The following is a 72089-nucleotide window of genomic DNA, read 5'->3' as shown; positions in this document are numbered from 1 at the left end:
CTTGCTCAAAGGCAGTCATCTGATTGTTGGGGTTTTCTCTATATTATTGTAGTGTCAATACCTTACAACATAAAATACATTGAGGTGACTGTTGTGATTTGGTGCTGTATAAATAAAATTGAACTGAATGTACTTTTTTCTGCTAGGGGGAAATGCCTCCAGCATAGAGCTTGTTCAACAGATGTTCAATGAGACCTTTACCAGAGGTAATGAACAAACACTTCAACAGTTCACAGAACTTCAGTTTATACATTTTAAAATGTTTTTTTCTGCCACTGTATTGTTTAATCAAGTCTTAGAATCTAAGAAACTGAAGTGCTTTAAATAAAATTCTGTAAAAAAATTTGGGGGCTACAATTTATCAATATTTGTAATGAAGGGGAATTGTGAGATGAGTTAATGGGATATTATGAGAAGATAGCTATAATTTTATGCAACTATATTGATAAGCAGGGTTTTGTCAAGGTGCAGCTTGGAAAAAGCAGGAGTCAGGCACAGAATCTCTAAATGTAACAGCGACTTAATTTACTGTGAAATATTGCAACAACAGTTCAACAGTAAGTCCTTTATAGAGATGACCACGGTTCAGTTTTTTTTCTTTTTAAGATCCCCTCTGGCAGCTTATGCAATCAGAATTATGATCTGAATGCACTGTTGTTCCAAACACATTTTGCTTTTCCAAGATCATCATATCATTGCTTTCGATCCCAACTTCATTATATACTGTATCAATAAAAAAATTAAAATATTTAAAGCATCGTCCTGGTTGTGGAACACTGGATCAGCATTTCATCCTCTCAAGGATACTTGAGGGTGCATGGGAGTTTGCCCAGCCAGTCTACATGTGTTTTGTGGACTTGGAGAAGGCATTTGACCGTGTCCCTCGGGGGGTCCTGTGGGGGGTGCTCCGGGAGTATGGGGTGTCTGGCCCATTGCTACGGGCCATTCAGTCCTTATACAACTGTTGCAAGAGCTTGGTCCGCATAGCCGGCAGTAAGTCGGACTCGTTCCTGGTGGGTGATGGGCTCCGCCAGGGCTGCTCTTTGTCACCGATTCCGTTCATAATTTTTATGGACAGAATTTCTAGGCGTAGCCAAGTGGCGGAAGGCTTTAACCTGGGTGGTCTCAAACAGTGTTGGTCAAGTTACTTGAAAAAAGTAATCAGTAACTAATTACTGATTACTTCCCCAAAAAAGTAATCCCGTTACTTTACTGATTACTTATTTTCAAAAGTAATTAATTACTTAGTTACTTAGTTACTTTTTAAAAACACGATTTACAACCTGAATAGGTGATAAAGTGATAGATCTTTCAGCACAATTCTACTTTTTCTGCATAATCCATCATACAAAATGTAATCAAATAGAAAAGTCTCTTTTTTTTAAAAAAAAAAAACTTGTTTTATCCGTTTTAATCTTTTAACTTTATGCATCAAGCAAAAATTAAATTATATGCACCATTCTCTGACTTGAAGAAATTAGTTTAACATTTAAACCTATTTTCTCCACATTCCAGCACATAAAATAAAATATTTTTTGTGTTTACACTCAGTCTTTCAAATAGATGCAAGTAAAACACAGCAGAAAGTAAGTAAAATCAAAGACTAGCAGTCCTGTTGCTCTATTTTCACCTGTAAAGCAGGAGTTGGGTAGGCGGAGGTTTACCCTGGTGCAGGTGTGGCGCAGCGGTCAGTGGAAGAATCCGCGAGTTTCTCTGTGAATTTCCCATTACATCGTTGCGCACTCGGAGCTTGTTTAGGGGGTTTTTTTCGGTGTAAAAAGAAGTTTTCTTCCCACGCACAACGGACACTAATGTTTTTGTCACTTTTTATGGAATCAAACTCAAAGTAAGGTCAGTACTTCCACGCTTTAAACGCTGCATGCTCATACTCTCTCCCGCACTCAATATATGATCCATTGTTGATCTGCAGACAGCTGTTGTCACAAATGTCGCACTCGCTTATGTCACTGTCATGAGACATTCTCGCAAAAAAATCACGGTTTTAGTAACGCAGTAACGCAGCGTTCCTACGGGAAAGTAACAGTAATCTAATTACCGTTTTTGCAATAGTAATCCCTTACTTTACTCGTTACTTGAAAAAAGTAATCAGATTACAGTAACGCGTTACAAGTAACGCGTTACAAGTAACGCGTTACCAGTAACGCGTTACAAGTAACGCGTTACTGGCCATCTCTGGTCTCAAAATCTCATCTCTGCTTTTTGCGGATCATGTGATTCTGTTGGCTTCATTGGGTGATGGCCTCCAGCTCGCCTTGGAGCGGTTCGCAGCCAAGTGTGAAGAGGTGGGAATAAGAATCAGCACCTCCAAATCTGAGGCCATGGTCCTCAGCCGGAAAAAGGTGGAGTGCCCACTCCGGGTCAGGGACGAGTTCCTGCCCCAAGTGGGGGAGTTTAAGTATCTCGGGGTCTTGTTCACGAGTGACGGGAGAAGGGAGTGGGAGATCGACAGACAGATTGGTGCGGCGGCTGCAGTGATGCGGACGCTGTACCCGTCTGTTGTGGTGAAGACAGAGCTGAGTGTAAAAGCGAAGCTCTCAATTTACCGGTCAATCTATGTCCCTACCCTCACCTTAGGCCATGAGCTGTGGGTAGTGACTGAAAGAACGAGATCGCGGATACAAGCGGCAGAAATGGGCTTCCTCCGAAGGGTGGCTGGCCTCTCCCTTAGAGATAGGGTGAGAAGTTGGGCCATTCGGAAGGGGCTCATAGTAGAGCCGCTGCTCCTCCACATCGAAAGGAGCCAGATGAGGTGGTTCAGGCATCTGACAAGGATGCCTCCTGGGTGAGGTGTTCCGGGCATGTCCCACCAGGAGGAGGCCCCGGGGCAGACCCAGGGGGCTGGGTTTCATCTGCTTGGGCTGCTGCCCCCGCAACCCGGCCCCGGATAAGCAGAAGAAAATGGATGGATGGATTGATGGATATTTAAAGCAGGAGTTCAGTATGTTTTCTTTATTTTAGGAAACATACAGATTTGAGTAAAACATCAAACAAATGATGTATTGTCTTTTCTGTTAGGGGAAAATGCCTCCACTATTGAACAACAAGATGATCAACAGTCCAGCAAATCCAAAGGTATACAACAATCTCTTCAAGGTTAACAGAAATTATTTAAATTTATAAATGTGTTTTCTTTGCCAGTATGTTTAATTCACAATACAGAGTCACATATCTAAAATGTGCTCAGAATATAATTCTGTAAAAATCATCCCATGTACATATACTAATCATGAGTGTCATTATAATTTTAAGCTTTGAATAATTTATTTTAGCTGTTCTTTTTCCAGGGTGGAATGATTGTACAGCATACATCTTTAATGACTTTAATAAACAAGAGCTGGGTGCACAGGTTTCTTTAATTTCCAAAGGGGTCAGAATTATATAGTCAGACCCCCGAGAGGGACGAAAAGACCCCCTAATGATTGTGTCCCTCTCGGGGGGATACTCCCACAGGGCTTAAATCTGGGACTCTCCACCATTTGATCCTAGAACTGAAGAAGCTTATTGGATGAGAGGTGAAACGTCTTCAAACAACTTAAAGAAGTCCAGACGGTTTTCTTTCTAAGCTCCTTAGATTACGATGACCTGGATGACTTAGAACCTTCACAGACAGATTGTCCATATGAGCAACTGCAATTTCAGTTGAGCTTAAAAGTGTTATTTTTAGTCACAAGCAGAGCGTTCTTTCTTGGTTGGCATTTTCTTTGTCTATTGTGATGTAAAACTCACTTCATAGTGGACAATGATGTTGGTGTTTCAGCAGTTTGCAGTTTATGGCAGGCTTGAGCCTCAGTGATTATTGGGTTTGAGAACACAGTAACCAAGTTCCCCTCATCTATTGGAGACAATTTGGGTTTTCTTTACCTACTACTTACTTTTGCTGTTATTTACAAATGGCTCCAAGAAACCTTCACAGAGTGTGTAATTTTAAAATCCTCCTTCTTAGATCTTCTGTGAAGTTTTTTTTTTTTCTACTTTTCCAGGTTCTTCTTAGAAATTGAGAACTGTGCCATATTGACATTTGATTCCTGGTCACAGACAAAAGGACAGATGAGACAGAAAAGTGCAAATTAGAAAAAAAAATAGAAAATAACACAAGGAAAAGGAGGAAAGGCTTGAAATATAACACACAATGTGACATAAGATTACATTAACATTGAAAGCAAAACAAGAAGTAACAGTATAGAAGAGATTTCCTTGGATCACAGTTATTGTTTATTTAAATTAACTGGATAGAACATGACATGATGATAGACTATCCTAACAACGTTAGACTATTATTGGATTGAAATGTCTAAACTTCCTGAATATCAAAGATAAGACATTGAGATCTACAAAATACAAACATCTTAACATTTTTTCCAGCTTCATCATCGTGTCTCTCAGGTCTCGCACTAACATGACTTTGTAGGTCATCCTGGCCAAACAAAGTTATGATGCGCTTAAGATGAGCATGAAAGTTAGCGTTTTTATACCATTTTTATATTCATTGACAATGTGTCTTTATATCATTTCAGAAAATGAAGAGAATAGTCCTAAAATGTGCAGATATGTTGACATTATAAACCACCTGAACTTGACCCAAGACAAGGACATGTACATTATGACAAGGCCTGTGGAAAAGTACAGTGAAGTTACATGGGTACGCCATATTATGGCAGTTGAAGCCATCTTAGATGTGGTAAGTTGTTCTGGCTAATGTTGCTGCCTTTCAAATAATGAATAGGTCATTGTTCTGGGTCTTTGACCCAATGTTTTGTGTTTTTTGGACTTCTGAATTCTGTTTTCCATGATTTGTTTTCAGTGTGACTATTAGTTTCCTTACTGTTTAGTTTTTTAACCTTTCTGTATTTTCTTTTTAATTAAACCTGACAGAATATTTGTTTCTTTTTCTTTTATCTGAAAACGTCCCCTTCTAAAACAAACAAACAAACAAACAAATCATTAGCTTTTTCCACTGGAAAATGTTGTCGTCCACATTCAGTCAACATTGTAGTGTACTGCCTCCACTTTTGTTTATGCTGTATCATAAAAGTAGATTCTGAAAATAACACACACAACGTGTTAAACTGTGCAACACATCAAGGGTGTTAAGCTTTTAAAACACTTTTTCAGTGTTTACACATTCTTACACATTTTTTTATTCCTATCTTTCATAACTTTTATTTGACTATTTTTGGGGACTTGCTCACCCTTCCTTCCCCACATGTGGAAAATCAACTTTGAAGCCTGGCTGAAATAACAATATGTTTGTTTTCTTTGCTCACAGAGGAAAATCGACCAGAGCCTTGTTTCTTTCATTTGGGTTCATTATGTGAGTACTCTCTTGGAAATACACAATTTTCCGTTGTTGAAATTCAAATGTGTTATAATCATTTCTTTTAATCCTTTCTTTCTGTTTTTCTCTGCTTGTATCTTTTTCTTCTCTTTCACACCATCCTGTGTAGCATTGGTGGAATTGGTTCATATCTTGGGACCCAGATAAATTCTGTGGACTTGAAAATATAACATTTCCTACTGCAAATTTGTGGATGCCAGATCTAACTATTGAAGAAAGGTAAATTTTATATGGAAACGCACCCACACTTACAGATGCACATATAGTCACTAATGATGAAGACTAAGTATATATTTTTTAATTTATCAAATGAATTGCAAACTGAAAAGGAATATAGCCAAGACAAGGTTAGAATTAACAACTGCTAACTTAAATATTGACATTGTGCTTTTAAACTTTTCTCATCAAAGAATCATCCACTCTTAGAAATCTCAGCCTCACAGAACCTTGATGTTCTAGCTGTCTGTCTGTTGAATATTATTTTGAAGTATTTTGCAGTGTGCTTTAGTAAAGTGCCTCCCAGTTGTCAGTTTCATAAGCATTAATGCACCTCCATACCACACGCAGGCGTTTTGAGTTGAGTGCTGACAACAACCCAGATTATCCCTGTTCTCTTTAGTCCAGATTATGCTGTGTCAATGATTTCAGAAAAAGAATATACAATTTCAATTTGTCTGACCACAGAACAATTTTCCAATTTGCCTCAGTCCTTTTCAAATAAGCATCGCCTAGACCTAACAGCATAAAGGAGGACAAGTAGGTGAGTTTTCTTACTTCCAGAAAAGCAGAGCCAGTGGCAGCTTAAAAATCAAAACATGAAATGTGACCATGAGAACTTCGCAAGAAGTTCTCAACTTATGTAAACATTTACCACTAAGCCTCAGCACCCATTTTTTTTTTAAAGCACATAAGGTGCTTGTCCATGTGCAACAACAGCCTATTAAGTAACAAAATATCTGCATCTGAGTGGCCATCCTATCTGGAATACACTGTCAGATATCACATGAGAGTAAAGGAAGTCTGGTGGAATCAGTGTGACCCATGGTGAAAAAGGGGATAAAGGGGAAGAGCTAGTACAGTGAAGAGAGGGTGGAGCACTGCTAAGAGGAACAGTCATGACAGGAGCACATAGAGGCTGTTCCTCAGGTCTTCAAGGGACATGTGGAAGAATAGGAGGACAGAAAGACAAGGCTCCTGCCAAAGCAGTGAGGTATGGGTGTGGTGTGAATGATGGGTACTCCTGAAGGCATGTGAAAAAGTGTGACCAGGTGGTTTGCATAAGCTGCTGGTGTACCTGATGTGGAGCAGGTCGCCACCGGACTGGTTATGCATGCAAAATATTGCCAAAAGTATTCACTCTTCTGCCTTGACACACATGAACTTGAGTGACATCCCATTCTTAATTCAATTCAATTCAATTCAATTCAATTTTATTTATATAGCGCCAAATCACAACAAAAGTCGCCTCAAGGCGCTTCATAGATACAGAGAAAAACCCAACAATCATATGACCCCCTATGAGCAAGCACTTTGGCGACAGTGGGAAGGAAAAACTCCCTTTTAACAGGAAGAAACCTCCGGCAGAACCAGGCTCAGGGAGGGGCGGCCATCTGCTGCGACCGGTTGGGGTGAGAGAAGGAAGACAGGATAAAAGACATGCTGTGGAAGAGAGACAGAGGTTAATAACAGATATGATTCAATGCAGAGAGGTCTATTAATACATAGTGAGTGAGAAAGGTGACTGGAAAGGAAAAACTCAATGTATCTTGGGAATCCCCCGGCAGCCTACGTCTATTGCAGCATAACTAAGGGAGGATTCAGGGTCACCTGGTCCAGCCCTAACTATATGCTTTAGCAAAAAGGAAAGTTTTAAGCCTAATCTTAAAAGTAGAGATAGTTTCTGTCTCCCGAATCCAAACTGGAAGCTGGTTCCACAGAAGAGGGGCCTGAAAACTGAAGGCTCTGCCTCCCATTCTACTTTTAAATACTCTAGGAACAACAAGTAGGCCTGCAGAGCGAGAGCGAAGTGCTCTAATAGGGTGATATGGTACTACAAGGTCATTAAGATAAGATGGGGCCTGATTATTTAAGACCTTGTATGTGAGGAGCAGGATTTTGAATTCAATTCTGGATTTAACAGGAAGCCAATGAAGGGAAGCCAAAACAGGAGAAATATGCTCTCTCCTTCTAGTCCCTGTCAGTACTCTTGCTGCAGCATTTTGGATTAGCTGAAGGCTTTTCAGTGAGTTTTTTGGACATCCTAATAATAATGAATTACAGTAGTCCAGCCTGGAAGTAATAAATGCATGAACTAGTTTTTCAGCGTCACTCTGAGACAGGATATTTCTAACTTTAGAGATGTTGCGCAAATGGAAGAAAGCAGTCTTACATATTTGTTTAATATGTGCGTTGAAGGACATGTCCTGGTCAAAAATGACTCCAAGGTTCCTCACAGCATTACTGGAGGCCAAGGTAATGCCATCCAGAGTAAGAATCTGGTTAGATACCATATTTCTAAGATTTTCAGGGCCGAGTACAATAACCTCAGTTTTATCTGAATTAAGAAGCAGAAAGTTAGCGGCCATCCAGGTCTTTATGTCTTTAAGACATTCCTGCAGTTTAACTAATTGGTGTGTGTTATCTGGCTTCATGGACAGATAGAGCTGGGTGTCATCTGCATAGCAGTGAAAATGTATGCTATGTCTTCTAATGATGCTGCCTAAGGGAAGCATGTATAATGTAAACAGAATTGGTCCTAGCACTGAACCCTGTGGAACTCCATAATTAACCTCAGTGTGTGAAGAGGACTCTCCATTTACATGCACAAATTGGAGTCTATTAGATAGATATGATACAAACCACTGCAGTGCAGTACCTGTAATACCTACAGCATGTTCTAATCGCTCTAATAGGATATTATGGTCGACAGTATCGAACGCTGCACTGAGGTCTAGCAGGACAAGCACAGAGATGAGTCCACTGTCAGAGGCCATAAGAAGATCATTTGTAACCTTCACTAAAGCTGTTTCTGTGCTGTGATGAGCTCTGAAACCTGACTGAAACTCTTCAAATAAACCATTCCTCTGCAGATGATCTGTTAGCTGTTTGACAACTACTCTTTCAAGGATTTTTGATATGAAAGGAAGGTTGGAGATTGGCCTATAATTAGCTAAGACTGCTGGGTCTAGAGATGGCTTTTTGAGTAAAGGTTTAACCACAGCCAGCTTGAAGGCCTGTGGTACATAGCCGACCATTATAGATAGGTTGATCATATTTAAGATCGAAGAATTAATCAATGGCAGGACTTCTTTGAGCAGTTTTGTAGGAATGGGGTCTAAAAGACACGTTGATGGTTTGGAGGAAGTAATTATTGAAGTTAACTCAGAAAGATCAATTGGAGAAAAAGAGTCTAACTTAACATCAATGGTACTAAGAGTAGCTGTAGATAATATTACATCTGTGGGATGATTACTGGTAATTTTTTCTCTAATGATAAAAATTTTATTTGTGAAGAAGTTCATGAAGTCATTACTAGTTAACGTTAAAGGGATGGTTGGCTCAACAGAGCTCTGACTCTTTGTCAGCCTGGCTACAGTGCTGAAGAGAAACCTGGGGTTGTTCTTATTTTCTTCAATCAGTGATGAATAGTAAGATGTTCTGGCTTTGCGGAGGGCTTTCTTATAAAGCAGCAAACTATTTCTCCAGGCTAAATGATGATCCTCTAAATTTGTGACACGCCATTTCCTCTCCAGATTACGAGTCATCTGCTTTAGGGTACGTGTTTGAGAATTATACCACGGAGTCAGGTACTTCTGATTAGAGACCTTAGTTTTCACTGGAGCTACAGTATCCAGAGTCGTACGTAGTGAGGAGGTGAAATTATTAACAAGATAATCAACCTCTGTTAGAGTAGCATTCAGATAGCTGCTCTGCTCTGTGTTGGTACAGGGCATTGAAGATGATAACAGTGGCTGGATTATATTCTTAAACTTAGTTACAGCGCTTTCAGAAAGACATCTACTTTGATAAAATCTACTCTCCACCGCTGTGTAATCAATTATTGTAAATGTAAATGTTATCAGGAAATGATCAGACAGGAGAGGGTTTTCAGGAAACACTGTTAAATGTTCAGTTTCTATGCCATATGTTAAAACAAGATCTAGAGTGTGATTAAAGTGGTGGGTGGGTTCTTTTACATTTTGAGAGAAGCCAATTGAGTCTAATAACAGACTAAATGGCCATGTTGAGGCTGTCATTTTTAGCATCTACATGGATGTTAAAATCACCCACAATACTTATTTTATTTGAGCTCAGAACTAAATTAGATATAAAGTCTGAGAAATCAGACAGAAACTCTGTGTAAGGCCCAGGTGGACGATAGATGGTAACAAGTAAGACTGGTTTCTGAGTTTCACAGCTGGGGTGGACAATGTTAAGCATCAGGCTTTCAAATGAATTAAAAGTCTGTCTTGGTCTTTCATTAATTAATAGGCTGGTGTGAAAAATTGCTGCCACACCGCCCCCTCGGCCTGTGCTTCGAGGTTTCTGGTAGTTAGAATGACTCGGGGGTGTTGATTCATTTAAACTAACATAATCATCCTGCTGCAACCAGGTTTCTGTAAGGCAGAGTAAATCAATTTGTTGATCAATTATTAAGTCATGTACTAACAGAGACTTGGAGGAGAGAGACCTAATATTTAATAATCCACATTTCACTGTTTTACTCTTTGGTTCAGATGTGGATACTGTACTGTTCTTTCTTTTTGATTGTTTATGTTTAAGTTGTTTGTTGCTGTTTTTTAGTTTGTTTTTTGTCTTTTTGGAAGCTGACACAGTCTCTATGGAGATGGGTTTTCTATCCATAGTTTTCACCTGATGTCAAAGCTACTGGGACATGCCCACCTGGCAGGCAAAAACAGCACTGTGGTCCTTTGCCGTCTACTTGTTGAACTTGTTTGAGTTTAACGCCAGATAGTTGATGTAGTTTATGTGCTGTCAGATGCACTAATTAGTGTTTATTTATAGCTGCCAGAAGGATGTAAAGTATGGCATCAACATATGAACACACCTCTCCTAACCCTGCCTTAGGCCAAATTGCACCATCCCTGCTCCTCCACAGTAACCCAGGCAGTTAGGGGTTTCTCATTTAAACTGTAGGAATGATTTACCTGGCATTGGAAAAATACTTGAATAACTTTACTTGCAATACACAACATCAATGTGACAAATTAATTCTGTGTGGACTTTCTGGCACTTTTCCACACTGTAAATGTCCAGGTCAACAAACTGTAAGATTTAATGTGTTTGAGCTAGCTATGTAGTGCTTACCTTTGCTTCAATGATGAACAAGTTCTTGTACTTCACCTGTTCCATGGTGGCATTGTTTACCCATCCAGATCGAAAATGTATATAACTGGAACTGAACTGGAGCTCTGTGAGAGAAGTCACCACTTTTAGGGATTTAAATAAAGCTGCTGGAACAGAATATGGATCACAAGTCTCCAAAATTCAGTTTCTCTTCAAATCTTTGTTTTTCCTCCATGGATAGATGAGCCAAGACAGATGAACAAACAACCACCTTTGTCCTGCATTACTACCAACTGTCTACTATTTGTGGTCACAATGGAGTAATGTTTTGCATGTCAGAGTAGTGAGTCTGATTGAAAACTATAAATAGAGTACAATGTGATAGTAATAATGACACGTCAGACTTGTCCACACATACATGCTTTTCAACATCTTTATTAACACTTATCAAGTTTGCTGCTACAAACACGCTCAGTCAGCTGCAGCTCTGCAGCTCACAGCCCAACTCACATCAACAACAACACTGAAATCCAGGACCCAGAAACTTTTAACCCGGTGAGGCGTATTTGCGGATGCCCTGCAGGTGCGTTCACCTCCCCAGCAGCAGGACCGCTGACCACGCCCTGCCACATACCTATCGCCCAACTGAGGCCGGGGAGCCATCCGGCCGAACCTGCTCCTCCCCGCAAGCAGGAGAGGGGATTGGCCCAGACCGTCGGCACCCCCGGCCCCTGCCCAGCAACACGAATGTGTTCATTCAGTGGTGGCAGTTACGAGGTTGGTCCGGGGATGGTCCGGGGGCCAACCATGTGGCCTCCGCCTCCAGCAGGAGCTGCCCCTTGCGCAGCTCCTCCGCCTCTGGCAGATGTGGACCCTCCTCTGTCTCTGGCTGTGCAGGTTGCCGACACGGTGGCCGCTCCGTGGCCCTCTTTCGAGGAGCTGGGATGGGTGCAGGCACTTACCGAGCACCAGCCACTCCCACATAAGGAGTGGGAATGGGTGAGGGGACAGGCTGCATCCTGGCTGGTCGCATCCTGGGGGCCGGAAATGACGAGACCTTCTCCACTCCCGTGCACATCAGTGGGGATCGCCGTGGTGCTGACCAGGACTGGATCAGAGCCGGCAAATCCTTTGCATGCTGCACTCGACCTGGTCCTGCAGTTCTTCTCGCCGACATTGCAACACCACCACCTGCTCCTGCTGTGTGGCTGCCAGCTCGGCCACCATTTGGGCCAGCTCCTTCCCTTCCCAGCGATTTAGCTGTACATGTGCTGTGGCGATTGTGAAGTGGAGACTGTAGCTGCTGAGGGTGAACTACTGCTGAACCTTTGGATGGCCGACAAAACGGATCTTCGATGTTTTCAGCTAAATCGCTGGACATGCTGGTAGGCAAGAAGTGAAACAGCTTATGGCGGTGAGAAGTGCCCATCGGGGAAGAGCAGACACAATCTGACCATTACCGGCACACTTTTGCACAGGAGGTTTTCGTAAAGCTTTTATTTTGGTATTTCCATTGATCCGTACAATAAATTTGCATGTTAGCTAAATATTTAGTTTCCTGTAACATTTAGAGTTAACATTTAACATTTAGATTTAAATATAATATTTAGATTTAACATTTATCATTTAGATGTAATATTTAACACTTAGATTTAACATTTAAAATTTTGTTTTAAATATAAAAAGTTACAAATATTTTAGGCAGCGAGTTCAGTCACGCAAAAAACAGAGTTAACAGCCTCAGAGGGGATTACTGTCTCTTTGGACTCTGCTGGTTGAAAAGCACAGTGGGTTTTGGAATGATATTCAGAACTCCCCACCTTCCCCCACTAGAAACAGTCTTTGACATTGAATCAACAGGATTTTCAGTAGAGTCAGATGCCAAATTAACACAAACAGAAGCAAAAACATAATCGTTAACGGAAGAACTGGAGGCATCAGAGTTGAGTGTCTCCTGATTGGTGATTTCAGTACTGGAGCTAAACAGTTCAGAAATATGACCCCTATTATTTTCAAGGGAACAGAATTCAGTCTTTGAGTTCATAACATAATCACAATCGTCATTGCTGCTATCCTGACCAGGAATGCTGAAACCAGGCGAATCGTCCATGTTGAAAGCAGCCAACCCCAACTGACTCTCTTGATTCTACAGCTAAGGGTCTGGAGTAAATATCAGAAATACTCACTACTAGACGGTTCGTGGACAACAACACCACCGGTGGCGTTAGGTGTGTTGCAGCAGGGACACATGGAAAAGTTTCAGGACACCAGCCCTCGATGACTGGAGTTTGAGACCCCTGCGCTACACTACATGTGCATACCATATTTTGTGCCGTAATCTGTTTTCATTTGCTCTCATACAGGACAGACAAGGAGAAAGAGACTAAAAGTCCTTATCTCTTAATTCACTGGTATGGTAGGGTCGAATACACAAATGAGCAGGTGGTGACAACCGCCTGCAGGATGCATGTCCACAAATTTCCCTTTGATGTTCAAAGGTGCAACATCACCTTCAAGTCTATCATGCATTCTGGTGAGTCAATATCAAGTTCTACTTACATGTGTTTTTCGTACTCTCATATATATAAACCATGAAATATCACAACATATAGTCCTTTGTTCATCTGCTCACATTTATTTTTCTATTCCATTTTAGATAATGAAATACAATTAGTTTACAACAAAAACAATGAATCGATGACAACTTTGACACGCAACATGATGTGGACCGAGTACGAGTGGACGTTCGAGAACTTGACAGCCACAAAAAAATCCAGCATTATGTATCCACATCAAACTGCAATTATTTACACTGTAAGTACTTCTTAACCTCTTAGGTCCTGGTGTCCACATATTGGGACATCACATTTTAGGTTTAGACCACAATACTAAATTTTGCAAAGATTTCCAAATAGCAAAGAGAAATTAAAAATGCATGCCATGAAAGAGTTTGGGTCTTAGGAGGTTAAAGCAGAAACACAGATGTGGAAATTGAGTCATTAGCCACATTTTAATAACATTTGTAATGAAAACAAAATTGCAGTTTGTTTTGAAAGGGTTTTAAAAACTCAGCAAAAAAGTTGTTTTCCTTGTGGTTTCTTTCCTCCTGAAGCATACACAGCATTTATTGGACAAGTACTAGATTTCTTTATCCTCCTAACCCTCTTTTAAGTACAATCTGAAAAGGCCACAAAGTCCTGCAGACTTTACCACATCCTCAGCACATCATGACTTATACTGTAAACTTGCTGTTCCATACAGAAGATTATCAAAGTTTACTCCTGCTATGCTGGAAAAAAAAAAACACATCTGTATCCAATAAAACTTTAAAGAAAAGCATTTGTCCTTGTATTACAAACATTATTTCATGTTATTATAAGTTATTGGTCATATTTGATAAGTTCTTAGAGGAGACCCAATTACAGGCAGCACAAGAAACCAACAACAGCTAAAAGGCAATAAGGAATTCTTTATTATTATTATTATATATATATATATATATATATATTTTTTTTTTTATTGCACAGATTACGATGAGAAGGAGGTCAGTCCTCTACATTGCCAATTTCATTTCTCCAGTGCTCTTCTTCTTGGTTCTGGACTTGGCCTCTTTCCTGATCCCAGATGCTGGAGGCGAGAAACTCAGCTTCAAGGTCACTGTGCTGCTCGCTGTCACAGTGTTGCAGCTTATTCTGAATGACATTCTGCCCAGCACTTCACAAAAGGTTCCACTTATAGGTAACAAACTGGGGTTTATTTGACTGAACGCATTAATAAATTACATTACTGACATAGTCTGCTCTCCCCAGCTATCTACTGCATTGGGATTTTTACCCTGATGCTGCTCAGCCTCCTGGAGACTATTTTGATGATGTATCTGATTGAGAAAGACTCTGCAGCCCATCACAATGAGACAGATGAAGAGCAAAACCTGAGTGTAAATTGTGGAGACAAATGGTGCAAAGCCAACTTCTGTGTTAGAGGTGAGATTAAGCCTGTGGATCTAAACTCATGTAAACAGGTTTATCTTTAGTTATGGTTAAAATACCCACACATTAACATTAGCATTTACGTGACATTTAATTATATCATTTTAATTGTGTACCCTTAATCATTTTGTCTAATATCCTCCCAGGAATAAAATCCAGTGACTGTGCATCTGTTTGTGATGAAAGTGCCGATGAAACACAATCTGTGACTGAAGGGGTGAGACTTTAGCTACACTTTAAAGGGTTATTTATTTAAAGTGAAGTATAAAAATCATTGAGCTTGCATTTGAGAAATTACTTAGAGAAAGAGATCAAGATGTTTGTTTGTATATTAGTAGAAAACCCTTTTATTTCAGTCACAATGGAAACAAACCATTGTGTCAAATGTAGTAGCAGTCAGTGGCCTAAATTTGTTGATAACTTTCTTTAAAATGTAAAAACAAAACTTTTGCAGAGGAGCAGCGACAAGCTGACAGAGGTGTCCCTTGGTCTTGAACAAGTCTCAGCTGAACTGAGAGAGATTGGGAAAACAATAAGTCTGCTCAGCAGTAACGAGAAGGAAGAGAAGTTCGGATACTGGGCCAGAATGGTAAAAAAAATCAACAGGGCTTACTTCATTTTTTATGTCACAGCAGTCACTGTATTTTTGTCAGTTCTTGTTTCATGGTGGACCAGCTAAAGTAAAATAAAATATGAATTCATTAAAAGAGACAGAACTTATATATTATTTATTTTTTTCATAAATGTCATTCATTTCAATCAGTCCGAAGAAAACAAATGTCCCATTGAGTACAGTTTGGTAAGGTGTTCACTTCTTATATTTAGTGATCTATTTAGCATCATCAGAAATACAGACCCACAGCTGAAGAAAAAAATCAGATATTTAACAGTGATTTCTGCTCCACTTTACTGTGGTGGTTTCAGAGCCCCAGCGTAACAAAAGCTGCAAGGAAATGACATTGTTATTTGTCACATATTGTGTAGCATCAAAATTGTGAAATTCAGCATCAAAGGTTTGGTTTCAACCAGTTATGAGGTAAACTTGAGTAGTAGTCTTCATGACTATTTTCAGTGCTCCTTATCGCAGTAGAAAAATTCCAACATTTAAAACATTATTAAAATGTACATTTATATTTAGGGTTGTGCAGTATGACAAATTACATCAGATGATGATATTTAAAATGTCTATTGTTTTATATTATACTTAATTCTTTATTTTGTGCTGTGTAAAAACAGTAATGTGATCCTTTGCCCTCCAGCCGAACATCTTTGAGTTTAACTTAGTCAAAATGCCAGATAGTTGCTGTGCTATCAGATGCACTAACTAGCATTTATTTAAAGCTGTCACAAGAGCATCAAGTTTAGCAACAACATATGAGACACCCAGCTAACCCTGCCTTACAGCCCCTATCACACAAATCCCTGCTTTTACCTGACACTGAAAAAATACTTGATCAACTTTATGTTATGGCACAACATTAATGTGAAAATGAATACTACCGGAACATTTCTGGCTATACAATGTAAATGTCCAGGTCAACAAAATGTAAGATTTATGTGTGGTAGCTGTTTAAGCTAGCTATGTAGCATTTATCTTTGCTTTAAAGATAAGCTGTTTCTTTTTCTTTACTTCCCACATGGCGATATTATTTACCCATTATTTACAGATGGAAAATATATGTAGCCAGGGCTGGACTGATAATCTGGCATATCAGGCATTGTCCCGCAGGACCGGCACACTTTTTATACGTATATATCTGAATTTACAGAAAATGCACTATATTTAATGTATGCTTTTATTGCGATATGAGACCATATCACACAGCTTTATATTTCTACTCCTTAGCCTTTAAGTGATTTTCTTGTAATTATGGTGGACCTCATGTCCAATTTAAATTACATTTATTCTTTGCTTTTTGCAGTCAAAAATAATGTTTCAATATATAGTTAGGACATATATACATGTTTAATGTTCAGTAAGCTTCACCACAAGCCTCTCAGAACCTACAGCCCCTTTATGCACCTGCATGATTTTGTTTAAATAATTATTGCACGCTTTCTGTAAATCCAATCAACTTCATTTCACTTCTGAAATATCACTGTGTGTGTCTCCTATATGATATATTTAACTGACATTTTTTATTGTAACAACCAACGATTTATACAGGAAAATAACGATTATTAACAAGGTTGCCCAAACTTTTGCATCCCACTGTATTAGTAAACTTATATCTTAACATATAAGGAAATTAATGTATGCTTGATTATTTCTATTTCTTGCTTCTTGGCAATAAATCTTATACTGCTCAAAGCTTGTTTATGTCCCCTGAAATGGTCCCACATTTGTAAGTGGGTTGAGCAGCAGAGTTGGTTATGTGGATTATGTTCAAACTGGGAGCACAGACACTCCTAGCCTGTGCCATTCAAGTTGATGTTCTGCAAAGCCAAGTTGCAGTATTATTTGGAGTAAGCCCTAGTAGAATATAATATCACAAGAAGACTGTTTACGCACTCTCTCAGCTCTTTAAAACCGTAGAGGGGCTTCTACAGATTTGCAGTCAAGGTTTACGGGACGACATGGCTGACAGCTCTCTATCCAGACAATTTGAAAGACACTGCACACAGTCAATCTCTGATCTCGTAGGGATGGCAGGAGGCCTGCCATGACTGCCGTTCACCATCAGGTTTATCCAGTGTCTGCAACATGTGCACTGGAATCTGAACATTTGGAAGAAAATTATGCTCAGCAATGATTCCAGGGTGGAGAAGTGTGGAGAAGATGTGGAAAATGGAGTAACAGCTTTTGGCGGAGACAGTGTGATGGTGTGGGGCAGCTTCTTCCTCACTGAATAAACAAGGCTTGTCATCACCGGAGGCAATCTGAATGCAGAGAGATATCGAGATGAGGTTCTGCAACCAGTGGCGATGGCATATTTCCACAATCTGGGACCAAACTGATGACAGTGCTCGCCTCTGAAGAGCACGGCTATCAGAGGCTACCTCCAGAATTTGGGAGTGGTGATGATAGAAAGGACTGCCTGAAGTCCTGACCTAATACCTATTGAACACGTATGGGATCAGCTTGGGCATGCTGTTCTTTCCAAAATCACCAACACACCCACAATGGCTGTTTTGTGACAAATGCTTGTTGAAGCATGAAGTGCGATCCCACTGCGCTGTGTGACCAACCTGTTAACCAGCACGTGGAGGTGGTGACAGGCTGTTGTGGCTGTACATGGCTCTCATGTTACTGAGCCCCCCCGTTTGATAAATTAATGAATTATTAAATTGCCAGTATGTCTTGTTTCTCCAGACTTCAATCAAACAATCCAATAAACAACACCAAACATAGAGTCAATAGCAGAATAAACTGTTTTGGCATTGGTAGAGAGAATTTTGGTGAGTTTGTAATGGGCACAACCCAAATACTAGACTTTACAGCTCAATCCAAATCCAAATGCATTTTCCTTACAAACATGGCACCATTTAAGGGGAAATAAACAGGCTTTCCTAGAGTATAAGATTTATCACCAACAGGAACTGTTACAACATAAGAAATAATTAAGCAAAAATAAATGTATTTACTTTTTCTGCTAATTTTATATACACACATAATGGATATTTTTGCATGTTTTACACCATAGATACATAACACATACTCATTTATGGCAACAGTTGCAGTAGTTAGCAATGTGTACCTGTTAAGTAATATACTGAGTGTTAATATTCTTCTGATCTTGATCTCAAATACACAATGTATATATTAAATATACTGAAAGTGTAGCTCTTTGAAGACTCGTAACTCATGTGTTGTGGGAATATAAAACAATATAGTTGATTCCTGTTGTAAATTCTACATTGACACCTGCAAACTATATAATTCATGTATTAGCATGATGGAATTAAAGTCATATTATTTGGTTCTAAATACATGTACAGAACATGTAAAGTCTTGAGTCACTTCTGTGTTATTTTATTTCTCTCATTCCAAGAGGCTACACTTGTCATTTTTAAACAACTCTTGAGTAAAGAATTGTTTAGCTTTCTGAAGATCTTTCAGAGTTTTTCTTTGGACTTTGGCTGCTTTTCCACTTATTTTCAGTCCAGTCCTTAATGGACTGGTAGCTGATCATTTTCAGAATTAATGTGTTTTGTTAGTTTGCCACTTAACACTCAACTAAAAAAAAAACAAAAAAACAAAAACTCAACTCAAGGGGAGAACTACTGCTACATTTACATATAGCATAGAACTTGGCAAAGATCCAATTTAATTTTAAATTGTATATTTAGACCCATTGTTGCTAGCAGCCTGTTCTCAAAAAAATGCTCCAGATAACAGTTTGGCAGGTGTAAAACAGAAGCTTAAGTAATTATGTTTTTGGCAAAAAAAGGTAATTCCCAAAAACCTAGTACTTGAAAACGTGGTATGGACAGACTTGTAAATCCAATTTTTAGATTGCAGTTGCTCAGAAAAGGTTAATCTTCCAGTCCAGTCTGGTAGTTAAAATCCAAGTGCAAACCTTTGATCTAAATATTTGTGTTCCTTTGTGTTTATAAATATTTTTGATGAACTCAGACAAGTGGAAGTGGACAAAAAAAAACAACAATCAACAATCTGACACAAACAGATGCATCAGGCACTTCAGTTGACCCATCTGCTATTTGCTGAAGTCTTATCTGAAATTGTCTCAGTGGAAGGGCAGCTGTCATGTCGATCTTAAATAGAAACGGGGAGAAGATAGTATGCCAAACTAAACAATAATATTTAGTGGAGCTCCATGCCGTGCTACCCAGAACATGTGTGACTGGCAAAGAATTAATTTTTCGACCCAACAATGATCCCAGTCTCACTGTGAATGTAGCAAATGCACACCTTTACAGGGAACGCACACAACAGAACACTATCAGTCCCAGATTGGTCTCTCTAGAGCACGGACCTAAACATTATTGAAGCAGTGTGGAATCATCCTGACAGAGAATTGACCCAAAAGCAGCCAACATCCAAAGAAGAGTTTTGAATGCACTTCAATGGTAACTGGACTCTTTCTTATATAGCACTTATCTATCTCTATCTTAAAGCGATTTATACAACTTGCCTCATTCACCCATTTACACCCATTCATACAAGCACTATCTTTCTATGTAAGTGCTTTCTATCTATCTAATATCATATCCATACTACGATGAATGTATTGGAGAGCAACTCGGAGTTAGTATCTTGCCCAAGGATATTCGGCATGGAGACTGAGAGTAACGTATTCTGAATACTTTGGATTACTTAATATATTATCATGCTTTCTACAACTTAATGAATGTACTAGTGCTGTGTGATTTATTACTTTTACTGAAGGTTACTCGTCATACCAATACCAACTAGATTTTTAAATCTTAATATAAAACGAGTAACAGTAGGGTGGACAATAGGTAAGGCTGCACTTTTTGCAGCGATCTCATATAGAAAACTATTCCGCACGTATATAAAACAGGTCTGCGGCTCTGAACCGTAAAGGCGTAAAACTGTAAAGGGACCATAAAACATGAGACGAGGTACAACAAAATATGGCGCACACAGTCAGGAGACTACCAAAGTAAAACAGGAAGTAATCCACAGAGATGCAGACAGACACAGAGGCTATGTCCCAATTCATAGGCCGCATGCTTCGGAGGCTGCATTTCCAGTCCAATCCAATTTTATTTATAAAGCACTTTAAAATACCCAGCACAGGACCAAAGTGCTGTACAGAAAATAAGTTAAAAACAATAGAATAACAGAAAACAGCAAAATTAAATAAATAAAACACATAATGTATAAAATTAAAACAGCCCTATATTAAAAGAAAAACAAGAGAAAACAGCATCAAATTAACTAAAAACAACTAAAATAAAAATAAAAAATAAAAATCAAAACCAACATCTTACGTGGTGTCACATTTGAAGGCCGATTACGTCACAGCCAGGCGACGAAGGCTGTCCCAATTCGAAGGCTGCTTCAAATGCGGCCGAAAAATGCATCCTTCATTTCCCCAAATTTGAAGAATGGGTCGGGTGTATCCTTTGTGGCCCAACCTATCCCAGAATTCATTGCACAGCCCAGCCAATTCCACTTTCCAACAATGGTGGCAGCTACTTAGTTTCTGGGTCACAAAATAAACTTTTAATATATTTTCAGACGAGAATGTAGCTGTATAAACTTCAAATATCTGCTCGGTTTATCAAGACATCACATATTTGCAAAAGTGCTCCAACGTTTTCGGGGACGTCTGTTACCCATCATCTTGATAGCTAACCGGGAGGTCGAGGCTCATTAGAGTCGGCGAGAACACCGGCACATCATTTTCAGACCTCCGCGGTCTTTTGCTACTCAGGTTAAACATATAAGTCACTTAGATAACTTATTAAGTTGTTATTCTCTGACTTTTTTCAGTGTTTTATTTGTTCCTGAGTAAATCGGTTTGGCTGAGATTAAAGTTATAGTTTTCACACAGCTGAATAAACGTCAAACAGAAAACTGTCGTGTTATATATTAGCGAGCGAGGAGCAGATGGCTGAGTTTATTAAACTCCACCGAGACAGCTGGTGACGCAAATCTGAAGGCTAGATTGTCCCATTTCACAGCCTAACACTTTCGGCCTTCTTGGTCTTTGAAGGATGTGGCCTATGAATTGGGACATAGCTAGAGACATGACTGGGGAAACATGGATAAACATGACAGGCAGGGGGGAACAGAATGAGACACAAGGAGGGAAGCAAGACACAAGAACTCACAACAAATATAAACTCAGTGTAAATGACCTCATTAATATTTGATAAATTGGTCATGAGTGATTATTATTCTATTACAGCATGGACCCAGCTAATGCTTTTACTTTGAAAGGTATAGAACGACAAGGTGCCGTAAAGCATGGTGTAAAGTATACAGCAGCAGCCAAATTTCAATGCCCAGAAAGAAGGTGTACTCAATGGTTAAGAAATAGGAAAATGACAGCTTTTAAGGTGTAATTCAAACTCGCAAACGACTCTTTAGCACCTGGTTGATGAGGGAACAAGGTTGGTATCAAAGTTTGTCATGCAAATGTATACTTTGTTATTTCACGGAGCATAAAGCTGCTACTAAGCGTTTAGAGCTAAGTTTCCCCCCGCTAGAGGGTGCTCATGCACCGTGGTAAATTTGTCATGATTAGTCAGCGATGCCCACATTGTGGGGATAGGTTAATTGAAAAATCTAAATTGCCCATAGGTGTGAATGCGGGAGTGAATGTGAGTGCGAATGGTTGTCTGTCCCCATAGCTGGACTGGCCATCGGGCATACCGGGCATTTGCCCGGTGGACCGATGGTGATTTTTCGTTTTTATGGGCCGATGGGTTTTTTTTTTTTTGTTTGTTTTTTTCTGTAACGGTATAAACACTGAAAGGTGGTGGATTGGCCAGATGCTGGGAGATGTGTAAAAATAACTCAGTTGTTTGATGGTGGCTATTGCGGAGCTTCCACAGATTCAGTAACATTAGCAAGTGGTGGAGGCCAGCAGGTGGATGAGGGAAAGGGGAGGCAGGAGGAGAGCCCCGAAGCGGCCGCCGGTCCGAGTGTCAGGTGAACTGAACTTCAGGTAAGAAGTTATGACCTGCAGTCTATCTGGGTCAGATATAAACCAAGTTAAGGTGGAGTTTATTTTCGTTATGCTGACTTTTTACAGTCAGTTGCAATAACTCGTACTGCGTGCTAGCTAGCATGACGGAGTTTATATACTGCTGGGCGGGTGCTATGATATTATTGATGTTGAACTTGTTTTATCTTATTTTATTTATAAGGTTAGTTATTAGAGTTTCCAACCGTCCCGTAAAAAACGGAATCGTCTCGTATCCAGAGAAAATATTGCGCATTTCGTATTGAGCTGAAAAGGAGCACAGTTTGTCCCGGACTTCAGCTACAATGAAAAAGACACAAAGCTGGAGTTATTCTGTGTCTTTGCTGCACAGCTGCCTCTTCTTCTCTCATTCTCTCCCCCTCCCTCTCCTGTTTCTACTTCAATCATGAAACTGATCAATGATCAGCTGATCGGCTTTTCTCTCTTGTTTGTTTATCTCCCACTTTGCGCCAGAAAGAGGAAACCAGCGGATGTCACGCTAAACAACAGCAGCACGTTTAAGCTTGATCAGCTGTTGTTAGAATTTATTTAATATTAATTTCTAGTATCAGCTGAGGTTTGCTGGAGCCACAACTGTAAAAGCTGCTGGTCATGATGTCGGTTTGTTTATCTGGTGAGAGGGAAACATGAAGATGAAACCAGGAGATGTTCTTACTGGATCATCAGAGCTGAACAGGTGATGGATAAAAACAGGTTTACCTTTTCGGTGACATAAATGAGTTGAAGGGAAGTTATGAACTGTTTCTGAGAGACTAATAACACCAGGATCCTTTTCTAAGTAGCTGACAGCTGGTAACTGTGCAGGGGCGGGTCTAGCAAAGTTTTGCCAGGGGCCCAGGTAGGGCATTAACAGGGAGAGGGGGGCACAAAGAAATACTTATTCTCTTATTCTTATTCTCATTTAAAATTTCTCACTTTTAACAAATAATTATCTGAATCTTACAACAAACGTTTTCATCTGATGTAAAATGTATAGAAATCCATTATTGTACATAGTAATTTTTTTTAGGGTCCCATCATAATTTCTTCAGAAGTAGCTAAGTACTGTATATGATGCCAGTATTTCCCCACATTTTCTAGATACTGTACCAGTACTGTGTGTAAAATGCCATCAAAAAGTCAATTAAGTTTTATTCTTTCTCACCTGTCTTTCTGTCTCCTTTCACTTTTTAAAGGTTGCCATGTTAGAAAAAATATTTTGCCATGCCATGCTGTTTATTGATGTGGCAAATGAATGGTTTATGAAAATATATCTAAATCTGTAATCAGTAATCAGTAATGATCATGTCTCACCTCTAGTCTTCTCTGTCTTAATTTCAGGTTTTCACCATGTGTTGTAGATAGTTCAGGAGGTTAACTCGACCAAGCAGTCTACTTTCGGGTACTGTTTAGAATACCAGAATAGGGAGGATGGTGTAGGTTTAAGTTTATTAGACTGATACATATATACCAAGACAGTGTACATCACTGTGACAACAGCGTTTGTTTTCATTCAAAGGCTTTATGGTTTTTCCTATAATGCCTGGTGGGCCGGTCTCTAGTCAAAATGCCCGGGCCGATTTTTTGTCCCAGTCCAGCCCTGTATGTCCCTGTGTGTTAGCCCTGCGACAGACTGGCGACCTGTCCAGGGTGTACCCTGCCTCTCGCCCTGTGACAGCTGGGATAGGCTCCAGCACCCCCCGTGACCCTGAAAAGGATAAGCGGAAACGAATGGATGGATGGATAGTCAGCGATGCCAAGGTTTACAAGATTCACTGTTGTATGCTATGTAAAGTCAAAGACAATTGTAATATGGTGTATTTTATTTCATGGTTTCAAAAGGGTGAAATGTTTAAGGTTAGAAGGATTTAATAAATGTGTATGGTAAAAGCACTCAATGTAGACAATTAATTTATGATTAATGGGCAAAAGGCAAAAGGTTAAAGGTAACACACTGCTTGAGTTACTAATGGTCTTTTATTCTGTTTATGTTGTCCCGGCTCAGGATTGTGAACCATCAGTTTGAGAGACCATCTTTTCAACAGAGGATGCTACACTCAGACACACAGAAAGAGACACAAAGGGCAAAGACACAAGAGGAAATCTAATAATCAAAAACTAATGTGACACAGTAAGGGGAATTGTTGAAAAGAATATATCAATGGGCCAATAGGTTTGACTATAGGAGCACAGGGTTGGGTTTAAACGAGACAGAGACAGGAATGTAACTCAAAAGAACCAGCCGGCTTTAGTGAAAAAAAACATAAGTTTGATAACCACAGGTTAAGGCACAAAATTATAGAAAGAAAACTTTCAAAAAATGAAAGAAAAGTAAAACACAGAATACTAAGATAGTGACTTGGCCAAGTGTTAACTTTAGATCTCAAGGTTGGGTGCACCCTAGTAACCTGACTCTTTAACTGTTATAGAAAACAGATTACACAAATTCAGTGTCCATTCAGATGAAAATCTCACACACCTTTTACATGTGGAGAATGTTCTACACGACAGCTTATTTCAAAGTCCCAAATAAAACATGTCCAAGGGTTATAGTCGAAAAATTCCCAGGGTGTGAAAGAAAATAGGATGAGAAAATGTCAGTCAGTGGTTTTTTGTACAACCAGCTGTGTGTCAAAGTGTGAGTGATACAGTCCTATCACACAGCAAGGTGCAGCAGATCATTAAGTGGAAAAGAAGGGATTCCCAGTCTCTCTAAGTCCAGGTGGGAAGGCTCACCATGTAATTCACTGGAGGAATCCACCTCAGGAACAATCCAGCATAATTAATTCAAATATTAATTATGCTTTTCTAGCAATTAAAATACTCAAATTTGTAAAAATAAAACATCTCTCTTATATAACTATGCATTACAGCAATATATTGTCAAAACTCTTTTTTAAAAAATTGTAAAACAAACACTTTTCTAAATACAATATGAAAACATTACACCGTACTGATCAAACTAAGTTATTGCATATGCGACAATTATTACTATGAATAGGTTTGGCATTTGTGGATTTAAATGCTTTAGCGTCTTAATGCATCAGAAATGCTCTCAAGCAATTCTTGGAATGATTGCAGGAAATTGGTCTGATACCAAGTTGTATATTGCGCAACTAGTCATCGCTTGTTGTTTGCTTAAGATTATTATCAATTGTTTTGCTTTTATGTTATCATTATTACTATTATCATTATTATTATCACGATCAGATTTTACTAGTCACTGCATCACTGAACGTCCACAACCACTATGATAGTTAACACGGTTCAAGTGGAACAAGAGGAGGAAAACTGTCAATTCAAAAAGTAAAATAATATAAATGACTATTCGAAAACATACACAATGTGACATACCAATATTTCTGATTTAACTTGCTTTATATTAAAGTTTCTTTGTATGTCATTAACCTGTGATTTTGTCAGATATTTTTCAGTTTTGGCCTAACTGATTTACTTTACAAAAGACAAAACGCCTTTAAACGTATGTGTGCTTTTCATCAACTTTTTATCGACAGCATCTGTAAATTTCATCCTAATCCTAAAACCGCTGTTTTAGGATTGGTAGGGGGATAGCAACACAGTTGGTCTTTACATTTGCCCTGCCCTCTTATAGGCCATTACATTAACAGACCTGGAATCATTTCCTGGCCACAGAGAGAGTGAGGATTGCCACTGGTCGCTCAATACAATGAGAATTACAGGTTTTCTCTTTCTGCTCTGCCTCCTGGATAAGATAATACAATTTTATAATTTTTACAGTTTCATACAGGCAATAATTTCTGCTGCTTTACCATTTAAGCCTTTTTTTCTGGCCAAGAAGAGATGTGTCCTGAGTGCTATTACAACATGCACTTTGTATGTTGCAATGATGCTTGGGACACACCCTGTCTTTGTGGCTAGAAAAATGCTTGTGGAGCATGAGAGTGTATAAATCGAATTGAAACATCTTGCTTTGTTCATAGTACAATATTTGACTACCATACAAAAGTAAGACTATTTGAAAAATTAAAAATTTTCATATTGTCCTCTCTCATTTTCCTAATTAAAAAAAACTGAGAACCCATTAAGAGAAACTTGTTTGTTCTTAACATGAATATTACACTGAATTTAAATGTGAATATGTTTTTTTTATGTATGTATGTGTGTGTGTGTGTGTGTGTGTGTGTGTGTGTGTGTGTGTATATATATATATATATATATATATATATATATATATATATATACACACACACACCTTTTGTTTATGTCATATATTATGTCATGTATACCTACCATATGACACAAACAGTTTATGTCATAATTACATTAGAAAAGTAGTTATTTCAAAAATGACCTTAAATGAGGCAAGCCTGTAATTCTACAACAATTTTAAAATTTATCATCAAAGTGATTAAGTTTATAAAAAAGTTCATAACATTTTTAAATAAATTTTATAAAAATGTTATTGCACTGTATTTTTGTGTCTTTGTGTGGAATAACAATCACCATTGTCAAAAAATAGTTTGTTCACAATTACAGGTTGCTTATGTTATTTTATATTATATGTGCTAATTCACATATTATGTGTTAATTATTATTAATATAATTAATTGTTATTTCATGCATTTAAAAATAACAGAAAAAATAACAGAAATCTGTAATTATTTTATATTGTAAAACATATAGAAAATAATTATAGATCTTTTTTAGGATGCATCTAAAAGAACAATTGGTAATTGGAAATGTGATAATAAAGTACAATGAAATTTTTGGTAGATTGACATTTGGTACTTATTCTGTCCTCTCATATTTTGTTTTCCTGCTGGAGTAATACTCCACAGTAAACTTTCCTTTTTAGATAAATTAATTAATGATAACTCCAGAGGCTGAGATGCAATAACAGACATGAGTGATGCAAACTGATTTATAGTGAACCTTCAATTTCCTTTGATTATTTTAATAGCATAAAGATTTTATATGAAATAATAATCTTATTTTTTAATAATATCTTAATTGTTATTATCTTAATTATTAAGATTAATACTTTTTTAAAACAAATTAAGATCCTAAAAAGGAGTACCAGATATCAGTTCTGCTGGTAGGTTGATGCCCTACAGCTCTGTCCAGCTCTCCTTGTGTTAAGGCTCACCTGTTAGTATCTCCTCCATGCTCTGTCAGAGACACAGACTGTGGAGGTAGCTGGACTACCTGTGCAACTTGAATGGGCTGCAGTTACCATGTCATGCTACCAACAGGGACAAGAACACTAGATAAAAGCAAAACTAGAGAAAAATCAGTCAGGGGGAATAAGGACAGTGCAGCTGTCTGTAGCCACCATCTGCAAAACTCTTTCCCTTATGGGAGTTCTCTTGTTGCATCTGCAGTGCACCTGTTGTATCTTTCACCTGCACCAAAGAAGATGAATTGGAGTCATAATGGTTTATAGTTCCTAATTGGACAGATTGATATTGATGAATTTAAGCTAATTGTCCTTAAGTTGTTGGACAGGGGCATATACATATATATACACATATATTTACATTAGGGGTGGAGCTGGACCCAAATACTGTATTAGGAAAGGCATGTGTTACGTTCTAAGTCTAGGTGTGCATTGAACGCAACAAGAAATTGGCCCCACTCACGCACCACCCAGGAAAGAACACAAACAGTAGTATCTTTCAAAGTGCTAAGCAGCCAATTATTTGCTTCAGCAGTGAGCAATGCCAAAAATAACAAACAAAACGCCCTAATGGTCCCTATGCTTTCCTACACAAATGAAAACCAACCAAAAAAACAATTCACTTACCTAACTTTCTAAAAGAAAAACAGGAGAAAACTTAATCAACAAAAATGGCTTCTCACGCATACTAGGCTGCTGCAGTGAACAATATATACACAAGGTGAAAAAAAAAATACACAATTGCTACTTTAAAAATCTATTTACAGCTATTTACAAGATTAAGGTTCTAATGCCAGACGCACACACACAAGAGGTTAAACTTGCAAATCAATGGGCAAAGAAACAACGAATCAAAAACACACGCTCTTTGTTGGATGATGGAGGCTAGCAGAGAGGGGGAACAGGTGGCTGTCATCTGGTGGTTAAATACTGGAGGTGATCAACCAATTATTCAAGGGCATAGATTTGGTTTTGGCATTGGTGGGGACGGATGATTCAACCACCGAACCCTGCCCTGTTTCTTTTTTTTCCTTTTCGTCTTTGCTTCTTGATAAAAAAAAAAAAAAAAAGGAGAAATATACTTGCCTACATATGCTATTCTACATGCTTTTAAACCATTTAAAATTACAATTCATAGTTTTATATGTGAATTATATAATGTTAAGTTACTATTAAACAAATGACTAAGTATTTTAGACTTTAGTTTACTTCAGCCATATTCCATATAAATCAGATATCATACAAAAATAAAAATAGCTTAAAATACATTCATGAGATATGCTACACCAACATCTCTTATACATTAGCACTAAGGGAACACTGAATGACCTGGTGGTTTTTGTCCATAAAACTACTCATCTAAGATTACCACAAAGTAACAGATCTCTTAGCAAAATTATGCAACATTTTAAGCACACTATTGCCCCTATCAAGTCAGTGAGCTGGGATGTTTTACTCTAAACATGAACTACTGTTACAGCAACAGACATGGACTACTGGTGTCCCACACCAACACGTTCTATGTGAAGGAGCCAAACACATGCCTTCTCCTCTAATTAACTGAGATAAACTGCTGGCATATTTGTTTTACATCTATACTGTCCAGTCTCTCCTGGTGGACATGGCAACACGTTATTCATGGTTACATACAATTTTAGACTGATGTGGGCCAAAGCCTAAAACGATGTGCCTTGAGTTTGCTGTTCTCCCCGGTTCAGATATTTGAAGTTTGCACAGCTACATTCTCGCCTGAAAATTTTTTAAACGTTTATTTTGCAACCCAGAAAGAGTAATAAGAGTGGCACTGAAATTCGGGATTGTCCGAGAAAAAACGGGAGGGTTGGCATGTATTGCCTTGCATAGCCTGTAACGTTATTATGATGGACAGATTTTATGAGTGAACTTGACTTTAAGTGACTTACAGGTTTCTTTGAAAAATACTTTCTTATATCCAGGTGTGGATAATAGCAAACACTGAAATACATTTTTTGCACGCAGCAATGAAGTTTGTTCACTCAAATTTAGCTTTTCTTCGCTCAAAATAAAATTCTCCTCAAAATGCAACACTTGCAACTGCAATTTTTTTTTACGTGCGCTCAAATTTGTTTTTACGTGCGCTCTGAATAGCAGCACAAAAATAACGCTGTACTCCTCCCCCCTCTTCCCAGTGCAAAGCACAAGGCTCGCGTGCGGAGTGAAGCGGAAAAAAGTGTGAGAGAGAGGGTGAGAGAAAGAAAAAAACAACCCCACGACTCACGTCGTTCACTTCAAAGAGTTTCGTTTGCGACCGACACATCACTACGGCAAACTAAGTGAGAAGACAGTGCTGCCATCTGGACTAGATATCTGTCAAAAATTAAAGCTTACAGTAACGTGAAGACAGTATATTGATCAGGGCATTTATTCCAGATAGTTTAACGACACAGCTGTGACAATGATGCCGGGTCCTGGGACAGACACTTTGAAGGCTCCAGGATGTGTACACACCCATCACTGAAAGAGTGTTCACTGGCCTGTAGGTGTAAATAGACTGTGGAGTCCTTTGTTGTGCCATGGTCATGACAGTTTGCATATTAATGATCAAGGAACTAACCTCCGAGCCCATTGTTCCTTCAGTGGCGCTAGTTTCAGTCATTATACAAATGTACCGTTTATAAGATTGGGGAAACCTACAGTCAGCTGCGACTGAAGAAGTCACTTGGATGAGTGACAAAACGTTTCTCCCACTGAAAACGCTACGTCCAGATGAACAGAATCACCTTTTGGGGACATAGCTTCTCACATTTCTCTCTCCCTCTCTCTCTCTCTCTCTTTCTCTCTTTGTGGAACAAACACACACAGCAGCATGACTGAGAGTGAGAAGAGGAGGTAGACCCTAGCCAGTGATGCTATACTCTCCTGGCTGTGCCTGATGAAGCCCAGAAATGATGAGCAGAGAAAAAGACTTGTAAATCCAATATTTAGATTGCAGTTGCTTGGCCAGGATGAATTGGTAAATGATAAATGGCCTGTATTTGTATAGCGCTTTACTTAGTCCCTAAGGACCCCAAAGCGCTTTACACTACATTCAGTCATCCACCCATTCACACACACAATCACACACTGGTGATGGCAAGCTACATTGTAGCCACAGCTGCCCTGGGGTGCACTGACAGTCCGGTACGGTAATTAAAATTCAGGTGCAAATCTTTGATCTAATCCATTCTTCAAGATGATCTTTCTGCTGATCTGAGGTCTGGAGAACAGTTCTTTATAACAGAAGCATCACTTTCTATATTATTCCAGTGATTCCTGAGATTAGGGAACAAACAGGTTTTAATTTTCTAAAATATATTTTTTGATTTTTCAAAAACATATTTACATATAATTGTTACACAAAGTTTTGGCTGTCTCACCATGTTTTGGTCCAATCTCCCAGGTGTAACATTTTTTAATAATTTATGTTTTTGCTGGAGAAGTGCAAGGTTTTTCTCAACACCGTCAGACACAAAGAAATGCAAAAATATATATTTTAAATTAAGTTGTTTCAGCTATTTTGACTATTAGCAGCTTCTCTATTCTATTGTTTATGCACATATGTTTTCAAAGTAATTATACCACATTTAAAAGTAAGATTGTTTTGGCTTTTTATTATTAGAGTTACAGTCATACATATTTTCAGAAGCTTGTATTTAATCTGTATAAGAAACAGTCATATTAAGCAGGATGCAAATTACACATTTATTGAGAAAATTACATATTTTTATTGGAAGATCATGAGGGAGGAAACTATATGGTTCTCCAAAAGAGAAAAATAAACAAAAACTCCATATTATGGAGTTGACAAGGTGCTGACGGTGGTGACGCAAATCTGACGGTGGTGACACACTAGTAGAAAACAAGATATTATTTCTTTCAAAATGACAATTAAACCTTAACAACCTATGTAATATCACAAGACACATCATAACAATTCTGTTTTTGCACATGTCAAGTTCTACATCTTAATAGTTCACCAGCAAGTAGCTGCCTACTACTTCTTGATTCCTAAAGTTCTCTGTGGTTGTGTGTTTAGACCCTGCTGGACTTTCTCTCCTTTTGACTCTCTGTGCTTGTTTCCAAAACCTTCTCTTCTAACTTTTTTCTCTTCCTTTCAGATCACTGGTGTTCTTTATTTTTCTCTTTTTCCCTCTATTTCTCCATCTGTCCCTTTCCTTTATGAGAAACTCTTTCTTCAACTCAGGCTGGCTGTTAATTTTTTCTCTCTTTTGTTTTTGATCATCCCTGTTCCTTCTCTTTCGTTCCTCTACTGACAGGTTCCCCTTTGCTATTTTAGCCTGAAATGTACCATTTTGTAATTACTATAATTTTTCTGAACCTTATGCTTTTTCACAGATTAAGGATGAATATTCACAACACAATTATGCATTAAGCAATAGGAATGCTATCCGGCCATTAAGTTTGATGTCATTAGCCATTTCCAGGTCCAAACTCCGCTGCAGATCCCAAAGTCAAAGGAACTCTGCGGCATCACTGAGAGTTACAAACTGTCTAAATTCTTTCATCTTTAATAAAATGATCAGTGTGGCTGCTCTACCAGGTGTAACATCCAGGCATCCATGAAAGCAGAATATATGAAATTTAACAGAGTTAGAAGTTAGATTGCTTGTTTCCACCTGAACATGAAATGTTGTGCTACGTGATCGCTAGCGACACAGCTGTGTTAGCATAACATAAACACAGTGAAGCTGGAGGATGAATGCTAACTTTTTTCCACTTGATAAAAGTTAACGTGAGGGTTCCCGATGGTTAGGCTGACAGTGATCACTGGCTGTTTTTAGGGGCTTGTTCAGATGTAATAGAACAACTCTCGGGGCACAGCTAGCTCAGTAGATGCCACATGATCGAAAGGTTGGGCGTTCAAATCCAACGAACAGAGGCTATCCTGGATTGGTAGCTGCCCACTGCATCACTCAGTGAATGGGTCAAATGCAGAGGACTAAGCATTTTCCTACAGGATTAATAATGTATACATAAACAATGAGATTCAAGATAAGGCAAATTTGATAATATTTGACACATCTGTGAAGCAGAAATATCAGTAAAATACACAAGAAGTAATATGACTGAAATATTAGTAAAAACTTAAATGGTGAATAGCACACTTTTGTGACATTTGTCAACACCATTAGAAAAAGGGTCAACACCGTCAGACAAAAATCCTGATGGTGTTGACAAAATACCCTACTTTCTCTCATAACACATGTTTTTCTGACAGAAGCCATCTTGTTTTTCATCATTTGCTTATGGCCTCTACAATCTACCTAAATGAGGCTGTTTTTACAAAAAAAAAAAAGTAAATCTTGGATTACATCGACTTTGGTGTTGACGCACTATGGTTGTGACACAGAGTTTTATCAGAAAGGAGTGCAATAAATGAAATAAAAACAAACAAATTATCACAGCAGTGACCTAATGGCATGTGTATCAAACAGGAAGTGGTAAAGGGGTCCTCAGAGTGTAAGCTACCCACAATAATTCCTGAAAAATCTGACGGTGTTGACAAAAACTCTGGACACGATTTTAATCACTTAAAAAGTATGTAAAAATAAATTTTCAATTGCATATTTTGATATTATATAAGGTATTGACTTAAATACTTAGTGACGAGAGCCATGATGTTTAATTTTACATTACTTTTAATTTTTTTTTTCTGTATTTTAATATTATCACACCTGCTTCTGGACAATGGATTTTTAAGGTACTGGTAATATATTGTACCATTTAAAATAAATATATATTTATAAAAAATGCAAAATCATAGTTTTGTTGTATAAACATTGCCTTGGTTTGTCTTTTAGGCAGTTGGGTTAACACTTGTATGCATATTTTTAACCACAAAATTGGGTTTTATCTGCCGGACATGTTTTGTTCCTTATCTCAAGAATCACTGAGTGGTCTTTTATTTAATTTCCCCGTTTCTATTGTAAAGCACTTTGGTGTACCGTTGTTTTTTTTTAAATGTGCTATATAAATAAAGTTGTATTGTTTTGTATTGTAACATGCAGAGTAGCGGACAGAGCGTGTAGGTTTGGCCGGATGGCTCCCCAACCTCAGTCAGACGATGGGGGTATGTGGTGGGGCGTGGTCTGCAGTGCTGTTGCAGGGGAGATGGGCGCACCTGTACGGAATCTGTAATCATGACTTGCCGGCAAAAAAAGGTTGGCTGTTTGTCTGTGTTGTTGTTGTTCATGGGAGTCGGGCTGTGAGCTGGAAAGCTACAGCCAACTCAGTGTATTTGTGGCAGCAACCGGAGTACCGTATTTTTCAGACTATAAGGTGTACTTAAAACCCTTTAATTTTCTCAAAACTCGACAGTGTGCCTTATAATCCGGTGCACTTTATGTATGAATTCTGGTTGTGCTTAAGCCGCACCGCTTGATGGATTGTTGGAACATTACGGCTAACAATCGGGAGCCTTGCGGCGTGATATGTACTGTGCTTCAACAATTATTACTGTATTCTGTGTGTATAAGGACCCCAAATGGCACCTGTTAAGAGACATGCTTACGAAGTGGATTTCAAACTCAAGGCTATCAGTCACGCAGTAAAACATGGGAAGAGAGCAACTGTGAGAGATCAACATTTATGAATCAATGGTACAGAAGTGGAGGAAGCAAGAAGAATGAGTTGAGTAAAGTTTGTTTTATCTGATTGTTTTGTTTCACTTAATGCACCTCATAATCCAGTGCGCCTTATGAATGACACCAGACCCTTTCATCGACAGTGCGCCTTATGGTCCAAAAAATACAGTAAAGAAAATGCTAAAGAGTGTTGAAATGTTTCGTCGTTCAGACAAAATTTACCAGTCAGACTATAATTTACCAGTCAAGATGTGTTTATTTTCCTCTCACACACTAAGTAAACAACCTAACCCTAGTTGAAGAAACCTAGGGTTAGGCTGAGCGGAGAAAAACTCCTCAGTAGTCCTGCTTCTCATGTAATGGCCTCCCCACTGTTGAGAGTGTGGTGAATACGGTACTGCGTATATCTATTAGGGTACCTAACTGAAGGTAAGTGTAATGTTTCACTGAAAAATAAAATTTTGTGCATTTGGCTTTGTAAAGATGGTAAATAACCTGAATATTAGCATAAAAAACAACTGTTGTTCACTAACATCTGAGCTGAGTGCAGCAACAATAAACTCATTATAAATAACTTGGTTTTTGTTTTTTTTTTATTTTTTTCAAACAGGATCTTTCTACTTCCTCTAATGGAGCACTTAACAGTGTTTGTTCTCCTCACTGGTATCTCGTGCTGCTATGGTTAATGAATATGTGAAAATCTAAGAGCTTTCCAACCCACATCCTGTCCAACATTAATAAGGAAATGTACAGTTGTCTAGATATTTTTCAAAGATCTCTAAATAACAGTAACTTTAGGACACAATCTGACACATTTTTTACATTATTATTTAAACAAATACACCTGAACATGAATTGCTTTTTATTTATTGTCTTTATTGTCTGGATATATCACAAATGCTCCAAAAGTGTGTTTGGATTACTGTAGAGTCCTCTAGTTTCATTCACAAGACCACAACAATAAAGATGTATTTTTTTCTGTAGTAGAATAAGAAAAAAAACCCCAAGTAAATCTGTGACAACATCTGCTCAAAAAGACAATTTAGTCACTGTATCTTGAAGTTTATTGTTTTTTTTAATTTTGTTTTATTAAAAGCTAATGTTAATGCACTTCAGCTGTTTGGATTTAAATGAAACTGATGTCAGTCTGATTCATTCACTTTTAATGATTAACCCTACTGTCCATTTTCCTAAAAGAAAAAAAAAAACAATGGATGAAGCAACAACAAAAACAAAAGCATCTGAAACCTGTCAGAGTAGAGTGCGGACACTTTGGCAGAAAACAAGCCTCAACCTAAAACATTTTTTTATTAGTTGCTGTTATATCAGCTGTTATGCTGATGCATAGTGTGCTGATCCCACTGTGTTAGGATTGATATGCGGGTAGAAACACAATTGGTCTTTACATTTGCTCTGCACTAGAAGAGGGCAGGACAGTGACATCAATAGAGTAGGAAGAATCTCTGAACAGCGCAGAGAGGGTGAAGATGCTCTCTGATCACTCAAGGCTACAATGATTGCAGGTTTCTTCTTGCTGCTGCTACTTGTGGGTAAGCTGAGATCATTCTAATTTAATGCAGATGACAATTTGGACCATTTTAAATAAAATGTTGTATTATATTTTTTCAACATCACTGTTTTTACTTGGAATAGATCAAACGTATTTCAGCAGACGGGCTGCTGTTTTGCTCTATAAGTAGTCAGTAAATACATCCTGTTTACTAAATTAAATTCCACATTTAATCAGTTTACTAAAACCAGCATCTTAGACTGAAAAATGAATAAATATTGGTGAATAAGTTGCCTGCCTTCTGATAACCCAGATAGATATTTTCTGTAAAATTTCTGCTGCAACCTCAATACAGGGATAATGAAAACGGTCTATTGGACAACACAAAGCACATAAATACCAACATTTTCAATAGCTCACCTTATGATATGTGCAGATTAGCAGTAGGAGTGTGAATGTTGTCTTTTTCCCTGTGTGCATAGACTACCGCAGTCTTGTGTATGATGCACACTGACTCTGGCACTATGTCAGCTGGTGTAGCCTCCAGCCCCACCAACATCCTGAACTGGATGTGTAAGAAAATAGATGGATGTTTAATTTGGTATGAAATCTTACATCAGTCTGAGTAAACCAGCTTAAGGAGTAGTTTCACTATAAATTTTAGGGACATTTTTTTAAAGAAACTGAAAATGCAACCGAAAAGAAAAGAAAAACAAAACAGTCCTGCTGGAGCACCACTTGCACTGAGATGAAAACAAACAAATATTCTGTTTATTCACATTAGTGGAACAATAGGAACAGAAGGCAGGGCAATAAAATCGGACCTTGGAAATTTGGTTAATAACTGGGAGCCAGAGGTTATGGCTGGTCCAAGCACAGGAAGGAATAGTTGTTCCTGTAAGCTGCTGTAAGGTCCTATGTTGTGATCTTCACTGTGACAGCAAAGAATTTTATGCCTCAGGAAGCAAACCATCTCAAATGTTTTGAGACAAATATTGTCCTGTTTTTTTTGTCTAATATAGGATTCTAGCTGATAAACAGTCTTGGTTTTGCTATGTTGTATTTTATGTTCCATGGTGCACCAAATATTTTCATTCGGTGAAAAGTGTGGTCTGCATGGTTGCCAGTTCACCACCTGGATTTGCCTATCATTCTATTATGAAAGATGCTATAGATAGAATATGTAAACTTTTGAATATGTGATTGTGTTGCTGAAATATGTAAGGCTTTTCCTTGTAAAGCCATCATCTGGGAGAAAATGTTTATTTAAAACCTGTGCATACATTTCTGGATATTTTATACCTTTAGGCATAAATTACTGTACTCTTCCATGCCAGGTGAAAATGGCTCCAGTTCAGAGCTACAAGATGATCAACAGATGATCAATGAAACCACTATCAGAGGTAAAGAGTAAAGACAGTCTATCTATATATCGTCTGTCTGTCTCTGTGCAAAAGTCTGAACCACCCCTTATTTTGACTGCTTTTTCACTCATTTTCAGTCCAGTCTTTGGACTTAACTATTTTATGAGAAATGTTCTCTTGTTTCTGTGAGCCCACTTACTACTGATCTATGACAAGGCCAATAAAGAGGCAACTTGCGTCTCACAAAAACACAGGATAACACAGTTGAGGACATCAAAAAAAAAATGTTTTTACAAAACAAAGGAATTATTAAAGAGCTATTAGGCAAAGACATATGTCAGCATGGTGTGCAGTGTGTTCTTAAAATCTGAAAAATTTGAAAATGAAACTGATCCTTCAGTCCAGTCTCCCATTTTGCCAAAGCCCATCAGAATGGTTTTAGTGGAAGATTGGCTTTGTTATGGTTTATGGCTGTATTTCAGTGAATGGTGTTAAGGATCTTGTCAAAACTGATAGAAGTATGAAGAGAAAAGTACTGTTAGTTCTGATCCATGCAATGCATTTTTCAACATGGCAATGATGCCGAATATCCTGCCAGTGCTGACAAAGCATAACTGGATATTAAAAAACAAAACAAAAAGGGATACTATCAGTCATGGATTTTTGCCTTTCATGAGCCCAAATCACAAATTTATTGAGATAGCATGGGATCATCTTGAAACAGAATGGACTGAAAGGCAGCAAACCTTCAAAATGATTTGAATGTCCCCCAAGAAGCCCTGATAACTATTTCTGAAGACTACTTGAGGAAATCACATTAACACTTGCCTAACAGAGTCCAGATTGTGCTGAAAGAATAAAGGTGGTCTTACCAAATATTGACTTTCAAGCTTCTTAGAATTGGTTTTGTCTCATATACTGTATTCTCACACATGTTTGTAGTTGTTTCAATAGTATCTCCACCCATTACCCACTTTTTTTTTTAGCAAAATATAAAGAAAAATGGTGACTCAAGACTTTTGCACAGTACTAAGCATGCCAATAAGTGATGTAGTATTCACTCAGGATCTAATAATCAGCAATACTAAAATATAAAATAATTTTATGTAATGGAGAAAATAATGAAAATCAATGTCTGTAAATATCAATCTATTTAAAATATTTTTATTAAAGGATTGATTAAATAAAACTTAGTCATGACCTTTTAGTGAACAAAAGGCCTCTGGATATATCAGGGTTTGATTAAAAGGTTCTGAGGTATTACTTCATCTGTTGCAAATACGCCAAAAGCTAATAAGCAATAATGATGTCTGGTGAGCAACAGACTTCTGAAGTTTGTTTTTTTTTTGTTGAAAATCAGAAATGGGAGTTTCTTTGTGTTTTTCATCTCATAAAAGAAATCGCTGATATAGAAGGTGTTTTGATGTCTTTTCAGATAATGAAGTGGAGAAACTCTGTAATTTTCAGGCGATTGTACGCCACCTGAACCTGCGCAAAGACAGTCTTAAGTACACTATGAGCCGGCCCATTATAAACAACAGCCATCATACAGATGTGTTGCTTGAAATGAAACTCCATGCCATCCTGGATATGGTAAATTGTTTAAGCTACGTGCATGTGTGTGTTTTCCTTTGAATGATAATGAATATTTTCATTGCCAAATAGTTTGTGTGTGTTTCTTAATGGCAAAAAGCCCATCTGCCAAAGAGGAGATAATCATTTAAACCATCATGTAGTCCTGCTGGAGCCTATCCCAGATACCATAGGCATTAGCAGGGTACAGCCTGGACAGGTTACCAATCTGACAACCATTCCCACTCAAATCTATGGGCAATTTAGAATCGCCAATTAACTGAATTAACTAAACAAGAAGCTGGAGTTGGGTTGAAAAGCAGCTTGCAGATAAGCAGCAACAGTGTACAGGTTAAAGAAAATTTTATAGCTTACCCAATATGAGATTCAATTTAATTCACTTTTATTTACACAGCACCAAATCACAACAACAGTTGCCTCAAGGTGGTTTGTATTTTAAGGTAGACCCTAAATTTGCAGAGATGTATTTGCTGATGCTTTAGCTGAAGTGTGAAGCTACCTAAATGAACATTGTTATTTTTTTCAGAGAGAAATTGACCAGACCTTAATTTCTTACATTTGGGTTTATTTGGTGAGTTTTCTCTTAGAAATACAATTTTTTTTCATTGTATTGTTGAAATTTAAATTGCTTGAAATTACATCTTTTGATTTTTTTTCTTGATTTGATCACTTTCCTCCCATTGCCCTGTGTAGGAATGGACAAATGAGTACATTAAGTGGGACCCAAATCAATTCTGTGGAATTAAGGATATGACAATTCCTACTGCATATTTGTGGATGCCCGATATAACTATTGTAGAGATGTAAGTTTGACATATATAAGCATAAACTCACACTCAAAGACCCACTTAGTCTCTCCACGTGATTATGTTGAGGTGGGTTGTAATTAAGATGTGGCTGTTCAGTGCATCATGTGATTTGATTCTTGCAGGAAGCCAAAAGTCAAAAGTAGCATTTTTAGTGCTTACAGTCTGTCAATGCTCATAACACAGGAGGAGTGACCGAAAGAGAAGAAAAGAACTAAATGTCATGTATTTGTTTTGTCTTTTTCTGATGCTGCCATTCATAACATAATCAATTCTCATTTTTTCTCACACAGGACAGAGAAGGATAAAGCCTCTCCGAGTCCTTATCTCTGCGTCAACCACAATGGTGTGATCGAATACAGGAATGACCAGGTGGTGGTGAGCACCTGCAAGCTGCACGTGTACAAATTCCCCTTTGACTTTCAGAAGTGCAACATATCCTTCAAGTCTATTATGTACTCTGGTGAGGACATAACAGGTTCTGTTAATGTATGCTGTTCATAAACACACGCTACCACATGCCAGAACATATATTCTTTCCTTCTTGATCTTCTCACAGTAATTTTTTATGTTCGACTTCAGATGCAGAAATAAAGTTACAGCCCGACAACAGCAATAAAACAGTCACGCAGTGGTCTCGTGACTTTATGCAGACACAGTATGAGTGGCTCTTTGTCAACATGTCAGTCACCAACAGAACTGTCAATGAGTTTGACTTCAATCAGCTTATGGTTGTCTACACTGTAAGTATTTTTGGAAACAGAAACACAGAACACATGAAAGCTGTTCTGTTACCCATTACCCTGGTTTTTGTTTAGAATAGGATGACTCTGGCAATCAAGAAGAGAAAGCAAATGAAGACAGAGGCAAGGATTAAATGGTAGAAGTTGAAGAAAGAAGAATGTTGCATAGAGTTCAGGGAGGAGTGGAGACAGGCTGTGGGTGGGAGAGAAGAGAGTTATAAAATGAGTGAGAAAGTGCAGCTGAAGCGGTGAAAAAATATGAAGCTCTTTCTGCATCTTTACATGTATGAAGTAGGATGATTAACCACCTTATTTCACAGATTACCATGAAGAGGAGGTCTGTCCTCTACATTGCTAATTTCTTGCTGCCAGTCTTCTTCTTCTTGGTTCTGGATATGGCCTCCTTCCTTGTATCAGACAGTGGAGGTGAGAAACTTGGCTTCAAAATCACTGTGCTGCTTGCTGTCACGGTGATGCAGCTTCTTCTCAATGAGATCTTGCCCAGCTCTTCAAACAAAATTCCACTTATAGGTAAAGAAGTGTGGTGTATTTGACTGCATTTAATGAATAAATCATGCTACTGAGTGATCAAGTAATTTATCCACATTAATGCTGGCTGCTTTTCTCAGCTGTCTACTGCATTGGGGGGTTTTCTCTGATGCTGCTCAGCCTCTTGGAGACAATTTTGGTGATGCATCTGCTTGACAAAGACTCTGCAGCCCAAGATAACGAGACAGATGGAATCCAAGGTGTGCTTGATAATAGCAATCGGTCTACAAATATTTGGATTTAAACTCTATCGACCACTTTTGCAGATTTGTGTTTAGTCACAGATTAAATAATCACAACGGCAGGTTATATCCACTAGTTAATTTTAATTGTGTTTATCTTTGTTTCTCTTACTCCAGACATAAAGAGAAGTAGTCATTGTGCCCCTGTCTCTGGGGTATCTGCTGAGGAAACACCATCTGTGTCTTTGTCTGTATCATCTCTGACCCAAAAGGTTGGAATTCATTTTATTTAATTTCAAAAAAGTATGATATCAAAACTATTGAAAGGGATTATGCTAGCATTATCCGGAACCCTAGCATATATATCAGAAGCAAACACTTTTATTTAATCAAAGTGGAAACAAACCAGTGTGTCGAATCAAGAGTTGACCTAAAATCTTGTCAATTACCTTTTTACAAAACCTCCTTTTTTAGGGTAGCAGCAGTAAACTGACAGAGGTGGCCTTTGCTCTGGAAAAAGTGTCAGATGAGCTGCGGGAGACTGGGAAAACAGTGACTCTACTCAGCAGCAACAGGAAGTCTGGATATTGGACAGGAATGGTTAAAAAAATTAACAAGTATTTTGTGATTTTTTATTTGACAGCAGTCCCTGTGTTCTTAGCAATCATGTTTTCAATGTGGATCGATGTTGAAGACTAGCAGGACTAAAGTTTGAAAAACAATATTCAATCATTAACATGAATATGATGTATTAGTCTCTCTTTTATACCTGTAGTTTCCATTGGTTACTTGTGGACTTCCTGCTTTGCTTATATAAAAGGTTAAATTTTAGTTATAAAGACCATCACTAAAGTCTCCATTTGGGTCCCTTTGCATGAATTCCAATATATTTGCATTTTATTGGGTGATGAACATAAGTCCACTGAACTGACATTTATTCATTGCTTTTATTAGTTTAAAAAAAAAAAAGAAAGCCTACGGACAAGCCTACATAATATCATATTTGCATTTTTAAACATGCTTTTTTCACTCCCAGATAACTGCAATTCACAGGGTATTTTGTCTTTTTTGAACCATTCTCTCTAAACCAAACAGATGTGCTGGGAAAATCCCAGTGGATCGGCAAATTCTAAAATATGTATCCATGTGAAAATATGTTGTAGAAGAAAATTTTAATTTAAGGGATTATTAATTTTTTCAGTCACAATTGTTAAAATTATACAACCATATGTAATTGACATAATTATACATTTCAGTCTTAACAGAGTTGTAGTTTGTCTATAGTAATTAAAGGCATTTTCACACTGGCTTTTGTTGTTGTTTGTAAAAAAATTTTGATCATGTAAACAATATACAAAGTTCATTTGGCAAAGAAAAGAAGAGAAAAAATGCTATACAAAATAAAGCTGATACATTTCAATATTGCTTTAACTGTTCTGATTCAGTTACATATCGAAAAGGAGTGAGAAGAAGTACACAGTTATTTAATCCCACAGCTTTGCCATAAGTTATCAGCCAATATTTAGTTAGCCTTCTTACTGGTTGTCTTCAAATCACAAATACTACTACTAATAATAGTAATAATATGCTTTTGTTCCATTTATTTCTTTCCCGCTTATCCAATTAAAGGTTGCTGGAGCCAAACCTATATACCTGCTTAGTGATCGAAAAGAAAGTATTTTTACTATCAAATTCCGGTCCATAAGTCTTCATTAATAGGGGTTTTTGACCAACAAAGATCATGCAAAAACTGACAACGAATAAAGGTCTGTTGTTTGATTTAATTGACTGGCTTCGAGTTATCTGGCTAACCTCCACACCGTATGCCCGCTGGACCTGCTAGCCACTCCTTCCTCGCCAGACTGCTGTTACACTGCGCCTTCTTCACTGTTTTGTTCATGTGAACTGACCATGTGAGATCCTCCACCAGATGTACACCTAGGAAATGGAAGTTGCTCACTCTCTCCACAGCAACGCCGTTGATGGTGATGGGGGTGTGTGCTTTTATACATCTCCAGAAGTCCACTATCAACTCCTTTGTCTTTGTGACGTTGAGGGTAAGATGGTTCCTTCGGCACCAAAGTGTCAGAGTGCTCTCTTCCTTCCTGTAAGCCAGGGGTGTCCAAACTCCGGCCCGCGGGCCAACTGCGGCCCGCGATCCATTTTTAATTGGCCCGCAAGTAATTTTATAAATAGAATAGAATATACTTCAACTTTTGCTTGAGTGTATTGCACTTCTTAGTTTTAACACCAGGGGGAGCTACTGTTGATCAAGGCAGTTGCTCCACCAAAAAGGACAATCACAGAAGAAATTTACCCCAAGTTAGTTACTAAACATGGCAGAACCAAAGAAGCGAAAGGTAGAAAGTGAATGCAGAAAATTTCAGACATGGTGGGAGAGTGAATATTTCTTCAAAGAATTCAAGGGGAAGTGTGTCTGTTTGATCTGCACTGAAATTATGGCAGTTATAAAAGAGTATAATGTACGACGTCATTATGAAACCAAACATCAGGCCTATGCATCCGACACTGGTGCTGAGCGAGAGCAGAAATTAAAGCAAATGGTAGCTCTCCTGCGGGGTCAGCAACAGTATTTTTTTTGTGCTCAAAAGGTCCAGGAAAAGGCTACAATAGCCAGCTATGAGGTTGCCCAACTCATCGCAAGACATGGCAAGCCTTTTTCAGATGGAGACCTCATAAAACATTGCCTCGTTAAAGTCACCAAAATAATGTGCCCGGAAAAAGTGCAGGACTTCAACAACGTCAGCATGTTCAGAAATCCAGTTGTGCGATGCATTGAAGACTCGTCAGCCAACATTAAACTGCAACTGTCTGATAAAGCTGTGCTTTTGATTTTTACTCCATCGCATGCGATGAGAGCACCGATGCCACAGACACCGCACAGCTGCTATTTTTTTGCAGGGAGTAATCTTAACACAGTACCCATGTGTTAATGTGCAGGTACACATGCTTCAAATATCAATAATGCGCATCAATTCTGTCACTACCCTGCTTTTGCACACAACTTTCTTATATGCGCTTTTCTTGTTAACACACAGAGTACACACCGCTGTGCACAGCACACGCAAAGTCAGCTGATCTCATCTGATGCAGATTTGCTCCTTGATCAAGTGACATTTGTCCGGATTTTTGGCACGAGTGACGATCAGCACCGCGGCTGGATGGCCCGATTTACATACCCAGCGCAGCTGATACTCACCAGAATAATTTACTAAAATTATATGCACTCCTGTTATTAAGTCCAGTTCAGTCTGTTAATGTTGATAACGGTTTCAAACGAACGTTAATAGGTGTGTTGCTAAGCCTAATAACTTAAATAACAAACTTGAAATGTATCCGTCCCATTTTCCCCTTTATTGTTTTTTCTCTGTACGGTAAATCTTTCGTCTAAGAAGAAATCTGAGGCTGCTGTTCTGAGAATGAGCTACCAAAGCTTTTTCTGAATAAATCAATAAAGATCCATTTATGGAAAGCTGTGATGAAGGCAGTTTTGTCTTTAATTATATTCAACAATATAACCTATTCGACCACTTTTAAGTGATTTTTCTAACTTTAATACACTAAAGTTAAGGTTATATACCTAATTTCTAGTAAGTGGCCCAGCCCCTCCTATATTTTTATGCATGTGGCCTTCAGTGAAAAAGTTTGGACACCCCTGCCCTAGCCTCCTGTGTCACTTAGCAGTTTTGTCTTATTATTGTCTTATTTTTGAAATGTAGGGACTGTGAGCACAAGCAGACGTATTTGCTTGAGAAGTGAACATAACCCCTTTTTCAGAGGCGTCTCTAACATTTAATGGTTGTGAAATTTGTCAAACATATGCACCGTTCTTCAAGGGGTGTGCAAATGATGCCTTCTCATATCATATTGCAATTGATTCAACTGTTATTGTATCCTTCCCTGTATAAGACATCTGTTGCTGTTGATAAACCAACATTATATGCTGATGCCTAATGGAAAAGTATTATTTTAATGTCCTTTTAAGATATTTGCCCAGTAACCTAAGTAGAGCTGATAATGTCAGTAATTGACTAAAGTGGATGCATTTATCGTGGTGAAAGTAAATGGCAGCATGAAGGGAACTTGGAAATTGCCATGAAAGATTTTCTGCTTGATGAGGGAAAAAAAAAAACATAGCTGTCTTGCCTTTCTTAAACATGACCCAGCTGCCTCTTCTGATGGAGCACTTAACTGTGGTCTCTCCCACTTCCCTGTTCTTTCATGTTGCTATTGTGACTGTATGAACTTCTGGAAGCTTTTGCCCACATCTTGAAATCTGTGGCTGAATAGATTTTGAAGTTCTGTATGTGGCTCAGGACCTGGACCGACATGGACACTTTTTACAACCAGTTCCAAAAGTGTTGAGACGTTGTGTAAAATGTTAATAGAATCCAAATTTGGAATTATCTCATAAATCCAACTAATGTTTTTCACAGCTAATGATAGAAAATATCATGTGTTTAAACTGAGAAACTGTACGATTTTAAGAAAAGAAAACTATTAGGTAATTTTAAAAATGATGGCAGAAACATTGCACAAAAAGTTGGTAGTTTTACAGTGTAATATTACAAAGAAATAGCAGGGGAAAAAGTTCTCAAATCGTTAGGTTAACTAGCAAAGGGTCAGTAACAGGTTGAGCAGAGATTCAATCAGGAAGAACCGTGCCTATAAATTGTGGAACAGAATAATGATCTGCAATGTAAAATTGTTAAGACTTTGAATATATAATCTACGCATATTATATCACGGTACCTAATATCAAAGGTCCACTACATTAAAATAGGTATGATTAACTGGGTATCAATACACTGGCAGAGAAACATTTCCAGACACCACTGGGCTTCATTCACTATTGTTCTTACAAACGAATTCGTTTTCATAGAAAAGCCATCATCAGAAACATGATCTACAACAAAACTACAACTTGAGGCCAAACATACCTTGCTAACCAGTGTACTCCTCTGGATTATGGAGGGGTCAGATATGTTTGGGCACAGCAGCCTAGTGTAAGCACACCGTAAAATTAAACATTAAAAAAAAATTATGTGTGGGATGTATATGTGTGGGATACATATCAAGTTGAAATAAGAAAAAATAAGAAAGACATGTCACGCCTACGGCAGCAGAAATGTGGAGATGTGAGTGAAGGACCCAAAAATGCAGGCACTGGCTTAGATGTGACGAGTGAGCTTTATTTACACATGGTGAAAATATAGACAGAAATAGAGAAGCCGAGGACAGAGAAGAAATAAGCTAAACTGGGAAAATCTAACAAATGAATCCGAACCCTAAACAGGATTACTTGCAGAGGAACACAGAGTGGAACTTGGGACGATATGCAGAGGTAATACAGATAGACTAGTGACGAGCACAAGAGAGCACACACTATAAAAACACATTCGGACAAGGAAACCAGGAAACTGCACACAGGAGGGAGACATGGCTGAACCTAATTAACATGACGAGACAGGGAGGACACAAACTGAACACGGCAACATCAGACACGGACCTTCAAAGTAAAAGAGGAAGGATACACTGACAGAACTCAGAAACACGATACTAACAGAGAACAAAGGGAAGACATGGGCAGATATGACTAGACACTAAACCAAGGAAGCACAGTAACCAAAACCAAAGAACTAGAAAGTCTTAACCAGAATAAACCCGAAATCAAAAGATAATAATAATCAAAATAAAACAACTGAGTCCACAGTCTGTCCTGAGTCTGTGGACAAAACATTATTTTGACATACTCAAGATATATTTATAAAGTTTAGTTTTGCATAAAAAAATCAGCAAGCAAAAGATTCCAAAACATTTGGTATGAAGAGGAAAATCAGATATACAAATTAATTTTTGTTTATTTCAGCTGTGAAGTACAAATATTTTTAAATGAGGAATCACTCACATTTGGGGCTATCCTCCAGTGGCCACTGAAGGAACTACAATTTTGTGTTGGCTTCTTTTTGCCTCTGCTTGATGTTGCTTGGGTGTACTGTTTATAGCTGACTGATGACTTGTGAACAGCATCTCTCGCAGGCAGGGAGCAGACTCAACATTGGGCGAATGGGGTGATACAGAATGAGCGACCTATGCTGTGGTGTGATGCTTTGGTGTCCTTTCTTTTCCACTTCAGCTCAGGACATTCAGTTGCAGCCAAGTGACAACTCTACAGAAGCGACAGAGTGGTCTCCTGATTTAATGCGGACACAATATGAGTGGCTGTTCATAAACATGACAGTCACTGCCAACAATGCCAGTGATTTAGTTGGCCAAGACAATCTTTGCTCTGATGATGGTCACTAAATGGCTAAATATCAAGGCACAATTGTACACATTTTCAAACATACGTGTGAGGTACAACAAATATCAGCACTAACAGGTAGCGGCAGAGTGTAGATGTTACTTAGACAACTGAGGTGAAGATTAATTGTCTGGCAAAACTGAAAATATCACAAGTGGAGAACACAAAGGCAATTTGGAAAACACTTACCTTTGACCTGGTAACAAAGTCTGTCAGGACAGCACGAGTGGGACCAAGTAAATCCAAACAAAGTCCAGAACAGAAACCTAGGAACAAACATGGAAAGTGATTTAAGAAGTGAGGAGAACATACACGGGCCTTACAAGAGATCTGAACAGATAGACAGACAGTAGACAACAACAAAAAGAAATCACTGTCATTAACTTTCTCACCTTTTCTAAACAGGACCTCACTCCCTCTACTGATGGAGCACTTATTACATCTCAATAAGCTGAAAATAAAGATGCAAACATGTAAAAAGCATTTACCCACATCCTGATTTTACCCGAGCTAGTGAGGAAATGATTTCCCAGATACATTATGAACATCTATCAACTGCAATTACTGCTGTTTTCAAGTCGCTTTACATAAATATCTCAAACACAGCATGAACATCAGCCTTGAGTGGTTGTTGTGAATTCAAATACTTTTGCATTTTAATGTATCATAAGTGCTCTTCAACGGTTGTTTGGATGGTTACTGGAAATTCTGTTATCCTCTTAGAAAAATGCAAGACATGAATGTCTGTTTGTTGCTTGAGCTTATTATCTGATGTATTACTTTTGAAATTCTACTACTACCTCTACTACTACTACTACTACTACTAATAATAATATTAATAATAATTCTTATTTAAGTAGCCACTGCATCACAGAATTTCCATCATCCCCTGCAGTAATTCAGCCAGCTTAAATCAAGGGTGTCAAACTCTATTGCACAGGGGGCCGAAACTCAAGGCGCACTTTAAGTCGCGGGCCAAACAAGATGAACATTTATTGAACACACTAAAACAATGTTTTTTTAAACATAAATATGAATAAAAACAGACAAAAATATTATTCCAGAATAAATAAACTTAGAAAAAGTAAACTTTAACTTTGACTTTAAATATTTTGCTCTCCATAAAAATATATCCTGTCAAATTTATGCAAGTTAGAAATATGAACATGCTGCCAAAACCCCAGTAAAAATAAATGAAAATTGTGCTTTTAAGTAAACGGTAAAGTAACAACAAATCAAAACAATGAGATTTTGTTGCTATTATGCCATTTTACATACAGCAATCTACGTGACCTGTGACTGACAGGTCACGTAGATTGCTGTATGTGCCTTATTTAGCAAGGCACTCATCTTTTTGAAGGTGTGTTTGGGGTTGTTATCATGTTGGAATACTGTTCTATGGCCTCCAAAAGTTGATTCTGTTCATCTGGGTGTAGCTTTTTCAGTGGGAGTAATGTTTCATCACTCATCCAAGTGGCTCAGCTGACTGCAGGTTTTCCCAATCTTATAAACAGTATATTTGCATAATGGCTGAAACCAGCCCACTGAAGGAACAATGAGCTGGGAGGTCAGTTCCTTAATCTTAATTATGCAAATTCTCATGACCATTGATCAGCAACCACTGATCAAAGCTCATCGATCAAAGACCACTGATCAATGGTCATCTTATAATGTGATTGCAGGTATTCCCCAACTCTCTGTGAATGGTACTCATGGCCATTGATCAGTGATTTTTGATGTCTTTATATTTACCATAGTGCCACATTTAGACTTTCCTTTCAGAAGATATTATTAAATCAGGTCAGCAGGAGCAAAGCAAAAGCAAAAAATAAAGAAAATAAAAAAATATTATTTTGTTCTTATGGAAAGTTGACCACAGTGAGCTAAGTGGAGCCAGAAAATGTCTGAACTGATCCATTTTAAAGTTCTGTACATGCCAGTTCCTTAGGGACTGTTCCATCAATACTGATGATTTTCCATCAGTATCGAAAACCAATTATAAGATAATTGGGATGCTGTGTAAAATCTGAACAACAGAATGCAATGATTTCTTAATTTCATAAAGAAAACTCCTTTTATGCACAATAGAAAATGGAACTCTTCAAATATCTAAACAGAAAAAATACAAATTTTATAAAAAAGCATTACCTAATTTTGAGTATGACGGCAGCAACGTGTCTAAAAAGTCGGAAAGGTGCAACAAAAGGCTGGAAAAGTCGTCCTCAAAAGAAAAAAACTGGGGGAACACTTTCTGGCAACAGTTCAGTCACACTGGGTATAAAAAGACCATCTTAGTAAATTGAAATATTTTTCTGTTGATTAAGTTCTATCTGTATCTGTGAGTTGTTATAATTGTCCTTTAATATTCATCATTAAATATGGTTGATTAGTATTAAAAGTTTGGTTCTTCAACTCCATTCACTATGTGATTTGTTCTGTAGTGCTGATATGGCAGTTTGGGGTTTTTTGCTTTTCCCAGTAGAATTTTGTAGTTAATGAATGTATTTAAACCAGTTTTATGTTGGTGTAACTAGGAGTACTGAGAATAGATAATATGGCCGGGGTAGGATTTTAGGGTTAGGGTTTTTTGTTTTTTTTTAAGAGGTTATGTAACTGAGATTAAACTCTGGGGGAATATTTATGCTTAAATATTTATTGTTGCCAATGTGAAGAAGGAGAGCAGGGTCCTGACCTGGAGATTGCATCCTCAGAGAGTGACATTATGGTTGATTTATTCCAGTTTATTGTGTATGTAACCCAGAGTAAAATCTGTTTTACTAGAATTTAGTAATTTCCTGCACTTATTTCCTGCCATTGATTGCATCACAAATACATGACTCCAACCATCCAACCACATGACTTTGCTCAGCCAATCGGATGGCATGTAGGTCATAGTAAGCCTGTCCCGGCTTCCTCCCGTCAGATGCTTGGAGGCAAGCCAGGTGACAGAGCTGTTGCAGGTTTGTATTGGCAAACACTTGCTTTTCCCATTTTAATGCATTTTTTTTTAACACCAGCTGACTTGTGCGATGTAGACGCTGATTACTGTGAGCCAGAGCCACAGTGTTGTCGTGCACTGAACAGAACGGAATTGGTGAGTTTGAACTTTTAATTGACTGTTTGTATTGCTACCAGCTGACGCTAATTGGCTGCTGCCTGTCCAAACAATTTGATTTTGATTTTTGATTTGACCGATAAGTTGTTGAATAACAAATGTTGTGAAGCTATATAATATGTATATAGCAGTTGAAATGTTTTAGTTAAATCCTTATTGGTTAAATATACTGTTTATTTATTTATAAATTGTGTACACAGGAACAAGAATAACTTAATGTATTTAGCCTAACTGGCTGACATTTTTGTATTATTCTTGTGATTTCTTATTGGCCTTGTTTATTTAATGCAGGCCAGGTGAACCTTTTTGGGTATGAAAAAGGATGGCGAGCCAATGAACGGCTAGGAGCAGGACTCCTTCTGCATTGAAGCTTCCACTGGACTGGTAGGAAGCTATCAAAGACGACGAATTTCTGAATACACTGATTTCCACAATCATACACACCATTCCCCCCCCGTTTATGGACAATAGCGCTTGGACATCTCTCATGGACATTCAGATAAAACTCATGGACTTAAGTGTGGATCAGTGTTTTTGATGTTAACATGTGTTATTTATGGGGAACTTTTTTTTGAGAATCTCTATTGCTTGGTATAAGCCAGAAGAATTTGCTTAGTTGTCTTTGTGCACCCCCACTGGGTTTTTCTATTAATTGAATAGCTGCAGCAGGAGTGATTATTTAAGTTTTCCTTTTCTTTTCTTATTTTTCTTTGCTTTCGGTTAAATACATGGTACCTGCAAAAGCATTTTGTGTTGTGTGTATTTATTAATTACTGCCCATCAGCTCCAGTAGCATTCCTAAATCTTCTGATTAATAATAACCTAATATTTCACTCATTACCTAGCCTGTATTAATTCATTAGCGCTTCATCAGTGTTACATGTATTTAAGGGTATTTCACTTAAAAAGCAAGATGCACTGCCCTGACTGCTGGCTGGAGCAAATGGCCCCAAATGTATCTTTCGCTGCTGCTTCTCTCATTGTCATTTTATTTCTTTCTCATCTGAACTCTAAACTCTGATACATACAGAATCAGCTTTTCTTCATGTTTTCGTGCATTGTGTGGTTGAACTTGGCATGACTTTAGACATTGTCTCTATTGATTGCGGTGAAGTAATACTGCACAGTGGTGAAATGCTCACCCAGTCTAACCTTTACCGCGACATGCATGAGTACCCCTCGCTGGCATGTTTGCATTTCCGTCGCACTATGATTGGTTCATTTGGTAACTGGTTTAGGATGGAGCAAGCAATAGAAAAGAATAGGTTTCAGAGCACAACGTACTGCTTTGTATGTTAAAGGGGCTTTTGAGATTTTGGAGAAGTCATTGATTATACTGAAAGTTTCTTGTAATGAGTTATGTGAATCTGATAGATATAATAAATAATTTGCATGGGACTAATTTTGTCTTGTGAATTCTTGTCTTCTGCTTTATTGCTGCAACAAATGGACAAAGAAGGAGAGAGAAAGTATTCCTGTCTGGTTCCCAGTGAAGTGTCAACCTTTGTATCCCTGCCCACCCTCTGCTGCTGTTTGCTAGATTCTTTGGACAATCCGTTTTTACATTTGCCCCACCCTCGTGAGGCATTGACTTAAATGGAGCAAGAAGCATCTTAAGAACCCATAGAGGACAAGGGTGCATACAGATCTCTGTAAGCAACAATGATCGCTGGTTTCTTCTTTCTGCTCATAATCACGGGTAAGCAAACATTATTATATTTTAATTCAGTTATTGCAGCATTTTATTTATATACAAATATATAAATATTAGGGTTGGGACTCAAAAAAATAATCTAATCTCGATTAATCGCATTTAATCACAGAAGAAAATCTGCCACAAAGTGCAAATGTTTTTTTCATGAATATTTTAAACTCAAGCTCTTTTAATTTCTACATTTAAACTGCATTTCAATTCAAAACACGGAAAGAAAAATATCCCTGTCCCAAACTAGGCAGACTTAAAAATAAAGTGCTATTTTAAGTACTGTAAGTACATTTTCAAAATGGTATTGTCTTTAAATAATGATAATGATGATAATGATAATAATAACAATGCTAGGCTAAAACAGTGTGATCATGGAAGAATTTGGTACAAAACATAACAAACCCATTGGACTCAAAATACCCCCTTGTTTACTGTCCATCTCTCTCAGCCAGTTACTTAGACAAACTAGCATGTTCACATTTTCAGAGCTCAGGGCAGCTCTCCTTTTTGTTACTATGTGACCTGCAAGTGAGAACAGTCTCTCGCATGGGACATAAATAGCAGGACTAATCAAACACTTGCGGGCCAGGACAGACACCTGTGGGTGGGTCCCTGCTCGACTGGACTACCACTGCGGTGGGCAGTCTGTCTCGCTGATAGTTGATTCTGCTCTATACAAACTCAGGATCCTGTTACACAGGGCTTCCTCATCTAAATCAGAGTCTGGAGACAATGAAGAGAGGAGGCGGCTCTTTGTCTTTGCTGGCTCCTTTGTGGTGGCATCTTTAAAAAGTTCCTGCAGCAGGGCCTCAAGGCTGGTCCAAATCTCTTCTCGCGCTCCCCTTGCAAGACACTTTAAATCCTTAAAACGTGGGTCAAGTACAGTGGCTCTTGTGGGTCTTGAGCCACGGATGGTTGAGTGTAGCTAACATTGGGATAGGGACGGCAGTCTTAAATTTCACCATGTAGTGTGAGACATCATCAGAGACCTCCATGGTGTCATGCAGGTGGCAGAAAGCAGGTAAAAACACTGAAAATGAGACATGTCTCACCTCCAAGAAGCTCAGTCACTAACCTGTAGTAGACAGTTCAAGAAAGTAATTATTAATCTACACAATAACTGCCAACTACAGAGCTTTTTGAAGAAAAAGTAACAGTAAGTTAAAAAAATAGCTTTAATTACCTGAATGGCTACATGAAAGTCATTAGCTTTTTGCGTTTTACCAGCTGTGATGGAGTTATGACTGGCTTGTGCTTTTGTTTGACTAAAGCAGCAAAAACAGCCTCCTTGCTTCTTTAGTAGACGAGAAACCATATCCAATTCCACTGTGTGGAAACATCCTTCATGAGTGACTCTTTCTGTTGCCCCAGTGTTACGTTTATGTTTTGCACAAACCTGTTGCTGGAACAGCCAAGATAATTCTACTACAATGGCAAAAGCATTGGACACCAGGCAGAACTCTTTGTGTGATCTTGTGCACGAGGGAGATAAACGAGATGAGTGCTGTTCCTGTTGCTCAAACCGCGGTCACTCTCAGTCAACTCCCCCGCAGCACTGCTCTTTATTGAGGTTACATGAATATTCACAGGTTCATTAACATATGACATCTTACACAGGCATACACGTGAACAAAGAGTACCTGTGTGTGGGTCAAGATATGACCCTGTGATTGACTCCCCAAAGCTGGGGTTAGGAGTCCAGCCTACACAAAAGGCTTAAACAGATACAGCGTAGGTGTCCTCCCATACCATCAATCAGAGAGAGAAGGTACGACCTCTCTCTAGGATGTGTGTGTATGCCAGAGTGCTCTGGAATGTACACAGTCTTTGCAGACTAAGGATCAGACATCCTATCAATATGCAATCGATTATAAATCTCTAAGCATATATGAGTATATGTTTCTAAGCATACATGACAATCCAACAATATAAGTCTGACACCTAGTCTTGCTTGCTCCTGGTGTAGTTATTTCGAGTTACTTTTCTCAAAATTTTGAGTTAACTCGAAATTTCAAGTTAGCTCTGCCAATCAGTAATCTATGTGAATGACGTAATTTTCTTGTTAGCCGGAAGGATGTGGCGCAGAGGAATGTGCACTCAAAGCCAGATTGTGAGCTACCAATGTATAGCAACAAATTGGTGCTTTCAGTAGTATGTTTGCTGATAGTAACACCATGTGATTCAGCTAATAACACAAGGATTTCATCATTTGTGAAGGTCACACTGAAAATACTCAGCAATTTGTGCATTCATGACTGGCTGTAATACTGGTAGCTTAGCTGTAGCATCTGTAACTGAGGGCTTCAGCGTCTTTCAACTCAGAAAGACTCAGCAGTCCATCTGCATCTTAAGGATAAAGGACACTCTTTCGAGGATGCCAATGTTCACATTTTGGACAGAGGACAGATGGTTTGAAAGAGAAGTGAAAGAAGCCATCTACGTCCACTGTGAGCGACCATCTTTGAACAGAGGCGGTGGTTTACGACACCAACTCTCTGCCATCTATAATCCAGTTTTGAGTTCCCTCCCCAGACGCCTTAACGCCCACTCACATCCTGGGCCATCTGACCTCAGGAATTCGCATAAGGTGGGGCCAGGTTTCACAATGAGCTCACCCGAAACTCTGGCTGATTGGGACCCACACCCAGTTTCACACCTTGGCTCAGGCGATTAGAGGATCATCAGGGGGTCCTTTTGTCCCTCTGTGGGGGGATACTCCCACTAGGTTTAAATCTGGGACTCCCCACCATTTGACCTTAGAACTGAAGAAGCTTCTCGGATGAGAGGTGAAACGTCTTCAAGTAACTTAAAGAAGTCCAGACGCTTTTCTTTGCAAGCTCCTTTGACTATTTAATAGATTGTTTTTTAGGTTTCTGTTTTTCTCATCATGTGTTCTTTCAGTTCATCTATAAATATAACCAACACTTATGCACCTAATTTTGTACATATGTATAACTTGAACTTTTTATGTTCTTTCATGTCAGGTGGATATGTCTCCAATGTAGAGCTACCAGATGCTGATAAGCAAAAAAGCAATGGGACAATTACTGGAGGTATTATTAATTTATTCTCTCAAAGCTTATTCGGTGGATTTCAGTTAAATTTGGCTAAAATCAACATGGATATGCAAAAACAGTATGTATATGAGACATTTACTGTTTTTCCATTGTCATGTCTACGTCCCTGAGTTTATAAAGTGTATTTTCTTTTTTTTTTTTAACAAAGGAATAAATGGTATTAACATACAAACATGTGACAAAGAAACCTGATACATTAAACCTTAGAAATGAAAGATGTTGTAGATGCTGTATCTTTTATTTTTAAGGTGTAACATAACAAAAAAAAAATCATATAGTCCATACCAGGTTCTAACGTTAATTAAACAAAACATCAGATGAATCACATCACATGATATTACACCATATTCTGCTAATTATGAGGTCTGCCATAATGTATATCATGCCTTCCTGAGGTGATTGATCTAAAATATAAAACAATTTTATAAAGAGTACGTTACATGTATTCTACGTCCCTTTTTTAATATTGATTGATAAGATAAGCCTTGCAGACATGGCCTCTTAGTCAACTTAGTCCTGTGCATATCAAAAGGTTCTAAATTGGTGCCTACTGCCACTTCTCAGGAATACAGCATTAGTGCAGATGTACATTAGCTTTGATGGATGTAAGCATCCAGTGAGCATGTGTGGTTTTTTTTTTTTTTTTTTTGTTTTTTTTTTTGTTTTGTTTTGTTTTGTTGTTGTTTTTAATTGAAAATCAGGAATGAAAAGCACAGACGTTGTCTATTGTTATTTCCTAAAATCTCTAATGGAGAATGCATTTTGATATCATTTCAGATAACGAAGATGAAGAGGAGAAAGTCTGTAATTTTCAGGATATTGTCAATCACCTGAATCTGAAAAAAGACGAATTTAAATACACTATGAGCCGGCCCATTATAAACAACAAAAATTATACAGAAGTGTTTGTTACAATAAGACTCTATGCCATCTTAGATATGGTAATTTGTTTGGGCATTCTTTTATTATTAATGACAATTAATTAATTAGTTTTCTTGCTCATGAAACATATGTCACAGCACTCATCCACAAAAGAACAACTCATTATTATTATTATTGTTATTATTACTTACTCTGGCTTGTGTTTCTTGCCACGACCCGTTTTCCTGTTTGTAACTTACAGTTTCTTACATCAGTGCTGTTTCATTTTTATTTAGGTATTTTTTTGTTTTAGTTTTTTCTGAGACATTTATTTGACACACAGTACAGAGATATAGGTTGTGACTTATGACTCCATGCTAATACATGACAGGTATCACTGGATTACTTCTGCTGAAGAAATCTTGAAAAAATTTTAAGCACTACTGTCCATCACTTCCAATCAGACATGATATATGTAGTTAACGGTCTTTGGTCCATGTCTTTATATTATTATTAGTAGTAGTAGTAGTAATAATAACAATAATTATATTGCTGCATGAGGAGTTGGCTTGGAGGCAGCTTGCACTTCAGCAGAAACTGTCTATTTACCAGCAAAGGATAATTGCTGAGGCATTAGCTGATATGAGTTAACATTAGCTAACCTGCCTGTTGAGCTTGACATGTGTCTGCCTCAATAAACACTATGTTCAAATTCTTTATTTACAGAGAGAAATTGACCAGACCTTAATTACTTACATTTGGGTTGATTTGGTGAGTTTTCTCTTAAATATATCATAGGTATATATGGTTTTCCCTGTATTGTTAAAATCCTATACTACTATTACTATTTTTTTTCCCCAATTATTTATTTTATTTGTTTTTCATCATCTCTTCTCATCTGTTTGCCTTTTTGTACCCTTGAGTGTAGGCTTGGCACAATGAGTACATTAAATGGAAACCAGATGATTTCTGTGGAATTGAATATATAACAATTCCTACATCATATCTGTGGATACCAGATATAACTATTGAAGAGATGTAAGTTTGACATATACAATATGCCCATAAACTCACTCACATATAGTCATTTTATAATCATATATTAATAAATATATGCTACTGTAACCTGTAACCATAGGGTGACAGAAAATGTTTTCCTTATTGTAATTCATGAAATAATTTACAAATTGAAGAAGGAAAAATAGCAAAGACATGGTTAGAAATAACCATTTTTACTTAAAATAACTTTATTCAAACAGAGTCAGAGGATTTGAGCAATTATCAGCTGTCTGATGAATTTATAGGCAATTCATCTCAAGCTGTTTTGAAGCACCTTTCACAAGTTGGATTGGTTTAATAGGCAGTTCACACACTATATTGCCAAAAGTATTAATTTGCCCATCCAAATCACTGAACTCAGTTGATCCAATGATTCCATGGCCATGTGTGTTAAAAAGAAATGAAGCAACTAAACAAGCAGACTGTTTCTAATCTGCTCTGATGAACTCAGTGAATTTCACCATGGTACCATAATAGGATGCCACTTGTTCAACAAGTCCAAATTAAACTTGCTTGCTACTAATTAATCCCCAGTCAACTGTATTATAACAAAGTAGGAACGACTGTAACTAAAATCACATAGGGAGGGGAGGTAAGCAGATGCTGAGGCACGTAGTGCGCAGACGTCACAACCTTTTTATGCACATTAAATTGCTACAGACCTCCATACTTCATGTGGCCTTCAGCAAAGCTCGACAACAGGGCTTTCCAGTGCAGCTTTCCAGTTGCTGCTTCCAGCTCAGCACAACACATGCAGCTCTCCTGTCGGGTCCCGGCATCCTTTCGAAATGGGAAAGGTATGACCAGGTGATGGAGAATAGCTGTGTGCATCAGCCTCCTCTGACACCACACCCCGAACCCACGGATCCACCCCTCTTTTGAACTTAAAAAAATATATACAGTGGGGCAAAAAAGTATTTAGTCAGCCACCGATTGTGCAAGTTCCCCCACCTAAAATGATGACAGAGGTCAGTAATTTGCACCAGAGGTACACTTCAACTGTGAGAGACAGAATGTGAAAAAAAAAAATCCATGAATCCACATGGTAGGATTTGTAAAGAATTTATTCGTAAATCAGGGTGGAAAATAAGTATTTGGTCAATAACAAAAATACAACTCAATACTTTGTAACATAACCTTTGTTGGCAATAACAGAGGTCAAACGTTTACTATAGGTCTTTACCAGGTTTGCACACACAGTAGCTGGTATTTTGGCCCATTCCTCCATGCAGATCTTCTCGAGAGCAGTGATGTTTTGGGGCTGTCGCCGAGCAACACGGACTTTCAACTCCCGCCACAGATTTTCTATGGGGTTGAGGTCTGGAGACTGGCTAGGCCACTCCAGGACTTTCAAATGCTTCTTACGGAGCCACTCCTTTGTTGCCCGGGCGGTGTGTTTTGGATCATTGTCATGTTGGAAGACCCAGCCTCGTTTCATCTTCAAAGTTCTCACTGATGGAAGGAGGTTTTGGCTCAAAATCTCACGATATATGGCCCCATTCATTCTGTCCTTAACACGGATCAGTCGTCCTGTCCCCTTGGCAGAAAAACAGCCCCATAGCATGATGTTTCCACCCCCATGCTTCACAGTAGGTATGGTGTTCTTGGGATGCAACTCAGTATTCTTCTTCCTCCAAACACGAGTTGAGTTTATACCAAAAAGTTCTACTTTGGTTTCATCTGACCACATGACAGTCTCCCAATCCTCTGCTGTATCATCCATGTGCTCTCTGGCAAACTTCAGACGGGCCTGGACATGCACTGGCTTCAGCAGCGGAACACGTCTGGCACTGCGGGATTTGATTCCCTGCCGTTGTAGTGTGTTACTGATGGTGGCCTTTGTTACTGTGGTCCCAGCTCTCTGCAGGTCATTCACCAGGTCCCCCCGTGTGGTTCTGGGATCTTTGCTCACCGTTCTCATGATCATTTTGACCCCACGGGATGAGATCTTGCGTGGAGCCCCAGATCGAGGGAGATTATCAGTGGTCTTGTATGTCTTCCATTTTCTGATGATTGCTCCCACAGTTGATTTTTTCACACCAAGCTGCTTGCCTATTGTAGATTCACTCTTCCCAGTCTGGTGCAGGTCTACAATACTTTTCCTGGTGTCCTTCGAAAGCTCTTTGGTCTTGGCCATGGCGGAGTTTGGAGTCTGACTGTTTGAGGCTGTGGACAGGTGTCTTTTATACAGATGATGAGTTCAAACAGGTGCCATTCATACAGGTAACGAGTGGGGGACAGAAAAGCTTCTTACAGAAGACGTTACAGGTCTGTGAGAGCCAGAGATTTTCCTTGTTTGAGGTGACCAAATACTTATTTTCCACCCTGATTTACGAATAAATTCTTTACAAATCCTACCATGTGGATTCATGGATTTTTTTTTCACATTCTGTCTCTCACAGTTGGAGTGTACCTCTGGTGCAAATTACTGACCTCTGTCATCATTTTAAGTGGGGGAACTTGCACAATCGGTGGCTGACTAAATACTTTTTTGCCCCACTGTATTTCAACAAAATCTATTACGATTGGATTTTAAATCATATTGGATCATATAATGGAAGACGATTCAGCATACAAAAGCAATGACAAAATATAACACATCTGTCTCTACTGCAATAGATCCAAAGACTGGTTGTAGGATGTGTTTGTGTCAGAAAGGGGGGGATTTTCTTGTAAAATAAAGAAGGGCCTAGCAAAAACTACGTTTGGGAACCACTGGCCTAGTCAATGGTATCTCTCCACCTCTAGTACTAGCAGGTTTTACTAAGGTAAAATAAGATATAGCTGCAGACATAATAGTCATTTATAGCATGATGCAAACTGTTTTCCATAGTATGATAATACATTGTTTTCATTACAATCATATTCTTTTATACAGGACAGAAAAAGATAAAGCCTCTCCGAGTCCATATCTCAGCATATATCACAATGGTCGGGTTGAGTTCAGGAATGACCAGGTGGTGCTAAGCACCTGCAAGATGCATGTTTACAAATTTCCTTTCGACACCCAGAGCTGCAACCTCTCCTTCAAGTCTATCTTTCACGATGGTGAGTCCATAACAGTTTCTGTTTACATGTCCTTTGTATGGTCTCAAAAGCACAACATTAGATATCTTAACATATACTGCCCAGCCAAAAGGAGGGGCTCTAATTTTCTGTTTCTGCTTCAATGATCTCATGCATAATTTCAGGAAGGTTATCCAATGCCAAAAAACAAATTTTCATCCAAATTTGCACATATTTTGGGCCAACATCTTATTTTGATGATGTTAGAATTGGACAACTGTGTGAAAAGGAATTGGGAATTTCCAAGGAGTCACATGAAACCCTGGAACTGCTATAGAGAGCCGTACACATAAGCTGGATCCAGTTCTGTTTAATATTAGTTTTATCTTGTTAAAAACTCCCATTAGAAAGATTGGATGTTGCAAGTAAGCAATAAAATTTGAAATAGGCATTATACAAATGCTGGGATTTCATTGCTATTTAATCAATATTCCACACAACAACTAAACAGAATGAGCATGTTTTTATAACATTTTAACTTTAGTGATATTACTGTTTTTCTTGTAGTTGAATTAGCTGATCTGCAGGTTTTTACTGAGTTTGGATAAGAACTTTAAAGTCAGGTTAAGTGTTTGAGGTAGTGATGTGTCGGTCACGAATGAAATGGCTCTTAGAGACGGATCTTTGATGTGAACGACGCGAGCCGTTTTTTTTTTTTTTTTTTTTTTTTTTTTTCCTTCTCTCACCCTCTCTCTCGCACTTTTTTTCTGCTTCACTCCGCATGCGAGACTTGTAGTGATGGGATTTCCAGCTCTTTTTAGAGAGCTGGCTCTTTCGGCTCCCAACCGGCTCTTCAGGTTGTTTTGTTGCTTTAATTAATTTATTATTAACAATAATATAAAATTATGCACAAAAGGAATGACTAATGTAAAGTGGTTTTATTTATATATTTTTATTAGGGGTGCAACGATACTCGTATCGATATTGAACCGTTCGATACAGTGCTTTCGGTTCGGTACGCATATGTATCGAACAATACAACATTTTTAATTTATTTTAATGCTTTGCGCTGGGCAGAGGGGGGAGGGGCGGTAGTTACACTCGCAGTAGCACAGGAACAGAGCGGGAGGGGGAAAGAGAGAAAGAGAGCCAGGGACAACAACGTCACATTAGAAAGGTATAGTAATCATCCACAACTATTTTCAGTTGCGGATGATAAAGGATTCAGAAAGTTTATTCATGCAGGTCCATATGACAGAGAATATGCATCTTCTTTTTGTTTTCATATTTTAATTTATATTTAACAGGGCTCTAGACTAACTTTTTGACATGGGCGCACCGGTACGCCTAACTTTAAAAATTTAGGCGTACCGGCACAAAAGTTAGGCGCACTCAAATTTTTCAACCACATTGCTTATCACTGCAGTTTTACATGTGCACTTTTTTTTGGGGGGGGGAGGTCCATACAGACAATATTCATTTCTAAATTATTAACTAAAACTTGTGCTTAAAGTGCTTTGTCAATATTGTAGAAAATGTTAAACTTAATCATCATCTTGGCCTCCTGACGACCTGTTTGCTGCTGTCTGTTGCTGAAAGGCAGTGGGGAGAGGGGACACTTGGGCAGTGCATTTATTGCAGCATATAATGTGTTTCCTGGATACACTGCAACTTTTTCAGCATTCAAAGATTGATGGCACCGTGTCAGAGCACTGGCTATGAATTTCAGACGGATCAGGCCTTAACTTAACAAAAAAGTTATCAATAGTTCTTTTCTTATTACCCACAGCTACATCCACTTCTCTCAGGCCTAGGCTGCTCACTAGGGCTGGGTATCATCACTGATTTCTATAATCCATTCGATTCTGGTTCTCAAAGTCCTGATTTGATTCAATTTAGCCTCAGACAGTCAGAAATATTATAATTCTGATCATTTATCAGTACTGATACACATGAGCCTTCATCAGAATTGTGAAAATCACAGCAGATGCCTTTGTGTGAAAGTAACTGAGAATAAAACACAGAAAAACATGAAGGAGATTTTCCTGGTCTGGCTTTTTATAGCAGATAACCTTAAAAATATTCTGCAATTTTGCATAATTTTAAGAAGTTTAAATTTCTTCAGTATTGAACAGCAGAAATTAGGCTTTCTTGTCCGAGGTCATTTAAGTGAAAAAAGAAAAAGACAGCGCTGTAAACAACGGTAGACTGGTGGGTAATAAGCGAATGAATAATGCAGAAAACAGATTTGAGACGGGAAACTGTTCCTGAAGTACACAGAGAGAGAGCTGTGCAGGAAGTGTGATTTTTATTGTGGTGGAAGCAAAACGGCAAAAGTCAGAGGGAATTCATGACGACATTGATCAAATGTGAAGCGTAGTTTGCTGCTTCTTTTGCTGCTGACTCGGCGAATTTTGGTTGGAGAGAGACAAAACCTGCAGCTCAGAATCTAGCGCAAAAAAGACGTAAACACAGAGCGGACCGGACGCATCAGAATCGCTAAGCTCCGACAGTGTGTCCGTGTACGGGCCGTCGGGTGAGAAAGCCGAGAAAGACAAAGCTGATTCTGATGCGTCGGGTCCGCTCTGTGTTTACGTCTTTGTGTGGAATCCGTTAATGAATTGATATCGCCTTATTCAAGCTACTCACCTCTCTCTTCCACCTGCACTTTCAACTGGACCACGGCCAATCAGAGAGGTCCCGCCCCTGACTATCTCTGATTGGTTTAGTCCATGATAGGGGCATAATGTGTGTCTGTTGTTGACCACACGGAGAGTTGCAGAGATTTATTTATTTTTTTGTTACCGGAACAGTTGGTCACACAGGTGCGACCAAATATTTATTTTTAGTCGCACCACTGAAAAATTTGGTCGCATTTGCGACCAAATTGGTCGCACTCTAGAGCCCTGTTTAATTGTGTTGTGGTTTGCAGCGTTTTGTGTTGTTTCACTTTAAATTTTTTTAAAAGGAAAAAGCTGAAAATTTAAATAGTTAAAAGTTGAACTGTGACTAGTTGGTTTTTGCATTATATGATTTATTTATTACATTTTATGTGGAGTGAATAAATAAAAGTATATTTACGGAGGCCCCTACAGACAAAGCACATAAAAACTCCAAAACACAACAGAAGTGCTCCAGGATGCTAGGGCCCAGTGTTGAGCTTTTGTTACCTAGAGGCTACACAAGCCAGCAAGTACCAACGACCGGATTTGGTGTTTGGTAGTAACAGGTAAATGAACATTTTTTTAAATTATTTGAATATATATGAGTGCTTGTGTATAAATACACAAACAATACACACATGCTTTCAATCGTGTAATTTAAGTGATCTAGGTAGCTCTGTTTTGAAGTTCAGTTAACGCTAGAAATGTGTTTTGGAGTTTGTATGTGTTTTGTCTCTAGGGGCCACTGTATATATTTATATATAAACATATATAAATAAAACCAGTTTTTTTTTTTTTTTTTTTTTTTTTTTTTTTTTACATTAGTAATTCCTTTTGTGCATAATTTTATATTATTGTTAATAATAAATTAATTAAAGCAACAAAACAACCTGAAGAGCCGGTTTGGAGCCCAAAGAACCGGCTCTTTTTAGTGAGCCGAGCCGAAAGAGCCGGAAATCCCATCACTAGTCTGAGGTGGAACTGCGAGACAGTGGACAAGTAATCATCAATGAGTGGATCTGTCTGGATTCGTTAGGTTGCATCTGCTTTAAAAGTGAGACATTTTCCCTGGAACAATTAATAACTCCAACATAACAATCACAAGCATTTATGGCTCAAACACAGATGACCGACCACACATTCTATCATAACTTCTTCACATCATTACAGGATTTCTCCACATCTGCCATAATCATAGGTGGAAACTTTAACACAGTTATCAACCCAACAATAAAACGCTCAACAAACTCACATCATACCCAAAACTGGCATTCAGCCCAAATCATACCATAGCATACCAGCTTTATTTATAAATCATTTTAATATAAAGCCAGGGTTCACAAAGTGCTGTACATATACAAATAGCATAAACACAATAAAATAAAATAAAACATGTTAAAACAAGTTGATAAAACAAATTGAGTCAACCCCTTAAAGAGTGCCAAAGGCTTCAGCAAATAACTGTTTTAAAAAGGGCGTAGTGTTGGGGAGTAACAGAATACATGTAACAGTGTTACGTATTTAAAATACAAAATATGAGTAACTGTATGCCGTTACAGTTACCGTTTAAAAGGGTAGTATTCAGAATACAGTTACTTTGTTGAAATAAAGGGATTACATGACGGTCTTTTCCTGTTTCATATGTTAGGCTACACCCTCTCTATTGTTGGTAATTCCGCACTGGTGGAAACCCAAACAAAACATGTATTACAGTGGCTTGCAAAAGTATTCGGCCCCCTTGAACTTTTCCACATTTTGTCACATTACAGCCACAAACATGAATCAATTTTATTGGAATTCCACGTGAAAGACCAATACAAAGTGGTGTACACGTGAGAAGTGGAACGAAAATCATACATGATTCCAAACATTTTTTACAAATAAATAACTGAAAAGCGGGGTGTGCGTAATTATTCAGCCCCCTGAGTCAAAACTTTGTAGAACCACCTTTTGCTGCACTTACCCTAAAAGACTGGCAGCTGTATGTCTCTACCAGCTTTGCACATCTAGAGACTGAAATCCTTGCCCATTCTTCTTTGCAAAACAGCTCCAGCTCAGTCAGATTAGATGGACAGCGTTTGTGAACAGCAGTTTCCAGATCTTGCCACAGATTCTCGATTGGATTTAGATCTGGACTTTGACTGGGCCATTCTAACACATGGATATGTTTTGTTTTAAACCATTCCATTGTTGCCCTGGCTTTATGTTTAGGGTCGTGGTCCTGCTGGAAGGTGAACCTCCGCCCCAGTCTCAAGTCTTTTGCAGACTCCAAGAGGTTTTCTTCCAAGATTGCCCTGTATTTGGCTCCATCCGTCTTCCCATCAACTCTGACCAGCTTCCCTGTCCCTGCTGAAGAGAAGCACCCCCAGAGCATGATGCTGCCGCCACCATATTTGACAGCGGGGATGGTGTGTTCAGAGTGATGTGCAGTGTTAGTTTTCCGCCACAAATAGCGTTTTGCATTTTGGCCAAAAAGTGGCAAACTGCAAACGGGACTTCTTATGGTTTTCTGTTAACAATGGCTTTCTTCTTGCCACTCTTCCATAAAGGCCAACTTTGTGCAGTGCACAACTAATAGTTGTCCTATGGACAGATTCCCCCACCTGAGCTGTAGATCTCTGCAGCTCGTCCAGAGTCACCATGGGCCTCTTGGCTGCATTTCTGATCAGCGCTCTCCTTGTTCAGCCTGTGAGTTTAGGTGGACGGCCTTGTCTTGGTAGGTTTACAGTTGTGCCATACTCGTTCCATTTTTGAATGATCACTTGAACAGTGCTCCGTGGGATGTTCAAGGCTTGGGAAATCTTTTTGTAGCCTAAGCCTGCTTTAAATTTCTCAATAACTTTATCCCTGACCTGTCTGGTGTGTTCTTTGGACTTCATGGTGATGTTGCTCACAATATTCTCTTAGACAACCTCTGAGGCCGTCACAGAGCAGCTGTATTTGTACTGACATTAGATTACACACAGGTGCACTCTATTTAGTCATTAGCACTCATCAGTCAATGTCTATGGGCAACTGACTGCACTCAGACCAAAGGGGGCTGAATAATTACGCACACCCCACTTTGCAGTTATTTATTTGTAAAAATAAATGTTTGAAATCATGTATGATTTTCGTTCCACTTCTCACGTGTACACCACTTTGTATTGGTCTTTCATGTGGAATTCCAATAAAATTGATTCATGTTTGTGGCTGTAATGTGACAAAATGTGGAAAAGTTTAAGGGGGCCGAATACTTTTGCAAGCCACTGTAAGAGGCTCTAATGTCTGTGTGGTTGTGTGTGTGAGCGGGGCAGTGTTGGGGAATAACAGAATACATGTACCGCCGTTACATATTTAAAATACATGTTAGCCTATGCTCTCTCTATTTTTTGTAATTCCACACCGGTGGAAACCCAAACAAAACACGCATTAAGAAGCTCTAATGCCTGTGTCTCAATCTCGCAGCCCACGTCACCTCTACTTGTGGCATAATGACACATAATTCACGCATAATGACGTGAAGAGATATTTTAAAAATGATTCAAAAGATGATTTAATATCAAGGCAATAGGCAGAGTGTTACAGGCATAGCCCTAAAGAATGTAGCCTCATGGGCAGTGTAGTCCGTGCTGCAGGGAGAATGGACTGCCATAACTGATATGTGTCTGTGAGCGCAGTGGATGAAGAAAAAGGGGAGTCAAAAAGTACGAGCTGTCACTGACCAGAAATGGGAGATAGAAGCATGTAAATATAATAATAACCACTGCAGCCAAAAAGAGCTATTAAGGCTCAACTGTACACTGTGTTCAATAAGTTCCGTTGGAGCAGCCTTTCAACGCCTCTCTCTCTCACACTAGCAAAGTTGACCCAGACAACAAAGTAAAGCTAGTTTTTGGCTACGAGCACGACACGGAACCCGAAGTATTAGCCAGAGGTCTTTTCACAGAGATTTGGCCTGTTAATGCGATTATGGCGTTAATGTCATTTTAACGAGATTAACGCTGACAACACTATTACAATACATGACAGATATTGGTCTTGGCATTAGTTGGAGGCCAGAAAACCCTTCAACGGAATGCACCTACTTTTCCTCCATCCATAAATCCTTTTTGCTAATCGACTACTTTCTCACCAGCAATTCATTGATGACAGATGTTAATAATAATAAACACATCTCCAAATCTCATCTGAGAAACAGCCAAAGCGGTGCTAAGGGGAAAAATAATAATAAATAAAATATTTAGAAAATACCGTGGAAGAAAAAAATAAAGCAACTACACAATTTATATGCAACTAATCCCAAAGAACAAACATTGAAAGAATTTAGAGATGCCAAAAAAACAAAAGACAATTTATCTTACAGAGACTACAATATAACCACTATGAACACAAAGTACGGCAAATACTTAGCAAGTCAACTTAAATGCAACAATGAAAAATCTTTCTTACAACATTTAAAGACTCGACAGGAAAAATCACAGGCTCTCAAATCATAAATAGCACCTTTAGACAATTTTACTATGAATTATATAACAGTAATAAGGAACATTATTTAAAAGAAATAGAAAACTTTCTCAATAACATCACACTAACATCATTACCAAAGCAACAGTTAGAACAACAGAATCTTAGACACCCCACTTACACCCCACTTACCCCAGAATAAGAAAGAGCACTACAAAAAATGTAAAACAATAAAGCACTTATTCCTTGTTGGTCTGCTCACATTTATATTATTTGTCCTTTATCACATTTCTTTTTATATTCAATTTCAGATAAAGAAATATATTTGCGGAACTACTCTATTAACAATTCAACGGTCACAGAATTGTCTCGTAAGATGATGCACACGCAGTATGAGTGGCTGTTCATCGACATGTCGGTCAACAACGAAATTGTTGAAGGTTATGGATTCAATCAAACTGTGGTCATTTACACTGTAAGTATTTCTGGAAACAGAAAGGAAAACTCGTTCTTTTCCCTTTATCCATCTACTCTAGCCACCTGGTTTCAGGTCAAGCACTGATCACGTTTTTCCACAGCAGGTGATGGATGTGCTGAACCATGCTGCTGTGTTTGGCCCAGTTCAGTTGTAGGGCAATCTTTGAGTTGCCAAGTTTGCAGTGGACAATATGCTATGATGTACTTCAATTAAAATCATTTTTATTCATCAGATTTATCAGCCGTATCATTTAAAGTTATCATAATTTGCAGTATATATTTAGGAGTGTGTAGGATCAGTAATAAAAGTGTGTAAAAACAATAACCACAAACTGTAAACAAATTGTCCTATACAATAAATAAATAAAAAGATATCTAATTTGTCAAACATTCTCGCATGCACCCTATCCTTGGGCTGTGCATTTAAAGCCATCCTGTTTCACTAAAACAATAGGGGATCATTTATGCACAGTATATTGTACACTATAATCTGAAAATCAGGTGGTCTCCCTGATTTTAACCATTGATAGCAACAAGTTATCATTGTTAATGTGAGGTTTAAAGGACTTGTATTCAGCTTTAATGGAAGATAAGTCAGGTTTTACTTTTGATACTTTATACTTGGTTTTTAAATAACAGTTTTATTTGTAGTGATATTTTTCACAGTGTTGTTTATTTCCTAAAGGAGTGGTTTGAATTCCTACACCACTTGTCACTGACAGCTAAAAGCAAATATTTTTTGGTAATATATCAGATATTTATTTAACTATAGAAGTACTTTTTTGCAATTTTTCAGCCAGGAAGGAGTGCATGACTGTGAAGAAGTCCATGTAGAGTGCAGCAATAATTTGTCAAAGGTCACTGCACGCCACTGCCTTACATTACAGTTGTGTTCAAAATCATAGTAGTGTATTTTAAAATGTGAGTAAAGTTCAAAATCCATATATTTTTTTTAATTTCCCTTCATTTGGAACACTGCACATTATATTTTTCATCAAAACATGAAGAAAAAAGTATCAATATTTCAATTACTTGTCTGCATTTTTTTCATTACAAACTCAAATATTTACTCAATAAACTGAAAAAATGTTAAGATTTAGCATTCCTGTGTATCACTAAACTAATATTTTGTTGTATAACCACTGTTTTTGAGAACTGGTTCACATCTGTGCTACATGGAGTCGATCAACTTCTGGCACTTGTAAACACGTATGCCAGCCCAGGATGATTTGACAACCTTCCACAATTCCTCTGCATTTCTAGGTTTTGCCTCTGAAACAGCATTTTTGATGTCACTCCACAAGTTTTCTATTGGATTAAGGTCCGGGGATTGGGCTGGCCACTACATAACCTTAATTTTGTTGGTCTGGAACCTAGATGCTGCTCACTTACTAGTGTGTTTGGGGTTGTTGTCTTGTTGAAACACCTGTTTCAAGGGCATTTCGTCTTCAGCATAAGGCAGCATGACCTCTTCAAGTATTTTGATATAACCAAACTGATCAATGATCCCTGGTATGAGATAAATAGGCCCGACACCATAGTAAAAGAAACAGCCCCATATCATGATGCTTGCACCACCATGCTTCACGGTCTTCAGAGTGTAGTGAGACTTGAATTCAGTGTTTGGGGGTCATCTGACAAACTGTCTGCGCCCCTTGGATCCAAAAAGAACAACCTTTCATCAGCGCCACAAAATGTTTCTCCATTTCTCTTTAGGCCAGTTATATGTTCTTTGGCAAATTGCGTCCTCTTCAGCTCTTCTGTTTTTTTTAACAGTGGAACTTTGCGGGAGCTTCTTGCCAATAGATTAACCTCACACAAGCGTCCTCTAATTGTTACAGTACTCACAGGTAACTTCAGACCGTCTCTGATCTCACTGGCTGAGTCATTCTGGCTATTGTTCGATCCATTCGAATGATAGTCTTAAGTTTTTTTCCACATCTCTCTGGTTTGGCTTTCCATTTTAAAGCATTGGAGATCATTTTAGCTGAGCACCCTAGCATTTTCTGCACTTCGTTTTCCCCTCTCCAATCAACATTTTGATTAAAGCATGCTGTTCTTCTGAGCAATGTCTGGCACGACCCATCTTTCTAAGGTTTTCAGAGAATATTGCATGTACAACATGTGCTGGCTTCATCCTTAAATAAGGGCCACATGAATGACACCTGTTTCTTCACATAATGAATGACCTCACTGGTTGGACTCCACACTGCTATTATTGTGAACACGGCCCTTTCACTTAATTATTCAATTACACAGACTCCGGTGCATTCATATTGTGAATGTTGAGTCTGTTGGTTTCTCTGACTCTACTCACCTACTGGTAAATTATTTGCCATGTAATAAAATGCTTCATATCAAAAACACTGATCTGATTCGTCATGTTGGACTGCTATTATTTTGAACACAACTGTACATCCTGTGGTGGTGTTACAGACACCCAAAACAACATTAATAACACTGCATGGTTTGGCACATTTACACCACCCAAAACTTCTCACTTAACTCCTTTCTCTTTACTATTTTAATACAAATTCACATAATACTTCTTTGAGTATCTGTTTCTATTGTACCTAACCACCTGGGGAAACAAATTCACAGATTATCATGAAGAGGAGGTCTGTCCTCTACGTTGCCAATTTCTTGCTGCCAGTGCTCTTCTTCTTGCTTCTGGACTTATCCTCCTTCCTGATCTCAGACACTGGGGGTGAGAAACTCGGCTTCAAGGTCACTGTCTTGCTTGCTGTCACAGTGATGCAGCTTCTTCTCAATGAGATTCTGCCGAGCTCTTCAGACAGTATTCCACTTATAGGTAAGGAAGCGTGTTTGACTGCACATATAGTCAATACTTATTTGTCCACAAATGTAATAATACTGTCTGCCCTCCTCAGCTGTCTACTGCATTGGAATTTTTGCTCTGATGCTGCTCAGCCTCCTGGAGGCAATTTTGGTCAAGCATCTGATTGAAAAGGATTCTGCAGTTGAAGATGAGACAGATGGAGACCGAAGCCTGGGGGAGAACTCTGGGAACAACCAGGGCAGCCACAACTTCTACAGCTGTTTTAGAGGTGAGCTTAATCATAGCAAACATTCCACAAATCTGCATGCAGTTTTAGTTGTGTTGCATTAATCTTTATGCCTAATGTTTTTCCAGAGATTAAGAGATGCAGTCACCATGCCTCTGTTGATGAGGTATCTTCTCATGAAACACCATCTGTGTCTCTGTCCCGAAAGGTTGGGGAAAAAATGCACATTTTTTCTCTTTTCAGAAACTCCAGGAAGGGATGTTTGCATTGCAGAGATTATCCTGTATCTTAAACTGTATATCGGAAGCAAACATTTTTTATTAAATCAATGTTGAAACAAACCAGTGCGTCAAATGTTAAAGCTATCATGAACCTTATTGGCCTAACATCTTGTTGATTGCCTTTCTACAAAACCACTCTTTCAGGGCAGCAGCAGTATACTGACAGAGGTGTCCTTTGCTCTGGAAAAAGTGTCAGATGAGCTGCAGGAGACAAGGAAAACAATGACTTTGCTCAGCAGCAACAGGAAGTCTGGATACTGGACCAGAATGGCTAAAAAAGTCAACAAGGTTTTCCTAATTTTTTATTTGAGTGCAGTCACTGTGTTCTTAGCATATATGGTTTCATTGTGGAACAGTGCTGAGGGTAAGTAGGGCTAAAGTTAAAAAACCTAAAAGAACTAAAGCAAAAAAGAAAACAAACTTATTTCTTACTCTGTGTTATATATTTGCAGTTAATTTCTATTTGTCCAAAACAAAAACATTTTAGAAACCAGAAAAAAATTCTGAAATTGTACTCTGATCTCGAGTGTTAGGAGTGTTGTGATCAGTGTCAGGTCATAGTCAAAAAAGTAATGTATTACACATATTACCCCGAACACTTTTCTTAAAAGTAATGCAATAAATTACTCCAATTAGAAAATAATTAATTATACTGCTATTAACATTATTTTCATCTTATTCTGTAAAATGACCTGAAACAAACTCTTTCATAATTACCATTTAAAAGTATAAACTGAGGCTACAGTCCGACACAGCAACACAAATCCCTATCGTGACAAGGACGCACATATGATCTTTCTTAGTATTTAGGTATAAACACAAAGCTGACAGTACAAGGAAAGATGAAAACCAGCACAAAGATTGTGTTAAAAAAAAAAAAAAAAAAACAACAACAAAACATCGCCACAGTGATTCTAGAATTCAGAGAAAAAAGTACGCATTGTTTCACGATTTATAAGATGGAGCATTAGTTGTATATTCATAGAGTTTATTATTTAAGTGTAGCTCCTGACCTGATGCTTCCTTGTACAGTTTGCCCTTGTCAAGTTTGAGTGTATTAGCTAGTTCCAGTTTTATTTTTCCTACTTTATTTATTCTTGTGGTATTGTGTTTAGTTCCCTTCCTGTTTCCACTCTCTGTATTTGCAGTGTATTTATAACCTTACCCTTTCTTTGATTTGTATTTGATTTATTTATTTATCACATTTAATATATTTAACTTATTGATGATGATTTACCTCATAAAT

The 72089-nt window shown here is 38.3% G+C and overlaps 3 protein-coding genes across 3 annotated transcripts in view; all 3 read left to right on the top strand.

Moving 5' to 3' along the window:
- The window catches only part of LOC146381346 (5-hydroxytryptamine receptor 3C-like), a 22214-nt gene extending 6860 nt beyond the window's left edge, over window positions 1-15354 (top strand). The window contains exons 3-12 of the mRNA XM_084937335.1: window positions 147-206; window positions 4536-4699; window positions 5288-5332; window positions 5466-5575; window positions 13027-13196; window positions 13320-13477; window positions 14191-14401; window positions 14473-14646; window positions 14799-14869; window positions 15107-15354. Coding sequence (XP_084793461.1) covers window positions 147-206; window positions 4536-4699; window positions 5288-5332; window positions 5466-5575; window positions 13027-13196; window positions 13320-13477; window positions 14191-14401; window positions 14473-14646; window positions 14799-14869; window positions 15107-15331 — 1388 coding nt within the window. The 3' untranslated portion in view covers window positions 15332-15354. The remainder of the gene's footprint in view (window positions 1-146; window positions 207-4535; window positions 4700-5287; window positions 5333-5465; window positions 5576-13026; window positions 13197-13319; window positions 13478-14190; window positions 14402-14472; window positions 14647-14798; window positions 14870-15106) is intronic.
- Window positions 15355-35520: 20166 nt separating this feature from the next.
- LOC146381345 (5-hydroxytryptamine receptor 3E-like) lies at window positions 35521-42061 on the top strand. Its single transcript, XM_084937334.1, has 11 exons — window positions 35521-35605; window positions 36903-36968; window positions 38365-38522; window positions 39049-39093; window positions 39216-39325; window positions 39622-39791; window positions 39911-40071; window positions 40392-40602; window positions 40701-40820; window positions 40980-41074; window positions 41277-42061. Exons 1-11 carry the CDS (start codon window positions 35569-35571, stop codon window positions 41499-41501), a joined length of 1398 nt encoding a protein of 465 aa, XP_084793460.1. The 5' UTR covers window positions 35521-35568; the 3' UTR covers window positions 41502-42061.
- Window positions 42062-51713: 9652 nt separating this feature from the next.
- Window positions 51714-71723, top strand: LOC146381344 (5-hydroxytryptamine receptor 3A-like). The gene is made up of 11 exons (XM_084937336.1): window positions 51714-51941; window positions 54932-55000; window positions 55802-55965; window positions 56612-56656; window positions 56814-56923; window positions 59823-59992; window positions 67371-67534; window positions 70138-70348; window positions 70428-70604; window positions 70691-70770; window positions 70988-71723. Exons 1-11 carry the CDS (start codon window positions 51905-51907, stop codon window positions 71213-71215), a joined length of 1455 nt encoding a protein of 484 aa, XP_084793462.1. The 5' UTR covers window positions 51714-51904; the 3' UTR covers window positions 71216-71723.
- Window positions 71724-72089: the final 366 nt, after the last annotated feature.

Source organism: Perissodus microlepis, chromosome 8 (assembly GCF_051167445.1).
Source record: "Perissodus microlepis isolate ML-2025 ecotype Zambia chromosome 8, ASM5116744v1, whole genome shotgun sequence".
NCBI classification, from domain to species: domain Eukaryota; kingdom Metazoa; phylum Chordata; class Actinopteri; order Cichliformes; family Cichlidae; genus Perissodus; species Perissodus microlepis.
Note: the sequence above shows the minus strand (reverse complement) of the source record. Positions and strands in the feature narration are given on the sequence as shown.

Bases quoted from the DNA above. Each gene is read 5' to 3' on its own strand.
- LOC146381345 (XM_084937334.1), top strand. From the start codon at position 35,569: ATGATTGCAGGTTTCTTCTTGCTGCTGCTACTTGTGG. The intron at 35,606-36,902 runs GTAAGCTGAGAT...CTTCCATGCCAG, and splicing joins CTTGCTGCTGCTACTTGTGG to GTGAAAATGGCTCCAGTTCA. The intron at 38,523-39,048 runs GTAAATTGTTTA...TATTTTTTTCAG, and splicing joins TCCATGCCATCCTGGATATG to AGAGAAATTGACCAGACCTT.
- LOC146381344 (XM_084937336.1), top strand. From the start codon at position 51,905: ATGATCGCTGGTTTCTTCTTTCTGCTCATAATCACGG. The intron at 55,001-55,801 runs GTATTATTAATT...ATATCATTTCAG, and splicing joins CAATGGGACAATTACTGGAG to ATAACGAAGATGAAGAGGAG. The intron at 67,535-70,137 runs GTAAGTATTTCT...ACAAATTCACAG, and splicing joins AAACTGTGGTCATTTACACT to ATTATCATGAAGAGGAGGTC.